At 32.6% G+C, this 72,089-nt stretch overlaps 6 protein-coding genes and 3 pseudogenes across 7 annotated transcripts; 4 read left to right on the forward strand and 5 right to left on the reverse strand.

The window, feature by feature from the left end:
* Positions 1 to 13,002: 13,002 nt before the first annotated feature.
* Positions 13,003 to 15,341, forward strand: LOC125871052 (probable inorganic phosphate transporter 1-7; annotated as a pseudogene).
* Positions 15,342 to 16,828: 1,487 nt separating this feature from the next.
* On the reverse strand, positions 16,829 to 18,034 carry LOC125871245 (putative F-box protein At3g58860). The gene has a single exon (XM_049551844.1). It carries the CDS (start codon positions 18,032 to 18,034, stop codon positions 16,829 to 16,831), a length of 1,206 nt encoding a protein of 401 aa, XP_049407801.1.
* Positions 18,035 to 20,467: 2,433 nt separating this feature from the next.
* LOC125871247 (putative late blight resistance protein homolog R1A-3) lies at positions 20,468 to 21,112 on the reverse strand (annotated as a pseudogene).
* A 470-nt stretch (positions 21,113 to 21,582) lies between these two features.
* LOC125871066 (putative F-box protein At1g49610) lies at positions 21,583 to 22,809 on the reverse strand. The gene has a single exon (XM_049551654.1). It carries the CDS (start codon positions 22,807 to 22,809, stop codon positions 21,583 to 21,585), a length of 1,227 nt encoding a protein of 408 aa, XP_049407611.1.
* A 3,001-nt stretch (positions 22,810 to 25,810) lies between these two features.
* Positions 25,811 to 33,011, forward strand: LOC125871060 (elongation factor Tu, mitochondrial). Its single transcript, XM_049551647.1, has 12 exons — positions 25,811 to 26,069; positions 26,440 to 26,515; positions 26,946 to 27,038; positions 27,121 to 27,195; positions 29,083 to 29,187; positions 29,273 to 29,363; positions 29,495 to 29,700; positions 30,013 to 30,096; positions 30,722 to 30,784; positions 30,875 to 30,937; positions 31,269 to 31,509; positions 32,578 to 33,011. Exons 1-12 carry the CDS (start codon positions 25,885 to 25,887, stop codon positions 32,646 to 32,648), a joined length of 1,353 nt encoding a protein of 450 aa, XP_049407604.1. The 5' UTR covers positions 25,811 to 25,884; the 3' UTR covers positions 32,649 to 33,011.
* Positions 33,012 to 33,490: 479 nt separating this feature from the next.
* On the reverse strand, positions 33,491 to 39,247 carry LOC125871063 (uncharacterized). Its single transcript, XM_049551651.1, has 5 exons — positions 38,936 to 39,247; positions 37,578 to 37,758; positions 36,708 to 37,161; positions 34,945 to 35,019; positions 33,491 to 34,235 (listed from the first exon to the last, which is right to left on the reverse strand). The coding sequence occupies exons 1-5, from the start codon at positions 39,011 to 39,013 to the stop codon at positions 33,734 to 33,736; spliced, it is 1,290 nt and encodes a 429-aa protein (XP_049407608.1). The 5' UTR covers positions 39,014 to 39,247; the 3' UTR covers positions 33,491 to 33,733.
* Positions 39,248 to 47,979: 8,732 nt separating this feature from the next.
* On the forward strand, positions 47,980 to 54,299 carry LOC125871065 (BTB/POZ and MATH domain-containing protein 2-like). The gene is made up of 4 exons (XM_049551653.1): positions 47,980 to 48,691; positions 51,338 to 51,686; positions 52,682 to 52,958; positions 53,828 to 54,299. Exons 1-4 carry the CDS (start codon positions 48,261 to 48,263, stop codon positions 54,004 to 54,006), a joined length of 1,236 nt encoding a protein of 411 aa, XP_049407610.1. The 5' UTR covers positions 47,980 to 48,260; the 3' UTR covers positions 54,007 to 54,299.
* An 890-nt stretch (positions 54,300 to 55,189) lies between these two features.
* On the forward strand, positions 55,190 to 62,682 carry LOC125871090 (sm-like protein LSM2). Of its 2 annotated transcripts, none has more exons than XM_049551685.1 (4): positions 55,190 to 55,316; positions 56,013 to 56,067; positions 56,283 to 56,441; positions 62,339 to 62,682. In XM_049551685.1, the coding sequence occupies exons 2-4, from the start codon at positions 56,065 to 56,067 to the stop codon at positions 62,456 to 62,458; spliced, it is 282 nt and encodes a 93-aa protein (XP_049407642.1). In that variant the 5' UTR covers positions 55,190 to 55,316; positions 56,013 to 56,064; the 3' UTR covers positions 62,459 to 62,682. The 2 variants fall into 2 exon arrangements, with proteins under 2 accessions (XP_049407642.1, XP_049407644.1); XM_049551687.1 differs by having other exon boundaries at positions 55,265 to 55,316; positions 55,998 to 56,067.
* A 6,579-nt stretch (positions 62,683 to 69,261) lies between these two features.
* LOC125871250 (uncharacterized) overlaps positions 69,262 to 72,089 on the reverse strand; it is a 16,499-nt pseudogene continuing 13,671 nt past the window's right edge.

Genomic DNA, 72,089 nt, shown 5'->3' on the forward strand with positions numbered 1-72,089 from the left:
AAGATATAGTAATTTGGACCAAGTATCCCTCTTGCCTAATCTAATGCTTCAGTGAAATCATTAAAACCTTTAAAAAGAGGAGTTTTAACTCCGCTTATAGAGTCTAGTACTTCTATCCAAGTTTAAAAAATAACATTAGTCTTACCATGTATTACCATATAATATTTAAATTTGTTCTCTCTACTTTTGTCAGTAAAGTATTGACATAATGCATTTAATAAGACTATAAAATATTTATTATCTTTCTTATTATATGTCATCCATAAATTGTCTGCTAACATTTCTGAGGTTTATCTAACACGCACTCTGGCAGTTCTCTAAAAGATAAATTGGAATTTGGGTAACATATTAAATTATGCTTACCGAAGTACATAAGGTCCATCATTTCTACTGATGTTGTCTGAGGTCTAAACTTCATATTACCTAATAGAGTCTGAGTGTATGTGTCTGATGCTGAGGTTACTCCTTTGCCTTTGTCTATTGAACTGGTTGGTCTTATGTTTAAAACAAATGGATAGTTATGTTATTTTTATATTTAGTCTACTTAACTGATCTACTAGACTGTTATCTATTCTTTTTATATATTCAAAGATAAAGGGTGTTTGGGACAACCAATTCGTTACGGCCTTTGACACAAATAGTGCGTTTGGTTTGGTTTATAGAAGGCGGATTTGTGGTGTAGTATGAGTACTATGGTTAATAGTAGTACTCAAAGTCATCTCCTTCAAGGATTTAGACCTGTCTGGCTCCCAAAAGAGGAGTTTGACAGTGGGAGGAGAGGCAACCCGCGGGTTTGCTCCTCATTGTGGCTGGCTTAACAGAGCAGCGCTCCCAACTGATGGCCGGAGCGGCCATGAAGGACCAGTTCCCGTCCCAAGTCACACCGCTATATATATATATATATATATATATCTCAAAAAAAATAACAACGGGGAAGATGTGCCACTCTAATCCAAATGAATGAAACGTAAACGATTCATGTGTAAAGATAATGTATTCAATACCACTCATTCACAATAGTCATTTTCAACCCTCCTTCCGTCATATTTCTCTTGTTTACGCATTTCACTTCAATTTACAAGAATTAGCTCAAACTTCTTTAACAATCATTTTTCGAGTCCACAAAGAGAGCAAAATTCCATCTTATACACATAGGATTCACTTCAAGTCAATAAAATACTCACAACACGAACCGAATCAAGAAACCTAAATAGTTGCTCCCTTCTCTGTCACTAGGGAGACATGAATGGCAAAGTAAAGCCTTCCATGGCTTCTTTGTCCTCTCCCCAACCCTTGGCTGTGAGAGAGCCGAACCCTAATTCTAATTCTCAAGATTCTTATGCAGCACTACTGAACCCAATACAACAAACATTGGAGCCTACCGTTAATTCATGATGGAGGAGACAAAGTGATATGCAGTGGAGGAAGGCTTACACCAAGCTCTTCTAATAAAGTTTTCACATAAACAAATTGATATACAAGAATTGAGAAAGCTATTGCCTACAAAACTAGGAAGTCAAGGTTGTGCCTTGTCAGATGGCTCGCACTTCGACATATATTGCTTAGTTTTGATAGGTATGATGATTACATTTTAGGTGCGGCTAAATCTATCAACTACCTATTACACAATGGTACACAACACCAATTCGGAGTCTTTCCATGGAGAGTTGGTCTCAATCCTAGATAAGAAACCTCAAAAGCTTTTGTTTGAATATCTTTCCAAATTTACCGCCAAACTTAATTGCAAAACAGTTGTTACTGTCCATTATGTCGGCAGTGGGTAAGCCAGTTGCTATTGATAAAGCCACCCAAGAGAAGTCGAGGCCTAGCACAACAAGGGTTAAAGTCAAAATGGATTTATTGGCTAAGCTTCCACAACGAATGAAACTTCAATATGTCGATGAGAAATTTGGAAAAATTATGGATCACTTTCAAAAGTTGGTGTATGATAATTGCCATGTTATTGTACCTTTTGTAAGCACCAAGGCCATGACGAAAGCGAATTTAGATTGCTATTGATAAAGAATGCAACAAAAACTCCAGAAAAAGTATTGACACATGGAACTTATATTGAAAAATATCAAGGTGATGCGAGGGAGATATTAGATGCAAAGCGAGTTGGTGGTAATGAAATCATACAAGTTGGTAATAATGATCATCAAGCTAATAATTTGGTGCAAAAAAATCCTCAACAACAACTAGATGGTGTGATTAGGGATGTCTCACAATCTGATTGTGTTGTAGCTTTAGCTGTGTTAGTACCAGTAGCTAAAGCTGCAAGGGTTGGTAATGAAAAACTTGAAGCTACATGTCATTCACAAGCTGAAAAGTTTGTTGGCGAAAATAACGTTTCTAGTCCTAACCAACAAAGGAATTCTTTGCCACAAATAAATGTTGGAAACAGAGCTGTTAATAGGGATGATGATGAGCGTGATTTGGTGGTCCAAGTGAGTGAAAAATTTGTGCAGCAATTCTAATTTAAATGTTGTAGATCCTACATGTGTTGGGGATGTGCAAAACACAAGCTTACTGAAGATGCAAATTGTGTATCAAAATCTGGGAATGCACAGGTTCAATAAATAGGTGATGGTCAAAGGGATCAGTTGGCTACGGTTGCTGCGAAGCCAGGTGAAAGTGTAGGCGAAGAGCACACTAGTTCGACTGATGCTACGTAATTAATCAAGCTTTAATTACAGCACTATTTATCAAAAATTCTGGGCAACAAGTGCATCAATCTAACAATGTGACTGAAGGGAAATTAGTACATCATTCAAATTGAACTGTGGTGACAAAGAAGAGTCTCCAGGTGTTAGAATTGGTTCACCAATTCGTAACACAATGCAGCAAATTGTAGCCAGTCAAGCTACAAACTCAAGTGCTCGAGCAATTGTTCCAAAGGAGGTTCCGTGTCTCAAGAAGTAATTAACACTTTAAATGAAAATCAGTTTGCTACTATGGTTAATCAGTGAACAATCTACCACTTGTCAGTTTAAATGCCTTAGTACAAGAGATTCCTTCCCTATCATTGGAATTGTTGGGTGAGCATCATGGGTATTCGAGGCAGCAGCCAATGTCTACAAGGAATGACCAAAATGTTGAGAAAGGTAAGATCTCAATTTCTCCAACTAACTCTAACCTGTTTGGCCATAGATTTCCCAAGTAAAATTTGGGAAGAAAATTGACAAAGTGTTTGTCCATACAATTTGCCATTATTTGGCAAACTTTTTGGCAAATAACCCCAAATTTCCAAATACTAGAAAAAACTAGTATTTGGGTCAAATCTCATTATTTGGGAGCTTTAAAATATTCAAATTCTAAACCAAACTTTTATCTTTTTCAAAAACACCCGCTATGGTAGTTGTTTGCGATGTATTGTATAATTTTTTTCTTGAACACCAAAGCGACGATGACATATTAGTGAATATGAAAGTGATGATGTATTGATGAAAATGACGAACAATCGGCTCAAAGTAACAAAGTCATGTGCTTCGTTTACTTAACCATGTATGGAATAATCTTGTTGCACTCACTCCGAACTACCACATTACTCCAGTGTCATGGACACTACTTGTTATTTGCTGCAACGAAGATCCAATTGACTTGTTGCGGAAGTCATGAATCTTATTACGTCGATGCTTCTATCTTGATGTGTAATACAAACATATGGTTGGTTTTGATTGTTTTTAAAATTTATGGGTATAGATCATATTTCTTTAAAAATTGAAATATATTTCCCAAATACTATGGCCAAACACATATTTAAATTTCACCCAAATAATATTTGCTAAAAATATTTGGAAATCTATGGTCGAACGCTAGTTAAAAATGAAATGGTTATTTCTAATAAGGAACAACAAGGTGTGACAGGTGCTTTGAGATGGGCAGATATAGTGGATGAAGAGGAAGAGAGGGTCACTTCTCTTCCTATGCACAACAAATAGAGCCCTGCAACTCCTATTTTTGTTCCTAGAAGTGTCAAATCAGTAATGCATGGGCAAGGGTTTGCCATCAACTGATGTTGCTGCAATTTTAGGGGATCATTTGATGAGTTTCGATGTTGAAAGCACCTACCATGCGATTAGCAAAATGGAATCACATAACCGTGTCAACAAGATTCAAAAAAACGAAGAAAAAGTGATGAACTGTAGGAGTTATTGGACAGGTTTGAAGAAGAAGAGAAGATAAGATTCTCCAAGTTACTTTAGAAGAGCAATCTATCCTTTTTAGTTCATCCACGAGGCGGAGGAGGAAGAGGAGATTTGAAGGAGAAGAAATATGTATTGGTTGGACTTTGGAATCGCTGGAAAAGTCTGGTTGGTCGCCCGAAGAGTCTAGTCGAAAACCCTAAAATTACCTTTTAACTTTTAAAATCATAAATTGGTCACCTTTTTAAAGAAAACACAAAAGGCGACGCCTTTCTTACCTCTCACCTTTCTCGCCATTGTCGACATGGCGTCGCTTTTTGAAGATTGTCTCGCCACAAAAGCGATGAAGGGTCGCCTCGTCTCACCTTTCGCCATTGCCGACGAGGCAATCGCCTTCCACAAAATTAAAGATATACAAAGCTATTACGTAAGTATCAAATGCAATGTTAAGAGAACTAATCAGTGATATGGCATTAATTATAAGAGAGACAAAACCAAGCCGCTTCAACAGCACCACAATATGAACGCCTTAGAGTAATATGTGAATAGAGAGGAGAGCAAAAGGGAAGGAACTTTCGGTGTTTAGACTTATTGTAGAGATGAGGAGGAGAGATCCAGAGATTTATCATTTCATTTTGGAGAGAAAGAGTGTTTGATCAGTCCTTGCCAAGTAGAGAGGGGAGGAGCTGTTTATTTAGCATACAAGTAGTAACCAATCAAGAAGAGAAAAATGCAAAAATAATTCACAACACTAATATAGGAAAGCCTTTTCTTCGACAACCAAATCAGATTTTCCAAAATATAAGACCAAGTACAAAGGGGCTGCTGAGTAAACTCAGGCCGGAATTCATTGTAAGAATAAAGAAAAACTTCCACAAGTTTGAACTTACCCTTAGAGTCAATTCATCAAGATATCCATGGAGGAAACAAATAAGAGATTATGAATTAACTGAGCATAAAATCATTCGATCTTTACCAAAAATACCAAAGTTAGAGGTTGTCAAAGTTAAATGAAGCAGAAGAGAAGGAAAGCAAATTGATCTTGGCAAACTTTTCATAAATCCAAGAGTACTAAAGTAGTTCCAGTCTAAATAAAGAGAGGAAATCAGTTAACAATGGAAAAGGAGGCAATTATTCAAATGTGCCAACATCAAAGTTTACCTTGAACAATTACTAAACCCGAGGCTGTCTCAAGTCACCATATCTATCATGAATCAAGCTTTAAGAAATGAAAGAAGGAGATTGCTACAATTACCACATAGGTATACTGCCATGAGATCACATGAAGAGGGAAAGTATCACTTGATTTGGGGATTGTAATTGATCATGTCATGACAGAGTAATCAAAATCACAGGGCTGGATTCATAATTAATACGATGCAAAATCAATTTATCGCATAATACTGAACAAGCTACAACAAAGAATAATAAGAATTAAGGATTAATTGAAAGCAAATTCCTGCAATTGTTTTCAGAAATTCTAATAAAGAATGGATGGAGAAGATATTGGAAAGACAATACCCGAATCAATTTGTAAGAAACTATCATCGGCAGTGCTCTTGTCTTCAAAGTGGTTCGCCGGTGGAGCGGCAGCTGAGCGGCGAGAGGAAGAGCGGTGTAGGTGGCGAGGTGTGGTGTAGGCGGTGAGAGGCTGAGGTGCGGTGATATTGTGAGAAATTGGAATTGATTTAGGGATTTGGATATATATATATATATAAAAAAAAACCCTAGGCCCACCTACACACCAGAATTTCTTTTTAATTTATTTATTTCCAATACAAACCTTCCTTTTCATGAAAAATTGTAATTTATATAAAAAGTTGTGACTTTTAGGAAGAGTTGTGACTTTTATATCAAAAGTAACTTTTATAATTTTTATGAAAAGTTATGACTTTTAGGAAGAGTTGCGACTTTTATATCAAAATGTAACTTTTATGAAATGTTATAACTTTTATGAAGAGTTGCGACCTTTTCGATAAGACACAATAAACATTTATTTACACTATCCTTTGTTGTCTATAAATAGGGGGATTTCCTGCCACAATTATTTGTAGGTGTTTTTCCGTTGTAGAGTAGTCGAATTCAAATACATTATTTGGTGACATTTTTTTTACTATGTTAACAATTTCAGTAAAAATGATTGAAAATTGATCTTCTCTCTTGTCTCTTTCTACAGGTTTCTTCGTATAAACAAAGAATATTGATTTTGATTGCAACGCGACATTACTACTCTTGCACCTCTCATTCCACAATTCATAACGATGTTGAAATGGTTGAATTCATTACATTTGGTTCTTTAGTAAACAAAACTTTTATTTCTGTCATTATTATTTGTAGGTTTTTTTTGCTACAGGGGAGTCGAATTCAAATACATAATTAAACTTCTTATGAAGTGTGTTTCATTCCTCAAAGATTTCTTCCTCGTATTTCATGAAGCTTAATCTTTTACTATAAGTCATAGTGATTCATGTATCTATTACAATTTTTATTTGCTATTTTGGTGACTTTTTTTTAATTTTGTTAAAAATTTCAGTGAGGATGATTGAAAAATTATTTTTTCTTTTGTCCCTTTCTGTAGGTTATTTCATATACTTTTGAAAATTTCTTGTGGGTTGTGCTATATTGGACACAACAACAAATACGTGATAACTAATATGGAACCAATGATAAAGTTTGTGAAAAGAACCAAATAGATTGCTCTCTTGCTTGCCACAGTTAATATATTATTTTGACTATTTTTTCTTAGGTACAAACAATTTGTATGTCATTGCACTCTTCCTATAATATTAGTATAAACACAATTAGTCCACTTCTTTTGTCGCAAGTTAAGTAATTTTTCATATTTCTTCGTCTCTCCTTTTTGGGCATAATAAGATATCAAGTTTTCTTGAAATAAACAAATGTCAAGAATACACTATAACAAAAATAACTTTATCGCCAATAAATATACACATTAACGAAGAGCGCTAGAGCCTATACCGACATTCATTAATTGTCATTAGACTCAATGTTGCTATAAACTTTAGGGACATTTATAGAGAGTACCAATTGCCTCTGAAAATACATATTTAAAAGCAATTAAGGTATTAATTGCGTTAAAGATCATTTTTACTGTAGTGATAACTCTTTATTTTGATAAACTTTTTTGAATTCTTTTAATAAAGAAGTAAGAACTCTTTGTTTTGGATTATTTCAATTAAATTTGTCAACTGTAAACTTGGATACAGTTCGATAGACTATCTTTTTGAAAAATATGTTAAGCAATATGCCTTTTTCTTCTTGATTACTAGGAAAGTAAGGTTGTCTTTATTATTATTTGTGGATATTTGTGAGTTCAAGTGCTTACAAAATTATGTTGTGAGATTTTAATATGTTATGTGTCAAAATTTTGATTTAGAATATCCAGTTGTGAACAGTTCCATTCAAACCAAATAAGCTAGGGCCGGTGATATGAAATATAAGCAATAGTAATGACTACTCTGAGACAATGAGGAAAAACATTCATGATATTAATAATTTTACGGTCATTTTTAACATATACATGATATGTCATACTATAATAAAAACAGATTGACGGAGGTTCACAGGAAAGGAGCTAAAGGTCTTCCATTTGAGTTTAGTTAATTATGTTCTTGTATGGACGTGATGTTCCACTTTACTTGGGAGTGTTGTTGTTCGAGGCTTTTTGGTCTCTTCATTAACATCTAATGTTGTTCTTTATAACTTTTTGGAATTTAGCAAATTTCATTACTTCTGACTAGGGGTGTTCATGGTTTGGATAAAAACCGATCCAAACCGAAAAACCAAACCAAACCGATTTAATTTGGGTTTTGGTTTGGTTTGGTTTTAGATTGTTAAGAACCGATAGTATTTGGTTTGGTTGTGGTTTTGTTCAAAAAAAATCGAAGAAATAACCGAACCGAACCAACAAGTTATATACATAAATTTTATTATTATACATACATAATATATTATATTCATAAACAATTTTAAAGATTTTATATATGTTTCATCAAAATTTATTTATAATTTACTTATGAAAGAAAAAATGTCCAATGTGAGAACATTTTTCTTATTGGTTTCATGTATATGAGTGTCTATGGAAATTCTTTGTGGGACTGAAAATGTCATTGTCTCTTCCTTCTATGCCAAAATAGTGAATTTTGAAGTTTTATTCAGTAAATTCAATGTTCGAACGTTTTGTAATGACAGTCATTCTAACTATTTTTTTGTTTTAATGGATTGTTGTCACTTTTTTCATGTTTTGAATGAATTGTTTCTTTTATTTTTATGTATGGTTAATAACCGAATAACCGAACCAAACCAAACCAAAACCGAAAACAACCAAACCGATAAATGTATATTATATTTGGTTTGGTTTGGTTTGGTTTTGATAATTTTAAAACCGATTAAGTTGGTTTGGTTTTGGTTTTGACCAATAACCGACCCAAACCAAACCGTGAACACCCCTACTTCTGACCAACTATTTCTATGGAAATTTTCTTAGACTTCTTTTTTTATAGTTAAAATCTCTCTATGACTCCTAATTTTTCTATAACAAAAACAAAAATTAAAAAACATAGCATTTACGCTTTGCCTTAACATAAAATGTTCTTGACAATGTAGTGCATGTATCGAAAATATGAATATTATCGAAACATTATATTTAAGCTTAGTAAAATAGTTCAAGTAATTTACCTAGTTATATTATATTATAAATAAATGACTGATCGAAATTTGTGATATGGATGAGTTTCAATTGAAATTGAGATTTAAAGTTGGGTCACATTGATCCATTAGACTCCAAAAAATTAAATAGATTCATACCTAATTAATAAAATACTATACATATTAATAAAAAGTAAATAAAATTATTATGATAAACTTTATTAATAAATTATAATTTTTTATATAAAAGAAATACATATCTCATTAAACTATATATTACACATATATACTAAATAGATATGTAAAATTAAAAGTATAAAATTATTATTTCAAATTTAACAACAGATAAAATAAACAAATTTGTGAAAATATGAATACTAAAATATATAATTAATTAAATAAAAATTATACAATAATTTATCTTAATAGAGAAAATTAGTTTAAAAACCATTTATTTAATCAAATAAAAATCTGAATGCGTTCCCTATCTTTATATCGTTCCCAATAATTTATAGATTTATTTTAGGATAACGTACCCTATGTAGTAACTATGATACAATTCTTCAATTTATAGGTTATGGTTTCCCTAAAAGCCAAAAAAAAGAAAAAGAAAAAAAAAGAGAGCCCTACATATTAGAAATTCTATTTCTAAACATCTATCTATATATAATAGGAGAAGAAAAAATTGACACATGTCAGTGCCACAAATTTTTAAAATTTTTAAATAATTATTAATTAATAATTAAATATTGTAAATTCAAAATTTGAAATAAAAGTAAACACATGTCATCAAGTTACCCAAATAATGAAAACTGTCAACATTAAAAAAGTTTTTCTGTTTTTAAAATCAAAATATAAAGCCGTTGCAGTTTTTATGTTTTTTTAATAGTCAATTAATTTTTTATATTTTTTTTTTAAAAAATAGTGTTGCAAAACTTTCAAACAATGAATTTCAATTCTACTCAAACTCAATATACAAGGCAGTTTAAATTGAAAAATGAGGATAAGTTTTTCTGTTTTCAAAATAGTCAATTAAATTGACTATTAAAAAATATAACCGTACCATTTTTAAAAAAAAAGTAACTTCCCACATTTAAACTATAACTATAAAAATTCTTTAAATTGACATTAACCCACTCTCTCTATTATGAACATCTAAAGGAAAAAAAGCTCTTGATCAAAACAGTTTGTTTTTACAATCGTCAAATTTGTTTTTTTTTTCTTCTTATTTTGACAATCGTCAAATTCGTTCTTTTTTCTTCTTAGCGGTGGAGGAATTGAAAAACAATCAAAGCATTTTGTAGCCGAGATATAGATCCAACGATACTTTCTTTGAATTTTAAATAGTAAATTCAAATCGAATTTAAGAATTTAAGAATTTAAAGTTTACTGCACATCAGTGCTTCATGTTGGAGTCCTAAAAACGTGTAACATTAATCAATGCAGGTTTATAACTTTTTTTTCTTTCTTTTATTTGATTTTTGTAAGATTTTTACATTAATTATTTAAACTACAAAATAAATATATAATATATACACATAATTTATAATAGATACACATACGGTTACAATTTTTTTGCATACAAATAAATTTTTAAACTTTTAAAATAGAAAATTAGGAAAAAAAAATTTACGCAATAATCTGGAAAAATTATGAAAACGTACTAATTGAAAGTAATATTAATTTTTAAATATAAAACATGCCTAAATTTGTACCACACTTTACTATTTAATATTTATAGTTATTTTCATTTGAATTTTTCTTTTTTCTTGAAATAATTCATAACTCAAAGTATTTTAATTTGTAAATGATAAATTCAAAAAAAAAAAAATGAACAACTAAACAAATTAAAATTAAAATTATAATAGTACACACTCTAAAACAACTATACCGCAAAAAATAAATAAAGTCACGTTTCTTTTTTTTACCCGATTTTATAGCAAATTAACAATTACAAGGTCAATTTTATCTCCTACAGGTGTTAAATTGATTTGTTTACCTTTAAATTAAGATAGATTTTTTAGTTTTACTGTCGTTACTTATTTTTATTAGTGAGGTAAGTCTAAAATTTGTCTAATTGCATTTATTTTTTTGAATATTGTTATATGTAGAAGGACAAGACAGTGATGAATCCCTGTAATTAAGGTTACTGATCAAGAAAAAATTATATGCCCATTTATTGAAAAACGTCACTATATGAGAAATTGCATTGAGCATATAACAAATTAATGTTGTTTACTTGGTTATATGTGGTTTCAATGAATATTATGTATGTTTCTAAATATCTAAACTAAACACAATTCCAATTAGATTTACCAAAATAATATTTTCTTATAGTGATTATGGACTACTGATTAAGAGTATGTTTTTTATATTTAATATGCAATATCTATATTTTTTGAAAATTATTTTATTCTATGTCAAAATATACTTTTAATGGTTAGCTTTAGTTAATTTTCTAAAGTACTTCCAAAATAGATTGTGGTATCAACTTATTTTTGCAAAAGTTCATGATGCATTCATATATCAATAGACTTTTCAGCAAAAAGACACTTACAAATTACAATATATAATGTATGTTGATTATGTATTTTTTATGAGCAAAAAGATTACGAATATAAAAAAATTAAAATTATTTTATGCTTTTATGTGACTTATCTTTTTTAAAGTAGCATTGCTCATAATGAATTAATATTTAGTTTTTTTTTACATGCAGATACGTAGTCATGTGAAAATTATTTTTAAAACTTATTTCAAATGGGTAAAAATAAATAAAACATGAAAAATAAAATTTTAAAAATTATTCAATAATTTCACATTTAATCAGATGTAAACTTCTCCCATAGGTGAAAAATAAAATTAAAAAACTTCAAATTCTTTATTAAATATAAAATATAAATATAAAAATTGACTATGTATGTATGTTTGTATATAAATATATATTAAAATTAAATTATTAGTTTAAATAATGAAATATATTTTAAATCTAAAATCTAAAAATCTTTTTAAATGATAAGTATACTTTTAAGTTTACACAAAAGGGGAGAAGAACAAAATTTTATTAACTAACTAATTATAAATATGTCGCTAAAATAACTACAACAATCTTTTTTAAAGGAGAAGAATACTTATGCACGGTGGAGTCATTTAAAACATAATTCATATTAAATTAAAAAATATAACTAAAAATATTTTAAATCTGAACTTTTTTAAAAATAATCGGAAAATCTTTTTAAATCTGAAAATATTTTAATTTTAAAGCCAAAAACAAAGAAAAAAAAAAGATAACTGTACCATTTTTTTAAAAAAAATAAAGTAGTTCCCACGTTTTAAAAATACATATATAACTACACTGGCTGCTAAAATTTAGGAACTACCAATTATGTTTGTATTTACATAAATCTAAACACAAATCAATTTAGCCTATTTTTCTGTATTTCTGTAAATATATTTCCACAAAATATTTGATAGATAACTATTACATATACAAATAATGATGCTATAATTTAGGATTGTGTAGCGAGAGAAACAAGGACATATTGTTATTTTGTTTCTACTAATTATATAAAACATTATCAAAATTGTTTAAATAATTAATTTGAAATATGAATTTGAATTTTAAAAAATAAGTAACTAATCTTATCCTGTAAAACACCTTCTTTTTAGTGGCTAAATAGTAGTTTTTTGCTCTTCCCTTTTCTTTTCTTTTTTTCTATATTTATATTTATCTAAATTAATATTATAATCAGTAAGTTTTTGAATTTAAAAACAATAACAATTGTTTGTTGTTGTTTAAAATTTATTTATCCATATATATGGTAAAAGTCATTAGAGAATTAGAAATACAAATGCAAGTTTTGATGCTTTTCATATTTGGTACAATATCAAAAATCGAAGTTGAAAAAATAAATGTAAAATTTTAATGCTCTTTACTTTGTAGTTTGTAGCATTGGAAAATAGGAACTTTTATGTAATCTAAATTCTTTTTAATTCGGTACTCTTTCACTTTGTAGTTAATAGATTGTAGTTTAACAATTTATCTACATTATCTGCTTTAACAATTTGTAATTTTTTTAAAAAAATTAAAATATATAATACAATTTTCAATATCAACAACCTGAAAACTTACTGCCCTTCCTCTGCATCTTTATTTTAACATTGTTCTTGTTTTTAAATTTGTGTTGTGAAAATGGCTGGGAGTATAAAGGTTTTGAATGCGCTTGATTCCGCAAAAACACAATCAGGGGCAGAGCTACGGTAACGGAAGGGGTTCAGCCGAACCCATTAGGCTTTTCCGTAGACCTGTATTAAAATATGAAGTACAATGCATATATATATATTTCATGTGAACTCATAAATACACTGAAGCGTTTGGCCTAGTGGTTGCTGTGCACCCAGTGAGATTGTTCACCCCGCAGAATGTGGGTTCAAATCTCAGGTAAGCACACAATTTTTTTGGATTAATTTTTAAACGTGTGTTTATATAAAAAGAATAATTAAAAAAATAGAATATTGGTAAAGAAATAGTATTTGTGTCGTAATTATTTTTTTAAAAAAAAATAAGAAAACGGTAAGAATTAATTAAAAACGTAGGTGGATTTATGTAAAAAAAATTAAAAAAACAAAAAATTGTTAAATGAAAAAAAAGAAAAGGAAACTACAATATCTGACTTTTGATTCTACTCACATTCAAAAAGTTTAACTCAATTTTTTTTTTTACAAAAGTTAGGGTTCTAACTTTTATTGTTGATCTAATTGTTGTTATCCAACATCTAGCATCTGGTGTATACTCTTTAACTCTCCCTTTTCATTTTTGTCCTCATTTGTTTTCATTTTTTTTTCCTTATTTGTTTTTAGTGAATTAAATACTTGTATTTGTTCATATTATTACTTTAGGTTAAGATGTTGTTTCTTTTTAAAAATTTAGAATCCACTTGCATGAAATCTTGACACCGCCTCTGAACACAATGGTATCACTTCAAAGCAATCATAATAGCTGGTATGGATTCCCATTTTTTACTGATGCCTATGATCTCTTCTGCACATCTCTAGTCACTAAGTTGCTTGGACGTATTTACTACTATGTCGATGGCTCTTCAAAGCCTGGTTCACACTACCTCCTAATGTTTCCGCTGCTATCAATGGTGTCGCCTTCTGTGGTATCATTGCGGGACAACTTTTCTTTGAATGGATTGGTGACAAAATAGGAAGGAAGAAAGTCTATGGCATAACCCTTATGATTATGTCTATCTGTTCCACTGCTTCTGGCCTTTCTTTTGGTAGGGATCCTAAGACCGTCATGGCCACCCTCTGCTTCTTTCGCTTCTGGCTTGGTTTTGGAATTGGTGGCGATTACCCCCTTTCTGCTACTATTATGTCTGAATATGCCAACAAAAACACTAGGGGTGCCTTCATTGCTGCTGTTATCGCTATCCAAGGATTTGGTATCCTCGGAGGTGGTATCTTTGCCATCATTATCTCTGCTGTATTCCAGGCTTGTTTCAAGGCGCCGACCTATCAAGTGGATCCCCTTGGCTCAACCGTTCCTCAAGCAGATTATGCGTGGAGGATCATATTGATGGCTGGGTCACTTCCTGCTCTTCTCACTTACTATTGGAGGATGAAGATGCCTGAAACGGCTCGTTACACAGCTCTTGTAGCCAAGAATGTGAAGCAGGCCACTGCAGATATGGAAAAGGTTATGCAGGTTGACATTGGTACAGACCAAAAAGAGCCTGCTGTAAAGTCCGGCAATGAATTTTGTTTGTGCACGAAAAAATTTCTTAGGCGACATGGACTTCACTTGCTTGGCACAGCCAGCACATGGTTTCTTCTTGATATTGCATACTACAGCCAAAACTTGTTCCAAAAGGATATCTTCAGTGCCATTGGATGGATTCCTGCTGCCAAGACTATGAATGCAATTGAAGAGGTTCAAAAAATTGCAGGAGCCCAAACTCTTATCGCTCTCTGCAGTACCATGCCTGGATACTGGTTCACAGTATTCCTCATTGACAGGATTGGCAGGTTTACCATTCAATTGATTGGTTTCACAATGATGAGTGTTCATGTTTGCTCTAGCCATTCCTTACCACCACTGGACTCTCCCTGGCCACCTTATCGGGTTTGTGGTCCTCTATTCACTCACCTTCTTCTTTGCCAACTTTGGACCCAACGCCACTACATTTGTCGTGCCTGCTGAGATTTTCCCTGCTAGATTGCGGTCGACTTGCCATGGAATACCAGCTGCATGTGGAAAGTTAGGGGCAATGGTGGGTGCATTTAGATTCCTGTGTTTGGCTCAACCACAAGACCAAGGCTGATGCAGGGTATCCCGCTGGAATTGGGGTGAGGAATTCACTCATTGTCCTTGGCGTAGTCAACCTTTTCGGATTATTTTTCACTTTCTTGGTTACAGAATCGAAGGGCAAGTCACTTAAAGAGATGTCAAGGGAAAACGAAGACTCAACTGAGGAAGGAGCAGAAGTGGAGAATCATTCATCCGATAACAGGACAGTTCCTGTGTAAAAGCAGTTACTAGTTTCCATTTTATCCTTCTTATGTTCTGCAAAGGTTCTATGAAGCTATTAGTGTAGACATTCTGTGTAATTGCAGCAACTAGAGTTCCATATGTTTAATGTTTTGTGTCATCTATTGGATGCAGTATGTAAAAACTCTTCTCTTATTAACCTTTCTTCATTACTCCCTGCTCTATATAATATATACTGAAGAGTGATTATATGAAAATTAGCTTTAAATAATTTCAAGATCAGTAGGTTCTCAGCATGAACAGTGACGAAACTAGGATTTTCGTCAAGTTAGTACTTTTGGGTGAACCTTTTTTTGTGTCTGAATATGCCAAGATGATAAACATTAACTAAATACTTCTGAGATATATACTGTTACTGAAGATATAATTTTTTTAATCGGTAACTGAATTTTAAGTGTATTGATTCATTCCTAATTAGATATCGGAAGAGCATCACATCACATAAGCCTAATTTTGGATTAGCTGGTGTAAATAGCTAGCTCATGTTGACAACAACAAAGACCAAACATTACCTTGGCACTTGTTTCTCTTGAACAATACAATTTGGTGAAACTTCCAGCAGCGGGAAGTATGACGTTAATGCACGTATAGGGAGGGAGATTGTTTTTCTAAGACACCTTATGGTATTGAGAGGAATGTACAAGTACCTCTTTGTGATGAAAAAACTGGTACATATACAATTCTTCAATTTATAGATTATGGTTTCCCTAAAAGACCAAAAAAACCTATATATTATAGGAATCCTATTTCTAATGGGATTTAAAGCTTTCCCAGTTTTATTAAAATAAATTTCCTTTTTCAGATTTAAAGCTTTCTTACAGAATTCTGTTTTGGACATTTTAGGCTTAGTTTTGTTCCTGATTAAGCATTCTTGTGTTAGCTTAGTTCTTTATGTGCTTTTATATTCAATTTCGTTCCTGTTTTTGATCAATTATTGCAACAAAAAAAAAGGAATGCCCCTGTTGCTTTCGTTAGCCCTTCAATGGTGAGCCTAATAACAACCCCTTTATGACTCGGGTCTTCCAAATTTGAATTGGACACAGAGTCTTGAAATTTGTATAGGATCAGCAAAAAGGACTTCACTTTCTTCATATTAGTTCTCATAAGGCAACTATCCGCCATTATGTCAAATCTTCGAATATACTGCTTGATGTAAATCTCCAAGCTAAAGTTTTTGATTTTTTCCTATCGAAAATTGGTCCAGAAACACATGTTAGTACTATAGTGAAAGGAAGTTTTGCTGGGTTCTATTGTCTGGATTCACATGTTTAGGATAAAAACTGTGTATCCGTTAAAAGTTGATAGACCTTAATTAGATTTTAAAAGATATTTAGAATGGAGGAGAGTATCACATAACATAAGCCTAATTTTGGATTAACTGGTGTAAATAGCTGACAAATGAATTAATAAACTTTAGAAAAGAATATAAGTGCATTCAATTTGAAATAGAGATAAATTAACTGCTTCACCAATCTAATAAAAAATGAACTTTCCCCTTCCCCTCCATAACGATCCTTTTTGCAAGCTCCCAACTTCTGAGTTGCAGCGACTGATTTTTTCCATCAAAAGCTTTTATTTCTTTTAATTGACAATGCCACAGTGTGCTTCCATGAGAAGTAGAATGACTCAAACTCTTCATATACATTAAACGATTGATGAAACGTGTAATCGTTTTAATATTTGAGTGTAGGTTGAGTCTCTTGGGATGACAACTCCATAGCAAAGCATCCACAAAAGTTGGGCACTCCATAGTCTGATTCTTCTGTAGAATATTGACATTTAAAATGTCCACGTGCGGGATAGAACCTATGTGGTCCATTTGCAAATCTGTCATGTTGATCTCACCACAATTGATAAAATAAAGAGTCACTTCAGACCAAGAGGACGAATTTGAAAGAAACTTCCTCAAGTTACAAAACCATGCGGCATTTAAATTGTTGATGCATTCAACATAGATTTTTGAGTACTCCAATTGGGTTGACTCTCTTGCAATTTTAAGTTCAGGAATTTGATTCCCCATATAGTCAAGTGACACCAAATTTGGAGCATCAATCTCCCCTATCCCGAAAAGATGATGAATCTTCAAGACCTTCAAGGAATTCGACTTGATCTTTCGAAGATTTCCTGAACAATACATAAGGATGAAAGAGGCAATCAAGGGACAACTATTAAGTAGAGTCTGAATCATGTTTTCGTCTAATCTTACATGAGATAGCGAAAGCTTTCTCAAAGAATTGCAATTCACAACACTACTAGATAATGAAACAGACATAAGGGTACTACCCCGCAAAACCAATTCTCTTAAAGTTTTTGCTGCCAAGATGGTTAAAATAGGCACGAGGTATGATGTAAAGTTAAGATAAAGATCTTTTACGCCATTCTGAAGTGCAACGTCAAGCCACTTATCAATCAAAGGGAAATCTTCATGAGAATTAGCAAAGAGCTCTAATAATTCAAACTTTTGTATAGGGATATTCCCCTTCCTATATCTCTCCATGGTTGTGTTGATTGTATTTATATTGCCTTCCCAACAATTAATAGTGAATTCCAAGTTGGGAAGAGTCAACCATTCTTGTAGCCATGTTTTGGAGAGAATGCTCATCCGTGTTGCTTCTTTAAAACTAAGACATAGTATTTTTTGAATGAGACAATCAGGTAATATGTCAGTCATATTTAACATTAATGGATCGCAACGTTAATATTAATAGAAATATTTAACGTGCCTTTGGTGGTAGCTATGATACAGTTCTTCAATTTATAGGTTATGGTTTCCCTAAAAGACAGAAAAAAAAAAACTGTATATTATAGGAATCCTATTTCTAATGGGTTAATGTAATTTGTTGTCCCTTAACTTTCCCAGTTTAATTTTATTAAAAAAACAAAACTGAAGTCACTTAACTGCTACGCCTGAGATAAATTTCCTTTTCAGATTTAAAGCTTTCTTACTGAATTCTGTTTTGGACATTTTTAGGCTTAGTTTTGTTCAGTTTGCTTAGTTCTTTATGTGATTTTATAGTCGATTTCATTCCTGCTTTTTTTTTTATCAATTATAGCAACAACAAAAAAAAAATGGAAGGCCCCCAGTTAAATCTATGTTGAACCGTCAACGTAGATCCGCCCCAGCACCGTGATGTCAAATCTTCAAATATACTGCTTGTCCTTGATGAAAATCTGTCGGCTAAAATTTTTGATTTTGGGCAATCGAAAATTGGTCCAGAAACACATGTTAGTAAGACTTCGCTTAACTGATACTACAGATTATTAACAGAGTTAGTGAGGATATTAAAAGTACACCAATATTTAAGGACTATTAGCGCTTCATATAAAAGAAGATGGATGACTTTGATTTTGAAGCTAAAACAAAGGACTATTTTGAGCCTTTTCTCCTAATAGAAAACGTTTATGTTAATGCTCCTCGAAAAGGAAGGTCTACAAAGGAATCTAATTACTTCAGCCAGCCAGCCTTGAGCAAGAAGATGAATTTTGGAGGAAGAGAAGTCTCAATTGTCGTGGCTTCCTATCAAGCCATTAATGCGTTTCAAGTATGTTACCACATTCTTTAATTCTCTCGTTTCCAAATCAGATTTTAATGAATATATAGATGCCGTTCTATGACCTGTTCTGGAGGTAAAAAAGTTCTTTCTTCACCAGAAAAAGAATCAGTTTTTACTGTTGCTGAGTAAAAAGAAGACTCTGCCTCCTTTCCTCAAATTATGTTCGGCAAGGGTAAATTATATGTTGGTCTATTGAACATTTTAATATTAATTAAATTGTTATAGAATGTCCTAGGCTTATTATGCCTTTGTGAATATGTTGCAGAAAGGAATAAGGACTGCCCATTAGTGGTCTTTTAATTGGTGAGTTACTACATTATGGAGTTAACTGCCGCATTACTCCATTTGTTGGAGTTAGTGTTATATTCAATTCCTTTCTTGCAACAGTCTTAGCCGTTGGTGCATTTGACCATTATTTCTCCATTATCTTTTTCATTACTCCTCCATTATACCTTGTAACCTATGTAATTCCTAAGACCATTATCTTCACTATTTACTACCCCTTTATCTTCCTATTCATTGCTAGGAAGACTTCTTGTAGTATAAATAGTGGTGGTCTTCATTTGGTTTGAAACACACAATACATAAGAAAATATAGAGTGCATAAGGTTTGTCAAAAAGAGAGTTTTTATTAGTTGAAGGAAGGTATTCTTTTTGTAGAGCTTTGGACTCAACTCTTGTCCAGAGTTGTTGAGTTATATTTTGTGATTAGGCTGTTGTATCCTGGAGGGGACAAGTCAAGAAGGACTACTGCTGGACCGGTGAAAACATTTGCTGCAGTGGGCTTGAATCTCCTTAAAGAGAGCGAGATATCCGCGCCTCAGCCTGAAGAGATTTATTTCTTCATTTTTTATATTCAATTGTAATCTTGTATTTTTATTATCTTGTAAGTTTTTCACTAACAATTTCCTCTGTTGAAATAAGCTTCTCCTAAGCGCGCAGTCACACATGTCCAGAAGTTACGAGAATCTTCAGAATCAGCTTGACACTAATACTGCAATCTGCAGAACTAGTGAAATGCAACTCTGCTCGAGTTTAACAAATTTGGAGCAGTGTGAAATCAGACAAGTGTTACCCAGTTGCAACACTCAAAGATATGTGACTGATATAGCTGGAGTTACGAAGCGAACCGCTCCCTTTCAAAGATATGAGATACTAACTACCAGCTGAAGACTTACTAGAATTGAACAATACGCCATCTTTTGTAGAATTGGCCTTTGTCAGTATGAACGGTTAAACGGTGTATGAAACCCGAAGCATGAACTGGAGCACCTGAATTGATTAACTTGAAAAACTTTTCCTTTTTCGCTTTTACTGAACAAAAATCATGCACATAGTAAACCTTGATCATATCAGAAAAAAGGCTTACTCTCATGTAACTTTGAGTTGCTTCCTCTAAACTTTTCTTGGACCGGATATCATGATCCACCAACCCTTCGGCCATCCACAACTGCATCAACTTAAGACTAGAGTTCGGTTGCTCTTTTGAGATCTCGCGAAGTAAACTAACAACGGCTTCAGGTGGATAGTAAATGGTCATAACCTTCATCTTAAGCCAGATTATGTTGAATCTTGAGCCACAAATCCGTTTCCTTTCCTTTCCTTACTCTAACAATTACTCCAGTAATCAAAACAACAGTCAAAGGAAGACATTTACATTTCTCAACTATTTGGTGTCCAACATACTACAGTTCAGAAGGGCACCTTCCTTCTCCAAATACCCTTTTTAGAATAGATCCCAACTTTTTTCAGGTGTTAAAAGTTGGAGGTCGAGAGGATCACTACGGCATTTAATTTGCAAACCTACCTGACTACTTCGGCTAGTTTAGATAATTCTATTTCCTCTCTTAACCTTGGAAAACATGCTATTAACATATCCCCTGTTGCAATATCCCACACATCATCTAAGACGATGAGGTACCTTTTATCGAGTAGTACTCTTCGTAGTTTTCAGCAAAGTCATCCTCACTTTCTTTTCCTTCCGAGCCAGTAACTTGCCGAAGAATCTCCCGCAATACCTTTGACTTGTTATACTTTTGGGAAATAATGCACCAAGCACCAACATTGCAATGATTAGCAACTAATGTATTGTTATACACTTTGTTGGCCAGAGTAGTTCTACTGAGTCCTGGCATTCCTACAATCGAAATGACATCAAGCTCGGATTCATGTTCATCAAGGAGCTGGTCAATCATCCGGGCTTTGTCTCCTTCATGACCTACTGTTACCTCAACAAAAGATGATGAGGTTGACTCAATTGGCTTGTCGTAAAGATCTGAGACTATTATAATTCATCATTTGTGCATTGATGTACTACAGATAGGGATAATTGAAAATAAAACAGAACAAGGAAAAAAGAAAACTACATCTGTCTCCCTCTCTATAAAGTGGTAAATAAAAGTTAATCCATCAAGATTCAAGTATCAGCTTACAAAATCAAGCAAGTAAAAAAGCTATTGCACAAAAGCAGGATGGTTTTTCTGTTGACACCTCACGGTGTAATAATGCAAATTTGTCGAAAGTAAACCAGTGTTGGCTCAAGATATCACAAGTAGAACTACATGCCGGGATGTGAAAAAATATATATATATCCTAACAAATGAATTAATGAACTTAAGAAATGAACAAGTACATTCAAATTTGAAATAAAGACAAATTAACTGCATCACCAATCTAATAAAAAATAAACTCTCTCCCCCTCGTTAAGGGTCCTTGCAAGCTCCCCACTTCTGAGTTGCAGCGGCTGATTTTTTCCATCAAAAGCTTTTATTTCTTTTAATTGACTATGCCAAGGTGTGCTTCTATGAAAAGTGGAATGACTCGAATTCTTCATATACACTAAACGATCGATGAAATGTGTAATCGTTCCAATAATATTTGATACTAGTTGGAGTTTCCTGGGATGACAACTCCATAGCAAAGCATCCACAAAAGTTTGGCACTCCATAGTCTGATCCGGACAATATACATCTAAAACGTCCACCCGGGGGATAGAACCTATGTGGTCCATTTGCAAATCTGTCATGCTGATCTCGGTGCAATTGAAAAATTGAAGGGTAACTTTAGAGGATGAGGATGAATTTGATAGAAGCTTCTTCAACTTACAAAACCATGCAGCATTACTGGACCTGCATAGAATAGTGATTTTTGAGTGCTCCAATTGGCTTGACTCTCTTGCCATTTTAAGTTCAGGAATTTGATTCCCCATATAGTCAAGTGATACCAAATTTGGAGCATCAATCTCCTCTATCCCATAAAGATGATGAATCTTCAAGACCTTTAGTGAATCCGACTTGATCTTTCGAAGAGTCATCGTCAACGCCGAACAATACTGAAGGATGAAAGAGACAATCAAGGGACAACTATTAAATAGTGTATCCAACGTGTTTTCGTCTAATGTTACATGAGATAGAGAAAGCTTTCTCAGAGAATTGCAATTCACAACCCCACTAGATAACGAAACAGGCATAAGAGTACAGTAGCGTAGAACCAATTCTCTTAAAGATTTTCCTGCCAAGATTGTTAAAATAGGCGTGGGGTATGATGTAAATTGAAGAAAAAGATCTTTTACACCATTCTGAAGTGCAATGTCAAGCCACTTATCAATCAAAGGGAAGTAGAAGTCTTTGTGAGAATCATTAATGTTTTCTAATAATTCAAACCTTTCTATAGGGATTTTCCCCTTCCTATATCTCTCCATGATTGTGTCCACTAACTGTGAATAATCTACCATTGTATTGCCTTCCCAACGATTAGTAGTGAAGTCCAAGTTGGGAAGAGTCGACCACGCTTGCAGCCATGTTTTGGACAGAATCCTCATTCGTGTTGCTTCGGTATAACTAAGAAAACAGAGTATTTTTTGAATGAGACATTCAGGCAAGATGTCAGCCATGGTCGTCTTGAAGGATCAAAACCCTAATGTTAATGAAAATTTATAAATTTATTTTTGGAAATACGACCCTTTAAAAAAACCTATTCTAGCTATGATGCAATTCTTTAATTTATAGGAAAAAGCGTATATATTATAATAATTTATAGGAATCCTATTTCTAATGTAATTGTCCTCCTTTTCTAAACGTCCCTTAACTTGGAATATGCATCAAAAGAAGCTCTCTGTATTAATTTGATGAAAAACAGTTTCTTAACTCTGATTCAGAGTGCAGGGCTAAGCTTGTAATAAGAAGTGAAAAAGAATTCCTTGGATGAGTTGGACCTGTCAATAGCCGGTAGCCCCCTTTTTTCTCTTTTTTGGCTTTTTAAAAAAAATTAAATTAATTATTGTGTTGCAAAAAGTAAATTAATTAATTTATTATAAATAAATATTTTATTAATGGAGGAACATTTAAAAAAAAAAAAATCTTTACAGTCTTTTTTTTTATTTACTAGATAATTTTAGGCCCGTATATAATGAAAGACTCATTTACGGGCCCAATATTACAATATTATATATATTTATAATAGAAATTTAATTAGTTTTCAAAAAAAAAATTATTATGACATTTCCAAATAAACATGATAAAAATAATAATAAAATATCAGATGCTCTAGTGATCATTATAACATCATGTCAAACATATATATTTGAATTAAATAATTAATTTAATGATATTCTTTTTCTATTTTTATTTGAAAATTATTCAAGAGAATAGATTAAAACTATTCTCAATATATTAACAATTTTTATAAAATATATGAAGCAATAAAGTCTACTGATTCATCTATAGATTAATTTTGAATACACTTATAAATGTGTTTTAAAGGTGTTTAACAAACAAAAATAACGACCCACTCGATGAAAATTAGAATGAATCATCTCATTATTTACAAAGTGCTAAAGGATAAAAAAAAGTTATGACTTTATATTTTGTCTTTATATTCATTAAAATTAGGAGAACAATCTAGTATACCGATGAATGAATGTTTTACCTCAAATAATGAGATGTTAAAAATATTAACAAAAGTTAATATAATATATATTGCAGTAATTTAACATAAGGTAGTTAAAATAATGATTTATATAACTTGCTAAAAATGATTTTAACTGATGATAAAATAATAGTAATAAATAATATATGTTACTCAATAAATTATATAATGACATATATGTTACGTGAAATTTTGGGATTATACATAAAAAGAGAAATCAAGTAAATTAGATACTTCAAAAAGTATCTTTACAATCCAGAAAGAAAAGTAACACCATGAAATTGAAAAGTCTAAAGAGAACCAAAGAAAAGGACATAACATGCTCTGAAAATTTTGAAAATTTTGTTCTTGAAGAGCTTGCTCATTGATTGCATTCCTTATGAATTACGCCTTTTGAAAATTGCAATTGTGATTGATATTGGATTTAACATATTAATTGGTTCATTATCATATTCATTAGAATGTTTGAAAAATGTGGATCAATTGAATTTTGTTGAAAATTTGTTATATGGACAAGTTCCAGAAGTGATGTTTTCACTAAGAAATAGTGAATTTTACTTTTGTCTTATAATTGTTTTACAAAAGTAGGGCCATTAGGGAATATATGAAAAATGAAGTTCTTAATGTTGAAAAAACTGTGTTATTAGTCTTCCTAATAAGAGATCTATGCTGAAGTGTGTAATATTTAGAACTATTTAATTTTCTTGATATCATTCTTGGTAGATTTTTGTTAGCTTGAAATTACATTTTTATCCTTGATCATAATTCACTTAATATATAAAAAGATGTTTCTAGAATTATTTACTATCTTTTTAATAGATTTTTGTTAGAATGAAATTACATTTTTTACCCTTGGTCGTCCTACATATTATTAATTTTTATCACACTTATTTCTTTTCAAGTATATTAATTAGAGCCAAATAAAGGTGAAAATAATTAATTCATAATGAATTTTTATATTAAAGTAGGCATTTTTGATAAGCATAGTGAATAGAAAAAAATATTAAGCATTAAATCAAAGTAATAGTAAAATAGAGTAATGAATAGATATTACAATAATTCACAAAAGAAAAGAAAGTAAAGTAATAACGAAAATAAGTTAATGGTAATAACAATAACAAAAGATGTTTCTAGTACTATTTAATTTTCTTGATATCATTCTTGGTAGATTTTTGTTAGTGTGAAATTACATTTTTACCCTTGATCATAATTCACTTAATATATAAAATGATGTTTCTAGAATTATTTACTATCTTTCTTAATAGATTTTTGTTAGAATGAAATTACATTTTTACCCTTGGTCGTCCTACCACTTCACTCTTCTATATAATAGAAATATGTCTCACTTCTACTCATAAAATGATAATATTTTTTTATATTTTAAGTATTTTTCTCTTTATTTTTAATTTATTCACAAGGAGTTATTACACATAACTTATCCCTCTTTAATTTTTACTTTTAATAATATTCATAACTCTCAAAATTTTTATGTCCATATTCTTTTGTTCTTTTTCTCATTTATTGTTTTTATTTTTATTTTGGTTCTTTTTTTCATTTTATTCTTTATTAGAGGTACCATTTGGTAATGATTTTATTATTTGTTTCTTTCTTCTTCTTCTTTTTTTGGTCTTTCTTTCCTTTTTTTTCGTTANCTTCCTTTTTAAGAAAACAAAATAAATACAAAAAAATTAAAATACTAATTAACTATTTTAAAATTAATAAAAAAATAATATGAATAAATAACTAGACTATTATAATAAATCTTAATAATACCGCAAGAATATATGTATATATACTCTTATAGTATATATATATATATATATATATATATTCTTTAAGAAAACTGCATGGGCCTACGTACGAAAAAGCCCATAGCATATGATATTTGCCGTCAAGCCCATCAACAAAGTAAGCACTCTAACGCCGTCGTTTTAGCACCTTCCAAGTAAAACCCTTCTGGACAGCCGGAGAAACACACACTGGAAAAAACCTAAACCCTTCAAAACCCCTGAACACCATTTCCAGCTTCTCATCTTCTCCAATGGCGTCCGTCGTTTTCAGGAATCCCAATTCGAAGCGCGTATTGTCACTCTCTCCTCAAATCTACTCATGTTGTAGAGGAGGATCAGTTTCCTCTCAGTTTTCACTCTCCGAGACGCAAAATGGAAATGATACTTCCAGTCTTTCTAATCCATGGTGGAGATCCATGGCCACCTTCACTCGAACGTAAGCTTATAAAAACTTCAGTTGCAGTAACTCAAAAGAGTAAATTTGTTATAAATGTGTAGTATATTTTGGTCTAGAGGTGGATTCAGGATTTAAATCCGTGGAGACTTAATATATTCACTTGATCCACTGCTATTTTTGTTACACTAATGTAATTTTAAAAAATATTAATTTCTCTTTTATATTGGAAAGTCCTTTCTGCTTTACCTGTGATGATGTGATCATTGCCTCCTGAGCTGTAGCCATTTTGATTCTTTTTTAGCTGAATTTTGTTACAACAATGACATACACAGTGTAATAATCGCACAAGTTGGTCTGAGGTTAAGCTGAATTTTGTTAAAAGCTAATTTTGCTATCTGGGTTACTGCAGAAAACCTCATGTAAATGTGGGAACTATAGGCCATGTTGATCACGGGAAGACTACTCTTACTGCTGCAATTACAAAGGTTAGTGTGGTCGGACATTATGTATTTATTACTACCTCCATTTCATTTTATATGAAAAAAGAATTGGAGTAGTGTGCTATGTTACTAGGGACAGATTTCACTGCCATAAGACGTATCAATAGTTTTCTATTCTTAACAGAAAGAAAGTCAAATTTGTCTAATACTAGACATAATGATTAAAAATGTTATATTGATTAGTGTATTATCATTATACTTGTCACTTGTGGCAGTGGATTAAAGATTGTATAGAAAATGTTGCATCAAAGTTTGAAGTTGAGAAACTGATTTGAATTCTTTAGATTTTTTGAAGGTTGTAAAGAAATATATTATTTATTGAATGATGTCGAACATTGTTAGATCCGTTTTTTTAAAATAGTTTTTCTTTTCCACTCAATACCAATTGTTTGATAAGCACATATGCATTGTCTAGGTCCTAGCAGAAGAAGGAAAGGCCAAGGCGGTTGCATTTGATGAAATTGACAAAGCCCCTGAAGAGAAAAAGAGAGGAATTACTATTGCTACAGTAGGGGATACTTCTCCTTCCTTAGTGGTGTAATATTTTTGATTTCGATTTGTATTTAATGCTTTAGCTGTTGTTTCTGTAGGCCCACGTGGAGTATGAGACAGCTAAAAGACATTATGCTCATGTTGACTGCCCAGGACACGCGGATTACGTTAAAGTGAGATGCAAAACCTACCTATATTTACTGCAATATGCTTGTTCACCATGTTCCATGTATTGCCACTGCTGTAGGAGTAATTAATTATGTCTTTCCTGAATTGTGAATAGTACTCAGTTAATTGTGTATCACTTGAGAGTTTATTTCACTGACCATGAAGCTAGTAATAAAGCAATTTACCTAGTTCCCTTAAGATCAAAAGTTTGTGTGAATGAAGACTGAAACTACTTAAAAACTATAAGCTCTATTCTTTTATAATATCGACTATTGAATGTCTCCATTTGCTTTATTCCTGGTTAAAACCATCAAAGTATTATATTAGACCATCTACCTCATTGCCTTAAATATTGGCCCATTTTATTTGGTACTAGTGATCAATTTTGGAGTTTAAGCAATTAATTCTGACTTGTTTATTATATTTGTAGTAATTGAAAAATAACCGAAACGTGGATTTATCAAATTTTGTATAGAAGTATACAATAAATAAGATGGTATAATAATCAATACATTTTGGGATGTTGCGAAGTAGAGTGTGTCAATTCAAATTAAATGGCAGGAGTTGTATTTTTAGAGGCTAAAATATTGTGGCACAATAGAGGTCCCCAAGTGGTAGACATCATCCAACTTTTTCTTACACCTCGTTGTGCTTCACTTTCTCCGATTGAAAAAGTATGGTTTGGTGTGGTGAATTTTGGCCTATGCAGGAGTACCTAGTGTAAAAAGCACTATTGCAGTACTAATTTCTTGTGATTTGTGAGTATCAAATTCTTGCAACCCTTTCTTGGTGGGATCTTTTCTCGTTGTTTCATTGTAATTTCTTGTGATTTGTGAGTATCAAATTCTTGCAACCCTTTCTTGGTGGGATCTTTTCTCGTTGTTTCATTGTTTAATGGTTCTNTATAATAATCAATACATTTTGGGATGTTGCGAAGTAGAGTGTGTCAATTCAAATTAAATGGCAGGAGTTGTATTTTTAGAGGCTAAAATATTGTGGCACAATAGAGGTCCCCAAGTGGTAGACATCATCCAACTTTTCTTACACCTCGTTGTGCTTCACTTTCTCCGATTGAAAAAGTATTGTTTGGTGTGGTAAATTTTGGCCTATGCAGGAGTACCTAGTGTAAAAAGCACTACTGCAGTACTAGTTTCTTGTGATTTGTGAGTATCAAATTCTTTCAACCCTTTCTTGGTGGGATCTTTAAACGTTGTTTCATTGTTTAATGGTTCTTCAAGCTTTCTGCTCTCTGAACAAGAAACATAGTGTTAGTTGGGGGCAACAGTGACAATTTATTATTTGGGAGCAACTTGTGGGATTACGGAAAATCTTTCTCTGAAGTGAGAGATAATTTAACTTGTTCTCCTTTGTAAGTTAAACCATATGTTGTTACTTGTGGTGATTGATTCTTTTGTTGAAGATAAAACTTATGAAGACTTGGTCTAGTTGCAAGTTTTGCATTGAGACATAATAGGAACTTGGCAATCCCTACCTAAAGATGAATCTATTTGGCTCTTTGAGCAAAAATTGACATATAACACATCCCGGATTCGGGTTATTTTTTGCTGCTTGATGTTAGAAATTAATTCCAAGTATAAGTGTAACTCTGTTTTCCCCTAAATTTCCTTTTTAATAGTTAAAAGAATTGTGGTAATGTAAGCAACAAGTGCTGTAAATATTTACAGTATGGGCTAAATTACTGATTATTTAATAAGCTTAAGAAGTCAACCTTGGTGTCTAAAACATTTGCAATAGCCATGTTGCACCAAAAAAATAGTAAAGATATACATCTGGTGTTAATGCTAATAATAGACTCCTAGTTGCTCTGAAAAATTCTAATAATCCTAAACTTCCTGTTTATTCAATTTCTAATCACTTGCTTTAATCTATAGAATATGATTACTGGAGCTGCCCAAATGGATGGTGGTATTCTAGTTGTATCTGCTCCAGATGGACCTATGCCTCAAACAAAGGAGCATATTCTTCTTGCCCGCCAGGTGGATACTCGTGGATAGACCAGAAAATAACTGAAATAGACTTTTTTTGGTGATTCTAATTGCTTCTTTTTCTTATACTTTGCAGGTCGGTGTACCCTCTCTTGTCTGCTTTTTAAACAAAGTTGATGCTGTTGACGATCTTGAGCTACTGGAACTTGTTGAAATGGAGCTTCGGGGTGTGCCAGCTTTCCAGTACTTTTGTCAATTGTATTATTACTTATGCAGAACCTGAAGTCCTGGTAACTTGCTTGCAGCTATCATGACTTTGTTATGTTCATTTCCTTACGTGAGATTTCCTTTCTTGCAGAACTGCTTAGTTTCTACAAGTTCCCTGGGGATGAAATTCCTATCATCCGTGGTTCAGCTCTTTCTGCTTTACAGGGAACTAATGAAGAAATTGGAAAGAAAGCTATTTTAAAGTTGATGGATGCTGTAGATGAATACATTCCAGATCCAGTGCGTCAGCTTGATAAACCATTCTTAATGCCAGTAGAAGATGTATTCTCAATTCAGGTAATCTGATATTCTAGTAGCTCATGTTTAGCCAGAGATCAGTTAAACGACTTTGCTTTTTTCAGTTTCTTTCCGATCCCTTGAATTCTACTTCATTTTTGAGGTTTATCTTTTACTTCCATATGTTCATAGCCTTTGTGCTGTGATGCTATACCTCTTTCTGCTTATTTTAGTACAATCCTTTGCTCTGAGAAAGGTAGAAAAATATTTTTTTTGCAGCAGTCCATCTTTCATTTCCAAAAGAGGAAAAATAATAATGCTTGAACCTTGCTTCTAATGTGATACTGATCATTTACAGTTAATGTTTTGAAGGGACGTGGAACTGTTGCTACTGGCCGTATTGAACAGGGAACAATAAAAGTTGGAGAAGATGTGGAGATTTTAGGGCTGATGCAGGTTAGCTGTTAGCGTATTCACATATTCAATTACCTACTTTCTCTAGGGGGAGAATATATTGGTTCATAGCATGTTCCAGATTTACTGTGCTAGTGATCTAGACTTCGATATGCCTTTCCTATTTGTCTGTGTTGTTGAAACCTTAGGATGAACAAATGTCACTCTTTTATGTAACTTATTGATGTTATGGGTTATTATATGTAGTCTGTCACAATCTTACAAGTTAAGAGTAAATTTTGTTACAAGGTATAGAAAAATCTCTTGTAAACAAGCAAAATAATAGACCCACTGAAACTTCATGAATGCACCAATAAGAAACTAGGAATGAGAGGGTATTCCTCAAGTACACATAATGGTTCTCTATCCCTTCGGAGCTCTTCTATTTCTCTTCTTCCCTAAGACGTAAGTGAATTCTAATGGCACAATGACCTCTTGTAATAACAAGTCTAAGTAGTGGTTAGCTATTATTGTAATGATGAGGATGCTTAATTTAATTGTAGCTGGATGTGTAGTTTTGAGAAATTATGTCCCCTTATTTGTATGTTAAAGGACATTATTGTGCTTTCATAGAAGAACTATGATTGTGCTTTTCTTAGCACTTGTTCATGTTATCATTTTTTTATAGGGAACTTTAAAATCTACAGTGACTGGTGTTGAAATGTTCAAGAAGATCTTGGATAATGGTCAAGTAAGGATTTGAGTCAATCCATGCAACTTTCTAATAGTTTTCATGTATCACTTATTGTGTGTCCCTATTCTGATTTATTTTCTTAATTAGGCTGGTGATAATGTCGGGCTTCTTCTACGTGGCTTAAAACGAGAAGATATTACACGAGGAATGGTAAGTCCAAATCTCACTGCGTGTTACTCATAAAGTGACTTGGCATTTGTGCCACCTTATCTGCAGAGTTGTTTATCTGTGAAAAGGTGTAAAAGTTCCTTCTGCTTTCATTTTTGTTCTACATTTTACATTGGTTGCTAATTTTACTAGAAGTAGCTTGGTATCAGGGTAGAATCATACAGTTTTGTGGTGCGTTTTGCTATTTGCCATGTTGTACTTGTTCAAGTCTGATAATGTGATGTTTCATGAAGTCAAAATCCTATCTATTACCTTGATAATGTGACTATGTACATGTGTGTCTTCCAGCATCTTATATAGTATTTGTCTATAGGTGATTGCAAAGCCTGGTAGTGTGAAAACGTCCAAGAAATTTGAGGCAGAAATATACGTACTAACTAAGGATGAAGGTGGTCGGCACACAGCATTTTTCTCAAACTATAGGCCTCAGTTCTACATGAGGACTGCTGACATTACTGGTAAAGTGGAGTTGCCTGAAAATGTCAAGATGGTTATGCCCGGTGATAATGTTACAGCTACTTTTGAGCTGATATCTCCAGTTCCTCTTGAAACAGGTATTTGTATTTTATAAATCATTTTGTGATTTTTTCTTGTCTGTGGAGTAAGGGTTCATCTGCGATTGTAGATATTCTTCTTTTCTCCCCTTGAAGTTGCATAGTGACAATATTTTTGAAATGGTCATTGTCAATTACAAGGTGATACTATTTTATTGAGATCTGGAGATTCTTTGGGGTGCATTATATTGACTTATGCTTAGCCTGGTTATATGTTTCTCCCCTGACAAAGAAGAGATCATCATCTCACTTGAGGGAACATTTACATTGCCTTCAATATTTTTCTTAGTATTCTTACTAATGTGATGATCAATCTCATTCTCAAAACAACTGGATTCATGACATCACATGAATTGGTGCCTTGGCCCACTTCGTCTGAAGTTTCCATCATTTTAACCTTGATGTACAGTGAAACCCATTTGATATATAGTTTTTGAATTTGATTCTGGGGGTGTCTAAAGTTTTTTACAACACTGAGAACTGAACTGGACTGATTTATTGGTCTTTCCCCATAAAGACGGGTTTCGATGAGTCTAGAACCGCACCCATGATATATGTATTGAAGTATCACACAAAAATTAAACATATAATCTTTCTAAACAAATATAAATTAAACATTATAAAACAATAGTATTTTATGTAACAAATGTGGTTCCTAGTAACATTTATATTCTTATGTGACTTCTTAAAATGAAGTACCAAAAATTAAGAACTGAAATAGAAAAGAAACCAAGATGATAGGATCGGTTTGGAAAAATATGTTATACACAGTAGATTCACTGAAAATCGGTAGTGTAAATATTGGAATTACTGGCCAAACCGAACCATTAACACCCCTGTTTGATTCTACCTATTCCAATGCAAGATTTTGGATTATTTTGCAACTTAGAAATTGATTCTTCTTGTCTTTTCCATTTGAATGCTGCCTCATAATTATGCATGTCTTGTTTGTGTTTTAAGGATTTCTTCATAGAGATTTGATTGTTGTTCGACCTTGTTGAAGAAAAGTATTTCTCTGAACGGTACAACATCTGATTGTTTATGCCCCATCTACCCGTAACTTTTCAGGACAAAGATTTGCCCTGAGAGAGGGTGGCCGAACAGTTGGTGCTGGGGTTGTTTCTAAAGTACTGAGCTGAGGGTTCTGAAAATGCAAGATCAGTTTCAGTCTGGTTTTGTCTCAAGAGGAGCTGACAAATGAAAATTCTATTGCGCTTGCGGAAATACAAGACACGTGACGATTGCTAATTTAATCATCATTTGACATTTTTTTCAGTTGCAATGCCAAGAGATGTGTCGTCGTGAAATTGAATATATTGGAGAAAGTAGTCCACTTTGTAGCATCTTATAGTTCATAAGCAGTTATTACCCCAAATAATGAACTTTTTGGTGTATAAACTATGGTCTTTTTTTCATTCACGAGAAACTCCATGGTAGATGCTGCGTAATCATATGTACGCAATAAATCCTACTATCATTTCGAGCTGTTTGCCTGCATTCCCTCAGGTGTTCTGTATATGATGTGCTTTCTACGAAGTCTGATGGGCTTAAACTTTCCTTCACATCTATGCACGAAATTTGAGCTTTGACAGTAGTGCGGAATTGAGATGAACCTTGGACTTAACTCTGATAATGTTACTTGGAAGTTCTGTATTGGTCTTTGTATTCTTTGATTTTTATTTCTGGAAATGGGAATTGTATATAACAACAAACCAAGTGTAGTTGCACAAATCTTAGCATCTTAATTAACTTGGGGCAAAATAACTTTTACATTAAAGTTGGACTGATAATGCAAATCACAACATTGTCAAGACTTAATGTAGCAGGAAAAAGATGTATACTTGACCATAAAAGTACACAGCCTTCTGTAGTTCTGTATCCTTTTGTGGCCTCATTATAACTAGTAAATATTCAACTTTGTCTGAATGAATTAAATTGGGCTCCTGAACATAATGTCAAAATTCTTTCTTTAAGATCCGAATAGCTTAGAACTCTCGTGCTAGTGTTATTCACATCATTATACAAGACTATCCACTACAAAACAAACTACGCGAGTAGAAAGAGCTTGAGCTTTGTTACTCACTATGTATGTTTCGTGCTGTGAAAATCCAGTTCTTTCTGCTCAAATATTATATTACAGTTGGATGTCCCAAAACGAGCAAATGATATATCATCCCCCAAGCTGTGCATGTTTTTACAGTCTCTAAATCTTGTGTTCTTGAAATCAAGCAAGCCTCAGCACTACGACTGCCAGCAAAGTTGCGGCTCTGAAGTAGATTTCCTTCACATTTTTGTCCAAATTATTCATCATATCATCTTCTATCATATCCAACTTGCCTGGACTTCTGTTGATCACCACAACCGTGTCCCTCAAATTATTGACAGCCCAAGAGAGCCATATAAGTCCAAGGCCTAAACCAGTGTTCAACAGTCTAGGTGCAGAGAAGACGATTCTTCCACAGGCTAGTCTGCAGGCAATTGAGAAAAGGACGGCTATGCCAGTTCCAGCAATGGTAGCAGAGAACGTGGTCAGAAAGTGTGGTAGTTGAGGACCCGATTTCTTCAATGAAAGTATTGCAGTTTTCCCATGCCGTTTCTTGTCAACTATTATGGATAGGAGGCTTTCACATGCATGGAGGTAATTGTTCCTGTAGATCTCACTCTCTCTAACTGCTCTCTTGTTGCTCTTTCTCTGCGGTGATGTCTGGTACTTAGTTTTCTGAGGACTGTCAAAAAGTGTAAACGTGTGAGAGAGGATTCTTCCTGTGGTAGTGTAAACTAGAAACTACACGAGATTAGAGCTCATGCAACTGATTGCTATTACACATGAAAGTTTAGATTTCTTTCCTCCTATTAAATAAGCTGACTACAGTAAATAACTTATATAGATCAACATCAGTTAAGTATCTGAAAATTGAGATAGGGCGCTTCTAAGTCCTTGTTCATTTCCCTCTTCATAATGTGCAGTAATTATATGAATATTCAAGCAGAAATATGGAAATTATCGTCATGGTTTTAGTAGACGTGTCAAATAGAGATACTGCTCAACTGTTCCCTAAAGAATACTACGACAGAGTATACAAAGGCAAAACCTCAGACCTGAGAAGTGAACTACTTATCCTAGATATGGGAAACATGGATCATACATTCAGCTATGTGGTTGCTTCCTTATTTACAACCTCCATAGTAATAAAATCTATTTGCTTTGTCGAATTGCCTTATTAGCTAAATATATCCTTGTTGCATGTTTAACATATTCTGCTACAGTTACCAGTGAAATAATCATTGAAAGTATTCAAAAAAAAGTCAAAACTTCAAAGCACAGATCAAATGTATCTTTGGATAATATTTCCATGTCATAGGTATCGTAAAACAAAAAATTTAGCCAAGAGAACAAAGAGCATGAAAAAAGGGTATATGAGATGAATTTGATACCTCCTTAGAGATGCTGCATTCACGTCTAGTTTCTGAGCAGAACTTTCACCTTTAGACTTTGTCTTGCATGTCTTCCTGCACAAAGAATAACTTCACTTAAACCTTGAGGGGCTGTGATCACTTTATCAAACACATACATTCTTTTCAGTATTAACAGACAGGGAAACTAACATGCTGGATGATTTTAGTGGTACTATTCTGATTACATACTGTCTCAATTGATGAAGAAGAAGATGGTTCTGAGCAACTATATAGTTTCGGTCAATAGCTAAACTCGTCAGTCAGTAACTCACCTATTTCTTGTATACAGAAGTACCAATCTGGAACACACGATTGAGCATGACTTCCCCTTAGCCCAGGTGAAAGAAGCCGAAGAGCTGTTGCTCACCCCGACACCAATTTGTGACATCCCCAATTTCCCAAACTTGATCATCCTTTGTGCTATTATCTACATACTTCTGAAGCATAATATCCTAACCTCACCACTCTAAATGGTTCAAACCAATAGAAGCTAATAAATCCTTGACAATTATGATGCTGGCTCATTGCCATGATGAACCAAGCTTAATCTGGTTGCATTACATTAACCTGTAGATAGCAACAACTAGAAAACACCTCCTACCTGTCTTTCCCATAGAGGCACACAACAAGCATCTACCAAGGCAAACCCATACAGGTGGAAGACCTGGACCCTCTTACAGCTCAGAGTAAAAGAATGTAAGCCAGGGTATTTGAGCATGGTACCCTTTCCCATAGGATCAGAACGGTTACATGCTAAGATGCCTATTTTGACCTGATATGAAAACCATGGTTTTCTAGGGCTTCTAACTGAATTAGGATATCACTTCACTTCCAAACTAGGACTTTTTTTTGATAACCACATGCACTTTGACTAATTCCACTAGATACCAGTCGCTTCCCACCAGCAATAGTTACTAACGGTTACATGCTAAGATGCTTATTTTTTACCTATTATGAAAACCTTGGTTTTCTAGGGGTTCTAACTGAATTAGGATATCACTACACTTTTCTTCTTTTTTCTTTTTTTTTTGATAATTGTGGTGCCAGGGCCAGCTTGCGCACCTTGACTAATTCCACTAGATACATGTCGCCTCCACTAGCATCAGTTACAAGGTAATTGTGTCCACTAAGGCTAGGACATATGGGAAGAAATCACCTAGTGTTTTTGTACTTCCGAACTAGGATTTTTCTACACTCCTTTGGCAAATCACTGTCTATGCATCCTCTTTTCCCATGCCCCTCTGGCTACTATCGTCTTGATTGCATCATTGTATTCATACCTTCAGATAATATGCAACTATGCCAAGCATTTACTTGTTCATAATGGTAGAGGCTTCATTTAAACTATTTAATCACTTCCCAATCTAGTCCTCAACAGTGATAATCGTTATCTTGTTGCTCTTATATTTTGCCAACACATTTTGTCACCTTCTAGTAGCATTTGAGAGACGAGGCACTAACTCACTTCAACTGAGATACCAAATTATTCAAGAAAGAAAAATAATAATTTAGCTATGATATCTCTATATTCGAGTGTCGGAACCAGATCAAACCTATGGTGCTGCAAGCCAGAACAAAAGCTTTTATGAGCTACTTTTGTTCACAGAGGAGAATCAATACAGAAGAGCAAAGCCCAACAAGTTTTATTTTCAATAAGATAAACCAAATGGACAAGGAAGCACTTGTCACATCTACTCAACAAAAACTTAAGGGCAGAATTCAAGCAAAGAAACTATTGCTACCTGTCAAAGTATGGAACCACCATTGCATGCTTTGTGCATTTCATTGAGTCTTTTGAGAAGTAGAACTCGGAGATGATTGAAAGTATGTCCTTCATCTCAATGCTAGCAGTGGCGCCACTAACTAATAGACGGCCATCAGAATGAATCATTTTTCCTGAATTGAATCCTATCAAATTTGAAGAAGGTTCCCATAGGTGGAGCGCAGCACTTGGATACACAAGAGATGGCTTAGACTTAGCATCATGAGACTGTTGTTCGAGATAAGAAGAAAATTGTTGTTGATGCATGTTTATCGCATGTACCAGTGGTCCCATTAGATCAAAGAGTGTAGATATATCTATTTCACCGCTTTCTACATCGTTTGATCCAGATCTAAGGTACTTCAAAATATTCTCCTGCCTTGTGCATTGTTCAGCAATCCCAAAGCTCAAGAGCACTGAGTTCAAGTGATCGTCTGCAGGAAAGATAGAGTTTATCAGTATGGTACAGTATTTTTGATAAAGGTAAAGCTGTATTCTTCAGCAGTACAGATACGCTGGCAACCTCCAAAAAACAGTAGAAAGTTGCAGTAATTACAAAGATCCTAAAAAGTCTACTAACTGTTCAACTTCTTCTATACCCTCTTCTTTACACCAAAAATACATAGTATTGATGCACTTCTTTTTTATTTTTTGGATTGAGATAGAGATATCCTCAAAGCATTTGTTGTTTCTCTCTCTCTCTCCCTACAGACCATCACATGCAAGATGGTATTATCAGTACGGTACAGTATTAAAAAGATTTCATGAGCAGTAACGATCCATCTAAGATAATCAAGCAATTTAAAACTCAAAATTTAAGCAAAATTTTGAGGTAGTGTGAACTATGAACCTCGTGCATCTATGAGTTCTGGTCCTTCAGCGGTTGATAGGATCCTGACAAAGGGATTGCCTGCCAATAACCGACTCATCGGTTTCCATAAATCCAGTCTTTGATTAAACCTTACGCTAGCACAACTTGACTTCGCAATATCTTGATTCACTCCAGGAATAGGAAAAAAAGGAAGACTATCCTGCAATTAAAAAGAAAGCATACCATTTTAGTGGGTCTACAATCACTTGAAGTTAAAGATCAGAGTAGACTACTAAAGTGATAAACTGCTCATCAATTGTCAGACAACTTGACAATTCTTTAAATAACAGGGAATAACAAATATCTGAAGCAGGGCTTATATACGCGGAGATATAAGATTGTTACACCTAGGATATCTTAGGTGCATGTCACTTGGTATCTCAAAATTAAAGCAAATCCACAAAAAAGTTGCAACTCTAATGCAAATAACACATCTCTAATTACAAAGAATATGCTTCTATTATAGGAAAACAAGATGATAAGTATGGATGTTTTCCTTTTCAAGTCGGATAATCCAACAATATATTTGAATACGCTCCAGGCTTGTAGGAAGCAAGGAAGATAATAACTACAACTACTGATTTTTTCATTTCAACCATCTTAGCATATTGTGGAATCAGATATAGAGAAAACCAGCATATAAACAAGTAGCACTCAAACTATATGTATGTATAGAAGATTTAGAAACAAAATAAAAATAAAAATACTGAGTAAATGGTCAAAAACACGTTTGAATTGTCACTTTTTTCACGAGTTTCACACCCTAGGTATAAGTTATTCCCTTTTCCTACCTGATCTATCACCATCTTTGTATTAAAAAACACACCTCGAAGTTGATTAGGCCAACTATCACTTAATCCCTTTTCTTACGTGAACCATTACCATCTACTTAACTATGTATGATTTAATACATAGATGGTCACAGTACATGTAGAAAAAATAACAACCGATAGATGGCCTAATCAGCTTCGAGGTGTGTTTTAATATATAGATGCTGATCACTGCACCTCCAAATTCGAATGACAACATAATCTCACTACGTTCATCACCAACAATGGAACGGTCATCTAGATCAGACTACATGATCAAATATTGCCTCTCTTTTTTTAAAGAAAATAATCATATTATTATATCCCATACCTTAACAATTGAACCCCATTTACCAGCAAAGCCCAGAATTTCCAGGAAAAACAACACAAAACAAAACTATGAACATCAAAACAAGTAAAAATTGACACAAAAGAAATATGAAAATAAATAAAACCCCATCATCTAATCTAATCAATCAATCAATAACTAAAAATCAAACTCATAAAAGAGTTATAAAACTAGCTTACCTTTAAAACCTTCAATTCTGGAGGTGAAAAAAGGCAAGGAGGATAACCATGAGAAGCCATAAGACAACGTTCAACCATGTTTAAGAGAAACCCAACTCAGAAACTTGAGTTTCTGACCCAAAAATCTCTTCTTTATGGTTGATTTATTGATAGTCACAGCATGAGGGGCTTATCCTGCTATTCACCTCAAGTTCCCTAAGATTTTATTGCAATTTGGTGGTTTACAAAACTTAATGGCCCTTGAGAAATTAGGGGTTACATCTTTTTGGTTGGATTCTTGAATCTAGACAAAAATTCAGCTTTCAACTTTTTCTATGTTTTTGGATTCTTCTTAAAGACTTGTGGTGGAGATTTAATAATACAGCCTTTTGGTCCACCCAATTGAACATCTTTCATTTTTTACCAAACAACAACAACAACAACATACCCAGTGAAATCCCATTAGGTGGGGTCTGGGGAGGGTAGAGTGTACGCAGATCTTACCACTACCTCGTGGAGGTAGAGAGGCTGTTTCCGGAAGACCCTCAGCTCAAGTACATCAAATCCAAGTATCCCCAGTCTATGCCTAAAATCTCTGAGACACACCTAACCTTTATTAAGGTCTTATTACCTCCGAACTTATTTTATATATAATTTTCTACCCCTTTTTTGTCTACGTGGCACTATCTTGTGGGCCCAACGCGTGTTGACAATTTTTTCAAGAATAGTGCCACGTAGGCCGAAAAGGGGTAGAAAATTAATTAAAAAATAAGTTTGGGAAGGTAATAGGACCTTAGTAAAGGTTAGGTGTGTCTCAGGGATTTTGGGCATAGTCTGGGGGGTACTTATGCATTTTCCCAAACAGATCTGAAAATACTTCTTTTTCTATTCACATCTCTAAAGAGGGTAAGTTGAGGTGAAGTGGCAAATTCTTCTTCATTTTTAATTAGAAGTTTTGAGGTAAAGTACTTATGGATAGAGAGAGGTTTCGAGTTTGAGTCGATACGTAATCACCTTTATTGGAAAGGTAAGATTTTTTAGCACAAATTCAAACTTAGTCGAGCTCAAATATAAATGTGATTTGGAGATGCGTTATGTAAATCTTAAATTTTGTATAAGTAATATTTCTTCCATCTCAAAATAAATGTGTTTTAACAAAATATATGTTTTTTTATGAAATCAAAAAATATAACGTGTAATTTACTTAACTATTCTTATTTAATAAATGTCTTTTGAAAAATGAACATTATTATGAAGATGGAGAGTAAGAGTTAGGAGTGTGCATAGATCAATTCGGTTCAATTCAATTTTATGTATTATCGATTTTCGATTTTTAAATACGTTAAATCAATAATCAAACCAATAAGTTATTTTTTTATCGATTTTTGATTTATCGGTTTTGGTCCTTAATGGTCCGATTTTCGATTTAACCAATACGAAAATGCTTATAAATCAATATATGATTTCTCCAACAATTTAACACGACAAGTAAATAATGTAACTTTACTAATGTTCATAAAATAGAAATAGTAATAACTAAGATGAAAAGAACTATACAAGTATAACACAAAGAGAAATTAAGAGGAATAGGGTTCTTACTTTAGGTTTTTGACGATTTATATAATGAAGTTATGAACTCAAACATTGTAAAGTGTAAATTGAAGACTAAAGGGTAACGTATTGTGATTAATATTAAATATTTATGTACGGATAAAGTAAATTACTACAATCTTAATGAGTTATCGATTTACCCAATAACCAATATTTAAAAACCAAAACCAATAGCACTTTTTCGATTCGACTTATCAGTCAATCAATTTTTCCACACCCCTAATAAGAATATAATAAGAAAAAACATATTAATTTGTGTCTTCAATGCTTAAGAGGATAGTTATTTTGGGACTTTTTTTTTTCTTTACTAAAGTGACATTTATTTTGGGACAGAGAAAGTACCATGTTTGATAGTTGATCTATTTGGAGAACTACTATTCATACTCTCAATTTCACTTTTTGATTATTTTATTATTATTTTTATTATAAATGTAATTAACATATTATAAATCAAATAAGATCATTAAATAAATCTAATATTCGTAATATTTTAACATGTAATATATCATTTAAAAAACATATATTATTTAATATATACTACTTTCCTTCTAAATTAATACTAATATTTCAATTTTTTAATTTTTTTTTGTCAATTTAAGTGATATAATTTGAAATTATTATTATTCTTCACTATGAAGAATGCACAAAAATTTGTATGATAAGATGAAATTTTTAATTTAAAAATACAATACATAACATGATTATACAAATAAAAGAATGCGCAAAATGCTCATTTTGAACTCCATAATGTATTAATAAAACATTTATGAGAGCAATGCACTAATAATTTTGAAATTTGCGTATTATGTAATGTTTGTGTAATTGTATCATTAATGCTTTTAATTTTATTTGAATTATCCATTAATATGTATAATATATAAATATTTGCTTGCAGTTTATGTTATTAAGAGATTTAGAATAAAACATAATTTTATATTAAATAATGAATTTGAAAAAAAATTTATATAGGGTGATTGTTTGGAAATAAAAAAGAAATAATTTATATTATAAAATAAGAAAATGAAATAGAAATAATAAATTAATATTGAAAAGAGAGAAGAAGATTTTTTTAGAGAGTAAAATAAAGAAATGAATTGGAGTTAATTGCCTGAAGAAATAGAGAACTCTATATTTGAAGAGTAATATAGAGGGTAGGGTTGGAGATGGCCTTGCATGCATCTTCCAAAGTCATAGAGTGTACAGTATCTCTGAGGTTTTAGGTGGTCGATTAAATTTTATACTTTTTCCAGCATATATAATATATATTTAATGATATTCAGTATTAAGATTAAATTTTTTGTAAATGAGAAAAAACATCAGGAGAAAAGAATTAAGAAATACTTCAGGTAGAATGGGGATAAAAAAAATAATCAATTGTATTAGTACTTCCAAATGATAAAAAAAAAAATAGTACCTCATTCGTCTGTAATATATTTTCCTTTACGTTAAATCTCAAAGAGATAGTATCTTTTTATATTTCGTAATATTTTAACTTTAATTTTCATGTTATTCTTAATAAAATAATAATTAAAAAATTCTTAATAAAATAATTAATGAGCATAAAAGTTTTTAAAATTTATTTTAAGATTATAAGTTTCATATTTTTTTTCTCTTAAATTAGGATGGTAAGTAATTCCTTATAGTGTTCACTTCATTTGAAGAGTTTTTGGTGTTGCAACTTTAATGTATGCTACTGTGTGATTTATATTCCATTTTGTTTTAGATTTTTTTTATTGATTTACACTTTAATCTTTTTATTGTTTGCAAAATAATAAAATCACGCTTATATAAAACTTAGCATAAGATGAAATAGGAAATATATAAAAAAGAGAAAAGGAAAGGTCTGACATAGTAGTAGATAGCAGGTACAAAATTAAAAATCTCTATCTCATTTATTTTATTTTATTTTGTTAAAAAAAAATCAAACCATTTGTGACCACAATATAATATAAAGCAGTGGGCATTTGTCCTCTCTGTGCTTCAACACGTTATGTGCTTAGTTATACAACCTTAATTCTATTTGGCGTTCGATATTTATATTGCAGCTCGATTAAATTTAAATTTACATCGAAAAGTCTCACATTAGGTGATAAAGCGCTCCCTAACAAAGATGATTACATACCAGGGGACTCAAACCTGAACTCGAAACCTCTAGTAAGGATGAGTACTTAACCAGGGGCAGATCCACATACACCCTTTCGGGTGCTCAATCACCTATTAATCTCGACGCAAAATTATTTATATATAAATCAATTTCTTTAAAAATTGACTGTATTAAACATTCAGCACCAATGAACAAATCTCCGAATGGGTGCTTTGAATGTGTGGCTAGTTTGAAGACTTTGTGTTTAGAGGAAGTTAAGGGTTCGATTCTCGCCAATAACAACTAATTAATTACACATTTGCTATTTTTTTCTTTCCCTCTCAGAATAAACTCACATGTTTTTTTCTTTTTACTTTCTTTGTATACTTAACTTTTAGTCTTAATATCTTTTATGTTTAATGAATTTCTTGTGAGATGACAAAATTTAAAAGTCATGTCCAATTACTTTTCTTATTTTTCTTGAGAAATTTTGGCTATTTGGCTAAGAAAACCTGCAAGCTAAAAAAAACTTCTTCAAAAACTGATTTTTTCTTTCAATGGTAGAATTAATCTTATTTTTTCTCATTAATGTTTAATATAGCGTTTAAATAATTATGTACTTATATTATGTGATTTATAGTAATTTTATATTTTAAAAAAGTGAGCACCCACAAGTCAAGAATTCTGAATTCGCCATTACACTTACCATTTCAGCACAATTCTTTGTTGATGTTATACAACCATAATTGCAAAAGCAAAGTAAAGTGTGTCCTCAATATTTTACCAAGTTTCTCTTTGACCTAGCTATGCGTTGATAATTTACTTTTGTTACTAGTTTCCATAGTGTTTGATATTGTAATTATTTGGATAAACATTTTAGGAACACTAAATTTGAAAGAATTATATCATTTTATAATAATAATAATAATTTAGATCACAATTTTGAAACCAATAACACCTGATAAGACTGTAATATTAACGAGTTAACGTTTTAAAACTCTTCTTTACACTCAGGGCCCTCTGGGCCATAAGGCCACTAAACCACTAATGTATATGTATATATATTGTTAAAAAAAATTCATGTACTGATAAATTTGAAAGTAATTTTTTGTATAGAAAATATAATTGAGAAATTGAATATTGTTTAGTTGATTGTAGTGTCTTTTCTAGATTCTCATGTGGCTAGTTAATTGTAGTATCCCTTCTAATTTTGCATATGGCTATCTATTTTGTTTTCTAGCTCATTTATATTTTGACGATTATCATGAACCAACAATATTGTGTTCTTATACTTACTTTTTATTATTGAATATTCTTAAGTCTGTCAAACGTTCAAACATTCTACATTATGTGATATCTATTGTTGTGGGTTTATAAAAAGACTAAATTTGTTTTTGGTGTCTTATTTAAATTTCAAGCACTAAAACTAATCAACACTATTTTAATATTATTTATCAACTTATCAAATTCATCGCTACACTATTTTAATATCATCATATTTTTTTAAATTTTGAGTCATGTTTTATTATTCTAACTTTATATTATATAATTTTCATTGAAAATTTACATTATTTGCATTCTTACTTCATAATGTCTACATATATCCTGCCTCTCTAGACCTCATTTGTAGGATTACACTAGTGTATTATAATTATTCAATTTATATTTATCAACTAAACAAATAGGGCATTTAAACAAAAACTAAAAGAATAGGGCCTCTTTATAATGTTTGGTTTTAGGCCCCCAAACTTGTTGAGATGACCATGTAATTTCACTAAGAAAACAAAATACATTTACACAATAGTGAAGTAAAAATTCCCACTAATGAATTTAGAATATAAAAAGATAGATATATGAACAATTTAAGAAAATTCAATTTCTATGATAGAAAAAATAGTATTAAACTTATGTATAATATAATTTTTTGATGAAAGAGGTTATGTTATCTTGATTCGCTCCTCTCTCACACTGACTCTCCTTTACACCAAGAAAACAAAATATTATTGTGCGGTAATTTGTCCAATGTAGAATCTGAAATGCTGCTACTTTCGGTTATATTTACATAAATCTATATATCTTTATAAAGCTAAATATCAAAATGATGATATGGCACTCTTCAATGGCAGGATTCTTTCTTTTTTTTTTTAGTTTTTTTTGGTCTTTTTTCTAATTTTAAAATTCTTAAAAGTAGCAGGTCTTTTGAGAAGCCAGAAAACAGTTGTGCAGTCAAATGCATAAAAGATGCAACGGTTCATCAAAACGCTTTTTCCCAACTTTTTTTCCTCCAACCTTTCTAAATTTGTCTCTACTTTTTCCCTTCATCTTCTACAGCCGGATGAGGTAAGTATTGTTTGATGACATTGTCTCATCATTGAATGAAGAACAATTTTGATGATTTGCATCCTTTTATATATGTTCATTTTTGTAATTTTGTGAAATTACATTTTATTATTAGTGGTATCTTATGCAAATATTTCATAAACATATTTGGTTGTTTTTAATTTTAGACGATAGAGATTTGTAGTCGGAAATTTTTGGGACACAAAAATCCTTGGTGTAGTTTCATCTAGACTCGCCTTATTTCATATGTGTTGATGTCGATTGGTTATTATAAGTTCTTTTAATGGGAAATGGCATCCCAATTGTATCAAGACTTGTGTGTAATATACAATTCTATTTTAAGATCTTTCTCGATCTCAAATATGCTAACATGTTCATAAGGTTTTTGATTTTTTCCCCATTTTTGGTTGCTTAGTTCGAATAGAGTTTTAAATTTTATACTAATTGATTTATGACAATTATATGCTATAAAATTGTTTATTATTTTATTTTGTAACAAGGAAAAGATTTAAGCTCAAAATGATTACTAAAACAATTTATCTTAACAATAGAAGTTCATTTACCAACCGATCAAACATAAGTTAGGCGGTTAACGCCCAGTAGTACGAATACTCTAAGTAATCCCCCCCTCCTTTCCGCATGATAGCAGTAGTCATACGCTGTCACTATCTTGTACGGATGCATATTAAATTATAATATATTACTATCCTTTTGTACAAAAAAAATAAAAAGAAGGCAAGTTCTTATTTTGTTTTTAAATTCATTAAATATACTAGATCATAATGCGTAAACACTTGTAGACCTTTTCTTAAAATAAAAATGTAAACACTATATATATTTTATGATAAATCACTTGTAGACCTTTTCTTAAAATAAAAATTAAACACTATATATATTTTTATGATAAATCCTTAATTTGATAGTATTTAAAACGATTAATGAGAAGGATCTATTTTTTTATCTCGATAATATTATAGATATTGTCCATTCTAGACCCTATGAGTAAGATAAATTGATTGTAGCAAAACACTTATCGTGACAGACCCAAAAATTTTACCGAGTGGGTTCAACATATAAAAAAAAATGAAGCAAGTATTAAATGTTGTAGGTGGAAATCGTACCCGCGATAAATCATTCAAATTGTAGCTACTTTGCCGCTGCGCTACGTGTTACTATTGGTTTAAGTGGGGTCAAATTAATTATATAGTGTGTTTTGTTTCAGAAAAACAGATTGAATATATATGTATATACCATGTATTTTTTCAACGAAGTGGATTCATATGAACCCACTTGCAACAAGGTAGGTCCGCCCCTGCTTATCATTGTAATATATTTGAAACAAGAAAATATGAATAGAATAAATTATTTTTAGTAAAATAATACTAATTTTAGTAAATCTTTTTGTATTCAAATTCTTATGTGCGTATTTAAATGATTTGAGGAAGCAGCAGAGAATTAATGGAGGAGAAACTAGAAAGTATTGAGAAACGTTTAGAAAATGGTGAAAACTTATCCACACCATGTGTATATACAAAATTAATGTAATTTTCATAATTATGTGATTTAATAAAGTAAAACACATGTTAATTTAATTAGGATTAAATAAAATGAACAATAAATTTAAACACAAGATATATATATTATGTTATTCATATATTCTTTAATTAATTAAATATACTAACATGACCAAATTAGAATTAATCGACCACTCATTTTTCAATATACATGTTTTGTTGATGGGGAGATGTTTCAAGACTTCTGTTTTAAGTTTGTTTTGTCCTTCTTACTTTTTTTTTTACTAAAAATGTTAGTGGTGCTGTGATGTCGTATTTTTTTTTCTACTTTTAATGATTAAAGTCGTAAGAATAATATTGTATTATTTTATTTTGTATGTTATTTTAGTGATTTCTTTTTTATTTTATATTTTGTATGAATATCTGATTATTGTAATTTACAATTTTCATTGGTTCAAAATAGTAATTTATGACTTCATTGAAATTCGGCTACCTACTAGTTAAACACTTTATTGATATATTATAACCACGCGAAGCGCACACAAATTCACAAATTAATTACATAAATGATATAATTTCATAAATGGTATAATTTATATCACTTTTAGTATATATATAAAAAAATCTGTATCTTTTTTGATCAAATAAAATATGTTAAACCAACCAATAACCTCTGCTCTCTTCTCTTATAAAAAAATATACTAATAATTCTATTTTCTATTCTAGTAAAATAAAAATAATACATAATTTTCTCTTATACATATATTAATTATGTGCAATTTTAAATAGCAAATCAAATATAATACATTAATTTTATATATAAATAATTTATCTCCTAATTAACTACCAAACTTAGTATATTACTAATGCATGATTTAATTAGGTAAGTTATGAAATGTATTAAATCTTGCATAAATAGTAATACTAAGTTTGATAGCTAGTTAAAAAAACAAATTATAAATGTACAAAATCAATATTTTATCTAATTTGCTATTTAGATATCTGAATAATTAACACACATATAAGTTACTTTTTTATGCAATATAAAACGTAAAATAATTAATACATATATAACTAATATATAATTTATGCAAAAATTATATAATTACACGACATAACATAATCCTTAAAAGTTCATATCATTTGAATTAATTACAAAAAATCCCCTTTTCCTTCTCTCTCCATACATTGTACAATTATATTTGTGTACAATGTATCTGATATAAATTTTATTATTGATACATAACTCTAATTATTTCAAACCTCAATCAATATGAATTAGGCGTATAGTCATGTATCTAATGCATAACATATATCTAATATACAACTTATATATCGAGTGAAAAATATGTATTTATAAATTCTAAAAATTTCAAGATTATTATAATTTTAAATCTTTCGAGATATGATGTAATTAATGGCCAGCTCCTTTTAGACCCAACGGTTACATTATGCATTTACAACTCAATCATATGCACCACCTTCCCACTACTTAATCCACCATTTTCTGGCACAACTATATATATAAATCATTCATCTACTCCATTTCTTCTTCTTCCATTTCTCACGAAACCCTAGAAAATTCCACAACCCCTAATTTACAGAGCCTAGATTCCATCTCCACCGTAGAAATCTACCATCAATTTCGCCGATAAACCCCAATTCCCTGCCCTAACGCAGCTCATTTCCTACAAATTTCTCTTTCTAAACCCTAGATCTGATCGATCCACATTTCTGAATTTACCTCAATTAGAAAAAAATTGACTGATTGAGGTGGTTATCGTTGAAATTTGCACGTATGGTGGACATGGGAAGGGTTGAAACAGAGGCAATTGCCAAACCCTCCTCATCGTCCTCATCTTCATCATCATCTGCGGTGACCACATCAACATCGGTGACGGAGACGGTGAATGGCTCTCATGATTTTAAGATTAATGGGTATTCGTTGTCTAAAGGGATTGGGATTGGGAAGTACATCACTTCCGATACGTTTATGGTAGGTGGGTATACGTGGGCGATTTATTTCTATCCTGATGGGAAGAGTACTGAAGATAATTCAACGTATGTGTCGTTGTTTATTGCTCTAGCCAGCGAAGGGACGGATGTGAGGGCTCTTTTTGAGCTGACGCTGATTGATCAGAGTGGTAAGAGTAGGCATAAAGTGCATAGCCATTTTGGGAGAGCGTTGGAGAGTGGACCGTACACTCTTAAATACCGTGGAAGCATGTGGTGAGTTTCATGTACTATACCGTGCTTGTTGTGGGTTGGTTATGATTTTCCCTGACCCCATGATCCTTTCCCGTTGAGACTCGATTAATTGGTTAGTTTACTCCTTGTTTGGTGGTTAGGATTTCCCGACCTCAATCCTTTCTGATTAAGGAAGTAAGCAATACTTGCTCATATATAATATTCTTGTAAGAAGAAAAGATTAAGTAACAACGTGACATTCTCCTGTGCCATAATAATGGATAAGTTCCTCAATTTCTAGGAATAACACTTTTCTATGTTTAGATGACATTTCACTGCAGTGGACATGCTAAAATGTGATGTTGGCAGCTTTGGCTCAATCAAAATGTAGCTAGCAACAACAATAACACACCTCAATGTAATTAGACCTCACCCCTACCACCTTCCCGTGGTAGAAAAGCTGTTTCCAATAGATCCTCGGCTAAAAAATGTAGCTGACAAACTTAAAAATTAATTGTTAATGAATTGAAAATTTTATGGATATGATATTTTATTGATCAATTAGCGAATATGTACTATATATTAAAATATTAGATTTGGAGAATTAGTCACTCAATGTGAATTACATGTTAGAACAAACTTTAAAAACAACTACTAGTAATTACATAGATTGAGAACACCTATATAGATTGTGAAATACACAGCAAAGAGGTGCATACTTTTATCCACCATAGCCATGAACAACTGAAGACGAGCTAGACTAAATCTTCCTCTACTTAAGATTATGACAGTCTACGCCGTATGGGAATGCGTCTTAGGTTAACCCCGGAGAGGGGATCTAACCTTATATTTATAGGCTTAAAAGCCTTAACCTAGTGTACCTCCCCATTATGGGTTCATTGGTTTTCAACAGGCCTACACTATTGCAAGCCTACACATATGACAGGAAATGGATACGGACCCATATGAAATCCACACAAATACACAACCTGTCTCTTGTCCAACAATCATTAACATTCAACCCATTTTACTTAACCGTAATAAGTTAATGTTAAGTCCACTTTTAAAAAATAATCCTAACATTCTCCCACTTGGACAACATTAACCTATTATTACATTTTAGTTAAACGGGTTGAATGTTAGTAGTTGTTGGGCAAGAAATACCATGTTTTTGTGTGGATTCTATATGGGCCTGTATCCATTTCATGTCATATGTGTGGGCTGTCAATAGTGTAAGCCTGTTGAAAACTAGTGAGCTCGTAATGGACAACATTAACCTATTATTACATTTTAGTTAAACGGGTTGAATGTTAGTAGTTGTTGGGCAAGAAATACCATGTTTTTGTGTGGATTCTATTTGGGCCTGTATCCATTTCATGTCATATGTGTGGGCTGTCAATAGTGTAAGCCTGTTGAAAACTAGTGAACTCGTAATGGGGAGGCACACTAGGTTAAGGCTTTTAAGCCTATAAATATGAGGTTAGGTCCCCTCTTCGGGCTTAACCTAAGACGCATTCCCATTAAAGGCTCATTAGTCTTCAATAGTCCTACACTATTGCCAGCCCACACACGACATGAAAGGGATATAGGCCCATATGGAATCCACACAAATACACCGTCTGTGTCTTGTCCTACAACTACTAACATTCAACCCGTTTTACTAAAACGTAATAAATATTTAATATCAACTCCACATTTAATAAATAATTCTAATATTACAAACTTGTAATTTTTTTAAAATTGAATCACAATTTTAACTTCATTTTTGAACTTGGTTTACAAATTCTTACTTCACATGCTTTAGTTCAATGCAATATAGTCGGTTTCTTTTTTCTCATGGTTATTTCCTTACATTGCACATATGTTCTCTTATATTTTCCATCTGGTCTTTTTATTGGTTAAAGAAGCACCCTTTGATTGTGCTTTCTGCTTAAATCTCGACAAACCTTGACACATTTCTTAGGCATTTCTGGTTTGGCAACACATTTCTAAACAATCCATGTGTTTTACTGATCATATTCTTTCCCCACTGACTTTTTCCTTCCTTTTCAATTTTCCATTTTGATTATATGTGACACAAAGTTGAAGATTTTATGTATATGGTTGTATAATAAATAGAGACAAATATTATCATAGTAATGAAATGACCAAAATGTTAACTTTTTCCTGTGTGCTCAAAGTTAGACTCTTGAAGATTTTCTAGTACTGGCTAGTGACTGGCATCCTTCAAATATATGGGCTTGTGTTGTGATACACTTGTGCTTTTGTGACAACCAACTGTTTTAATCATGTCTTTATGTATAGATTTGCTGAACTTTTACTATAAGAAACTGCAGGCAGCATTATCCTTGCACGTCTCATTAGTCATCGTCTCCATAACCTTTACATACTTATATTCAGTCTTATTATTGTAACTTCTATTTTCATTACTCGACTTACGAAACGGCATACTGTTTGTGTTTCATATGAGCTTTTGAAGTCTGTTGAAGCTTGGTGGTGGTTTTCTTGTAGATTGAAATTCTTAGCTAGAATTATAGCATTTCAGTCTTCATACCAGAATATTCACTAGCAAGATTTGACTAGAAGTTTTTAATTCACATCTTCACTTCTCTAGCATTGTTTTGGAACACTCCTTTTATTCAACATGCAGTGTGTAATAATCTACATGACCGAATTTGGGTTCTGCAGGGGATATAAGCGATTCTATAAAAGAACTGCTTTAGAATCATCAGACTACCTGAAGGATGATTGCCTTCAAGTTCATTGCTGTGTTGGTGTAGTGAGGTCTCACACCGAAGGACCTAAAACTTACTCCATCCCTCTATCTCCATCAGATATTGGACTGCATTTTGGACAGCTCCTTGAAAGTGGGAAGGATACTGATGTGAATTTCGACGTTAATGGAGAGGTATTTGCTGCTCACAAATTGGTCCTTGCTGCAAGGTCACCTGTGTTCAGAGCACAACTTTTTGGTCCAATGAAGGATCAAAATACAGAGCATATAAAAGTAGAAGACATGGAAGCCCCAATTTTTAAGGTCAAAGGCTTGTACTACCTCCCACCCCTTTCCTGCCCTTATCTTTATTTGACTGCTTGTAGTGTACTATCATTAACACAATCTGTAAATTTTCAAGATACCACCTGCTGAATATAATAATCTGCCAAGCTATACTACTACAGAACTTCTCATCCGTCTTTTCTCTCAGTTGTCATTGCGTCTTCTATCACAGTGTGATCAGGCAATTTTTTCAATGCTCCATTTATTTGTTATTTTTCTGCCTCTTTCTTTTAGGCATTGATCTGATCCCTACTTTTAGGCATGATCAATGTTCTTAAAGGCTCACTCGAGGCTCTTTTAAGTCTTGAGGTTAGACACAACATAAGCTAGGCATTTTGCCTCCCTTTTGGTGCTGTTCCAGTGTAGGCACCGAGGCGCTGAAGGTGCACATCATTGCCTATTTACTATATATTGGCTTGGGTGATACATCAAATCTCAATAAATTATTATGGATGTATTTGTATGGTTAGGAGTAGGAGAGTATAAATACATAAAATTTATCTTTACATTTGATTTAGAAATTTAAGTTCGGTTTTGAACTTGATTTATAATTTTTTTTCACATATTGTAAGTGTAGTTTTTCTAATTCCTTTTTATATTATTGTTGTGTAAGTTTATATTTACTTTTTCCTGGCATTACATATTTATTTATTTATTTTTCTTCATTTCTTAAGAACCCGCTCTTGATTACATGCTTTAATTAACATGCATATCTTCGGCTGCGGGTTCCATTGTCAGAGAAAAAAAATATTGCATATCTGGCATAGTCATTGAAGCTGTTTAATTTTGTTATGATATCAACAACAAGCTAAGTCGCTGAAAGGATGCAGATAGAGAAGCCATACCTGGAGTTCATTTTTGCACTAAAACTTTTTTTTTTTGGTTGCAATTTTGATGTGACATTCTCTCTTTTCATTTAACATTGTGATTTAATTTTGTGTTATTTGCTTAATTCTCGTGTATGTTGATGACAGGCTCTTATTCATTTCATGTACTGGGACGTACTGCCGGACATGGAAGAACTCACAGGGTTGAACACAAAATGGGCATCAACCTTGATGTCTCAACATCTGCTTGCGGCAGCTGACTGTTATGGGTTAGATAGGCTCAGGTTGCTCTGTGAGGCTAACCTGTGTGAGGAAGTTGCTATTAATACTGTTGCAACCACTTTAGCCCTGGCTGAACAGCACCATTGTTTCCAGCTGAAATCTGTCTGTCTCAAATTTGTTGCCATGCCAGAAAATCTAAGAGGTGCTCCTTTATCTTCTAATCAACCTATGTTAAAAAAATGTTACATCAAAGTTGGGATTCAGTTCAATTATTTGGTTCAAGTACTTTAGTTTTTGTGGCAAGTTTACATTTATACTTTTCTCACCATGATCTACAAATAATCTCTTCTAAGTATAATTCTTAGAAGATTTAATTCCCCTTTTTAATTTTTTTTCTGTAATAGAGATGTGTTTCATGCGTGTTTAATCTCTCTTAAGTGAAATTTTAGTTCTAATCGCATTTTCAACAATTCTCTTTATGTGCTAAAAGTATTGTCCGTAAGTTGAACTTGGAAGGGGAGATGTCTGGCTACCGTTGCAGTCTATACTAAGTATGCCCTGAAATGAAACTCTATTGTTTGTCCTTGTTCTAAAGGGGTTCAGCTTTAGGCCCAACAAGGAAAAAAAAGGCGAAATAGGGCTTGCTACTCTACAGTTTGTTGTTGTCATTTGTCAACTGGGGGTCATGGAATTAACTTGATTGGTCAACCAAATAGGTCTTCAAGGCCATACTTACAATACTTTCTTTTAAGGTCCATCACCTGCCCTCTCCCTCCATTTTTTTGCTGCTGTTTACTAGAATTGGCTATGAGAGTTGTTTCTGATTGACCTTCATTCGCTTGTTTTGAATGTGTTGCTGCCCTCCTAAAAGTGATTTTGCTGCCAAAAACATTTTTTGGAAGTAAATTTACATGTGGGGGAATTTTTTACTGCTTCTTTAGAAAAATGTTGTTTCCATGCATATGGTTGAATTGAAGCATTGCAGAAACAAAAGTGAATTTTCATCTGGCTCATGCAAATGCCAGAGTTATGTTATTAATCGGTATTGATCATAGAATCCTTTTTATGCAGCTGTAATGCAAACTGATGGTTTTGACTATCTGAGAGAAAGTTGTCCTAATGTCCTCACAGAACTGTTGGAGTATGTTGCTAGGGTAAATGAACATTCTAGCATCACCAACAAGCTAGGGAATGGGCTTGTCCTTGACGGCGGTGATTTCAATGGTCGACGCGTGAAACAAAGATTGTAGTTGAAGTTGTAACTTCATGATGCAGGCTGTAGTTTGACATAGATGTAAATTTGGGTCTGTCAGTGTCATTGCTATAGTTGTAATCATCTATATATTATCTTGTTCCTAGTAAATGTTTATTTGTGTATGGTTCGTGCTACTTGAGGGTCTTGATAGACAGCTTCTAACTCTTTGTTCATAAGGTTCTCTTTTACTTCCTTCAGTTATTTATTTGTTATTTTGGCCCTTGATTTTTCAGCTGAACATGTAATTTATTTGCTTTATTTGGTGTATTGTCATTCCATATTTAATTAGGTCTGCATGAATTTTTTTGTATGTCATTTTCTTAGGTTTATTAAGTGGCTAAGAGATCTTAATTTCTCCAATTTTTTTTTGCCTTCGCTTAATTTTGAACCAAGCACCTCATAGTTTTACCCTAACTTTATTAATTCAGAACCTTGGTGCTCATCATTTCTTGTGCTTTCTCCTCTCTCTATCAACAGTTTCACTTCACTCCAATAGTTTTTTTTATCTCAATAAAAGAGAAAAAAAATAATTTTGCAGCAAAAACCCAAAGCTTTTTAATTATTATAAAAAAAAATCATTTAGTCTTTTCTTATGTTTTTCATTTCCTTTATTACAAAAAAGAAAAATAAAACAACACAAATTACATTTATTTTTGGTTGAGTTATAATGAAAGGAAATAAAATGTTGAACGTCTATCTAGATATAGAAAAATTGCAATCTATGGTACTTTTCGTATAGTTTTTGAATATCTAAAATTTATTTTAAATATCAAATTAACGTAATCTAATTTAGCTTTGAAAATTAGTCAAATTGATTCTCGAAAAACGCAACATAACAACCAAAAGAAAGGAGTATGTTCGAGCTTGTTCGTATTAATTTATTATACTTAAATAATTCTATAACACAAACATATCTAGCTGTGACATGATTGAACGTCTATCTATCTCACCACACTCCTTACTTCTATAAAGGCGGGCGAACAAAATAGATGAGAGCAATAACAAAAAAGTAGCAAAAGATCTTCTATTAATATATTCGGTTGTTTGATTAAAATTATTTTCTAAATTCTTTTAGAAAGTTTTTTATTATTTCAAGAAAAATTGATATAGTTAAAATAACTTTTAATCTATCTTAGGAAAAAAAATAAGTATTATATAAATTATATAAAAAATGAAGTATTTTCAAACAAATATCATACATATATATATAGGTTTTCAAGCAAATTGAGTCCAAATTCGGACGCAGCTAAAGTAGTCTCCCCTTTCAGCTGTACGACGCACTTCCACCTCCGGCGAAATCGAACTGTAAGTTCTCCTCTTTAGATATCTCTGTAACGAAAAAAAACCCTAATTCTTCCTCGTAATAGTTCTGAATTTCTGTTTTTAATGCCATGTTTTGTATTGCTACGCACCCTAAACAAATCCTCGACTTCGATTTTTCAAGTTCCTTTGTGGTTTTTGCTTGGCGTCTTATGGAATAGATTGTAATAGATTGCTTTTTAAGCTGTGATGATGTGTACTATGCTGGAAATAATCAAGTTTTGTTAATATTTAAGATTAGGAGAAATAAATAAGTCCGTGAAAGATGCTTTTTTTTTTCATTTTTGTTGTTATTTTCCAGAATTTGGGATTGTAGGAAGTGAAAATTTACAGTTGATTTCATTTCCTAATCAACCGAAACAAGTATTTGAATAACGTCCCCTTTATATGCAATTTAGTCTAAACAAATGGGATTTTGAGGTGTGTTATAGTTTGCTATTTTGAGTTTTAGTTTATAGGTTGGGGGCGAGGGTTTGGGGTGGTAAGGGGGTTAAGGGAGATGATGGGCGGAGAGTAGGGTCTTGGAGCATAAGGATGTTGATGAGGAAATCCATAGAGCTCTTGAGGATTCTCAAGAAGTGGAGGGTAACTTGTGTGTGATTTAATACCTGCATATCTCACCTCCAAACTCCTCACAGTATTATGAGCTTTTATAATATCTCACAGTTTTTTTTGAAGCAGATAGCTGACAAGGATTACAGAGAACACAGTGTGATACTCCTGAGAGATAAAAATGGTATTATTTTCTGATCCCTCTTTCTTAATGCTGTATGTTCCTCTTTATTACGCCTAATTTGCATATAATTGGTGTCTGCTTTCTTTTCTTCGATTGTTCTAGTGTAGAAAGTTTATTTACCTTATTTGATCAATTCTAATTTGAGTTTTTTTCTCATGAATTTATTTGGTCTATGTTCTAACTTGGTTTTTGCCCCTGGCCACTGTGTTTTCCAGTTGTTTTTCTCATACTTCAAGGATCTGGTGGGCAGGGAAGTGACTGTCGAACTGAAGAACGATTTGGCTATTCGAGGAACACTACATTCAGTTGATCAGTATCTCAACATTAAGCTTGAAAACACGAGGGTTGTTGATGAGGACAAGTATCCCCACATGGTAATTCCTCATTCTTTCTCTTGTATCTTTGTTCTTCGTGATTTCTGTTGTTGATTTTATCTATGAAAATATGGTTTATTGCCTATATTTAGTTTCGAGATGCATTACATCTTGCCTCTCTTTCACCTTCTCTTTTTGTGTGTATGCGATCTGTTGAAAACCTCTGTTTTTGGTTCTTCCTTTCTCAATTCAAGAATTCTTGAATTAGTTGTTTATGCTTTTGTGGTATGCAATAAAACAAGTGGATATTTTCTCTTCCATAGTACTCCGAGTTGTGAATAGTTTTGCTGGAGACTACTAATGTTGATTGTATATGTGAATCGAGAAGGTTAATTTGATGTATTAACTTCTCTGTGTGTATATGATTCTGGCAACTAATGCTCACTGTGATATGGGATCCTTAGTCTATATGGGGATGGGGTTTTCCTATCACTACGACTATGATTATCTACGGCTTTCACCTAGAGATGTTTAAGCTCAGTGTTCTTTCATAGTTGTTGTTAACTATGCTATGATCTATTCACCTTTCTGTTGAATGAAGTACTAATGTTATGTAAGGAGGTCTACCTTTACAGTCTTTGATCCTTTGGAAACTGATAATTTGTTTATTACAAGGCTAAGAAGTTGTCAGTTTGGGAATTAAATATCACTGTAGCGGTGCATTGCTGCAGAGAATCTACAGCTAACCTTAAATAACAGATTATTAGCATGTCCTCACCTGATAGTTGCTCATAAGTTGAGACCTTGTGCTGAATCTTTGCTCTAATGCATATGGTAGAATGAAATATTATGGCCTGTGATAGCATGCGTGGAGGAATAACTCCAATAAAAATACTTGGATGAAGCTTTGGAAGTCTTAGAAGGCCCATGACAAGATCTCAAATAAGAAACTTCAAAACAAGCTCATTGATTTTAATTGCAAAGACGAAGTGCCTAGTATTGGAAGCAGAGCTCAAGCCAAGGAGAATCTTTTNCCCTTTTCATAAGGTTGTCCTGGGTCAGAACTGCTTGACTTGCAACTAGCCAAGAAAAACAGGCCACTTTATGAGGTATCTTCCCTTTCCAGATCATCTTCCATGGCCACCATTCCTTGGTTTCTGTTGAGATATTCAGCATCTTGTAGGCTGCTTTCACTCTGAACTTGCCACCTTTGTCCAAACTCCATAATAGTTTGTCTTCCTCAAAATTGAGACTCTTAGCTTGTTCCAAGGTATTGTAGAACTGAATCATTCTCTCCACTTCCCAGTCATTTAGGAGTCTTCTGAAGGATAGATTCCAACCTTGTGCATTTGTGACCTCTGAGATAGTAGCTAACTTCTGTTGATTGAGATTGTAAATGTCTGGAAACTGTTGCCTCAGAGGTGTTTGCCCCACCCATATATCATTCCAAAACATGGTCTTTCTGCCATTACCCACTTTGATCACAGAATTACCCCACATTTTTGGCCACTGATTTCTGATAGTCCTCCATAGTCCCCTTTCATAAGGAGTTTTAACTGCCTGAGTAGTCCATGGTCCTTCCCTACCATGTCTTGCAATGATGATTTTCTTCCATAGGCCCTGCTCATCTACTGCCAGTCTCCATAGCCATTTTAACAGAAGGCTCTTGTTTTGTGCTTTCAGATTATTAATTCCTAAACCTCCCTCTTTTTTGGATGTTATGACAACCTCCCACTTAACCAAATGGTACTTTTTCTCCCCTTCACCATTACCTTGCCAAAGAAAGTTTCTCCTGATAGCATCCAACTTTTTGATTATCTTCCCATGAATGGGGAAAAGGGACATCATGTAAGTTAGCATGGCATCAAGAACACTATTGATCAGTGTGACTCTGCCACCCAAAGATAAATATTGACTTCTCCAGTTAACTAGCTTCTTTTCACACCTTTCCACCACAGAGTTCCATATGTTCATGGACTTACTCTTAGCTCCCAATGGCATTCCAAGATAGGTGGTGGGAAGCTCTCCTATCTTACCACCTAAAATGTTTGCCAAAGTACTGATTTCTGGAACTTCATTCACAGGATAGACAAAACTCTTTTCCCAATTTATATGAAGTCCAGAAACTGCTTCAAATAGGATGAAGATAACCCTTAGGTGTTTTAGTTGTTCCTTCTCTGCTTCACAAAAAACCAAGGTGTCGTCAGCATATTGTAAATGGGAAATAGACACTCCCAGGGAGTTTCCTTCATTCACAGTGAAACCCCTGGTTCTGTTATTCACCTGAGCACTCTTCAGCATGTCACTTAAGCCTTCCATGGCCAAAATGAAAAGAAAAGGAGACAGGGGGTCTCCTTGTCTCAACACTCTCTCAGAGGAGAAGAAGCCAGTTGGAGAGCCATTTATCAAAACTGAAAACTTCACTGTAGTTATGCAGAACCTCATCCATTTTATCCATGTGTTGCCAAACCCCATCCTCCTTAATGTTCTCCACATATGTTCCCAATTCAAATGATCATAAGCTTTTTCTATGTCTAGCTTGCATAGAATTCCTTTAGCTTTGGATCTGTATCTCATGTCCACACATTCATTAGCCACCAATATTGCATCCATAATTTGCCTGCCCTTTATGAATGCCATTTGTTGTTCATCCACTAGTTTTGACATAACTTTCTTGAGTCTCTCTGTTAAAATCTTTGATATGATTTTGTAGATACTCCCAATCAAGCTAATTGGCCTAAAATCTTTCAATTTAGATGCTCCAAACTTCTTGGGGATCAAGGCTATGAAAGTGTTATTGAAACTTTTTTCAAAGTAGCCCTGGTCGTGAAAATTCTGGATGGCAGCTACCACTTCTTGTTTTATCTCTTCCCAGCACTGTTTGAAAAAGGCCATTGTGAAACCATCAGGGCCTGGTGCCTTATCCCCTGCACATGAGAACACACAGTTTTTAATTTCCTGCTCTTCAAATTGGGCTTGCAGAGCTGCATTATCTTCTTCATCTATCCTGGCTTGAACTCTGGGGTTGAACTGAGGTCTCCAGAATTCTGTCTCATTTTAAAGTTTTTGGAAGAAGGTTGTAACTTCATCTCTGATCTCAGCTGGTTCAGTCACACTGGACCCATTTATGATCAGTTTATCAATGTTGNGTGATATGGGATCCTTAGTCTATATGGGGATGGGGTTTTCCTATCACTACGACTATGATTATCTACGGCTTTCACCTAGAGATGTTTAAGCTCAGTGTTCTTTCATAGTTGTTGTTAACTATGCTATGATCTATTCACCTTTCTGTTGAATGAAGTACTAATGTTATGTAAGGAGGTCTGCCTTTACAGTCTTTGATCCTTTGGAAACTGATAATTTGTTTATTACAAGGCTAAGAAGGTGTCAGTTTGGGAATTAAATATCACTGTAGCGGTGCATTGCTGCAGAGAATCTACAGCTAACCTTAAATAGCAGATTATTAGCATGTCCTCACCTGATAGTTGCTCATAAGTTGAGACCTTGTGCTGAATCTTTGCTCTAATGCATATGGTAGAATGAAATATGATGGCCTGTGATAGCATGCGTGGAGGAGTAACTCCAATAAAAATACTTGGATGAAGCTTTGGAAGTCTTAGAAGGCCCATGACAAGATCTCAAATAAGAAACTTCAAAACAAGCTCATTGATTTTAACTGCAAAGACGAAGTGCCTAGTATTGGAAGCAGAGCTCAAGCCAAGGAGAATCTTTTGTCTATAGTGTTATAGCTATTTCATTGGCTGAATTGAGGTCCAAGATGAGGTAGGATATGGTGGTCAAGAATCAGCAGTTTAAGGAGGTCCATATCATTTTAATTTTCGATCAATTTAGCCACCTAAATTGTGCCAAACTTGCATCCCATGAATCTCCCACTTAGCCACATTTTAGCCTAAATGGCCCAATTAGGCGTGCAAATTGATAGGAGAGTTGCTGCCCAAGTTGCTTGCAAGTTGTCTTCGAGATTCCAAGAGTTTCCTTAATTTTAGGCACTAATTAAGGGAGCCTAGCACATGTTCCCTAATTTAGCCTAAATGGCCCAATTAGGCGTGCAAATTGATAGGAGAGTTGCTGCTCAAGTTGCTTGCAATTTGTCTTCAAGATTCTAAGAGTTTCCTAAATTTTAGGCACTAATTAAGGGAGCCTAGCATGGTTCCCTTGATTTTAGGAATTACCTAAACCTTCATATTTTATCTTAGTGGAATAATAACTAGGATAAAATATGAAATGTTTGACTAATCCTTAAAAATAGGGTAACCATGTGCTAGGCTGCCTTAATTACTTAGTACCTAAAATTAAAGAACATCTTGAAGATAACTTGCAAGCAACTTACGCAACAACTCTCCTATTAATTTGTACACCTATTTGATCCTTCTTGGATAGCAAGGAAGCTCATTTTAAGGGCTAAAATGTGCCCCAAGTGGGAGCTTTGCTAGGTGCAAGTTTGGCACAATTCAAGTGCCTAAATTGGTCCAAAGGTGCACTGGTTTGGACCTCCCTCAAAGGCATGTTCTTCATCTTTGACCTCAATTTGGCCCACAAAAATAGCTAGAACTCTTGCGCAAAAGACCCTCCTTGGCTTGAACTCTTCTCCCAAAACTAGACACTTCTTTCTTTGCAATTGAAGCCCAATTAGCTTCGTTTTGAAGTTTCTTATTTGAGATCTTGTCATAGGCCTTCTAAGAGCTTCATCAAAGTTCTTTATTGTATTTATGCTTCCGTGGCTCCTATCAGCCTTCCTCTAGATACACTACCACATGTTTTTATGGAACTCTTTGATGAAATTCTTTTGTTGTTTCAACAGATTGAATTTGTTGTGTAGTTGCTGCCTTTGTGGTTTCACCACTTTGAACCAAAACTTGTGTGATTGTGTTAGTTTCCAGCATGTCACAATTCCAGTCTTATTGTCTAGGCCTTCGTTTGTATCTGGTTTTCTAGAAGTACGAATTATAAATGGAGTTACAATCTCTGTCAGCCCTTATATTTTTACTAGATTCACAAATTGGAACGAGAAGCGACAATAGTTGTAAGACCCTAAATTATAAATGTCTAGACGATTTCAGAGAACGCAACTAGGCTTTGGCTGTTTAAGCCTCCCTCGCCCTAGCCAAGCAACGCCAATGGTGAACTTCATATTCCCCCTTTCACCTTTCTGCTCTCGTCCCGCTAAGTTGGATTCCCTCTCCTTTTCTCCTCGTGCATCGTTTTTCCTTTTCAGTCACTCACCAGCTCACCCGCTTCTGATTTAAGAAAACAGAAGTTCCCCTGTTCCTTGTGGGATGGGGTGGTACTCACCCATTTCCTTGTAGAGTAGGGAAAAGAGATCTAGCAAGAGCTTTCACAAGATTAATTTTAAAGATTTGAATTTACAAACATTAAATGAAAGATGATGTATCATAAGAAAATGATGGTTTCTTTCCGTTCCTTGTATTTTATATGAGAAGTTATATAGACATCAACCATTCCCTATACACACTATCCCTATTCTTTTAAATATCCGTTATTTCAGTATCAACATTCTTGCATTGATCAGGTTTTCTGAAAGTGTGCAAGAGTATGAATGATATTGAAACTATATTCCAAAGTAGATTCTACTAGTAAGTAGCAGCCTGTAGTTATTGACCTAATAAATCCGACCTGACAGCATAAAATTTACCTTTATGCAACTAGTGATATGTGTGTTGACTATGTACCAAAAGAAAGATGTGTTGACTGCTGTATTACGATGTACATCTACACTTACGACTTACGAGCCTATGAAAATGAAAATGGAAGCTGAGAAAAGGAGTGAGAAACATGATGTAGTATGTTCCCCTTATCTTTTCCTCCCCCACTGTCATCACCCCTTCTGTTTCCCCCTCTATTATTTATGAATATTAGTACTTCTCTGATCTGAATGCTAATAGATATGTCCTATGTTTCTTTGATGGCAATAGAGGTCGGTGAGGAACTGCTTCATCAGAGGATCGGTGGTGAGATACGTGCAGTTACCTCCAGATGGAGTTGACATAGAACTGCTTCATGATGCTACGAGGAGAGAAGCTCGGGGTGGCTGAATTCTAGAGTTTGAAATTGGTCTATTCACATTTCAGCGGATAAGTCAGCAGCAGTATACTGATTTTTCTTTACCAGATGCAATTTGCGTGTAGTGGTTTTCTTCATCATCTTAAAATTTAGTATGCAGATGTTATGAATATTGCAATGCGTGATGTGAAAACTGTTGATATGAATATTGTCCCCAAGACATTTCTGTCTTTTGACAAAATTAAGAATGTTAAAACTGAATTCAGTGTCCACCAGACCCTTCCAAATTACTTATAAGGTTTGCTATTGTCTATTACATCTTTTCCATTGTATTCACTCTAATTACTGCAGGATTGACATAATACGAAAAATCGTAATGTGAAAGGAATTAGTAAGTAGTACCACAAAATTGTTATCTCGTATTTAGTTCTTACACACTACGTAAGAATTAGAATTATATTTTGGTAAGAGAAATACCATTCATGGAATTTGTTTTTTCTACGTTTACTAGGCAAGTCATTTTTCTGATCTTTAAAGAGCTTGTTTTCTTAAAGATGATATTTTAATTATTTTGACCAACTAAACAAGAATTCAGGATTTTCTCAATTTTTTATGTGTATCAGTCCATGAATTTTTGAAATATGATTTACTGGGTAATTTTTTACCCCAATTTTCTTGGGACCATCTGTAATTATCTAGTGACGATATCCATAGCCTTCATAGGATCTACGCCACTTTGTTTAGCTTTTAGAGGTCACATAGCATGAATTTAGATTTTTTTAATTTTTCATATGTGTTAGTTTATAATTTTTTGGAAATGTGAATGGCCGTATATCTTTGACCCCAATTTTTTTTGAAACATTCGTGATAATCTAGTGAACGATAACAAAATCTGTACATGATCCACACCACTTCTTTTAGCATTTATAGATCACAAAATAGGAATTAAGAATTTTCTCTATTTTTTCGTGTGTATTAGTCCATATATTTTTGGAAATATTATCGTTCAGATCTTCTCAACTCAAAATTTTATGGAATCATCCATTATGATCTAGTGAACGATAACCAAAACTTCTACCCGATCCACACTACTTTTTTCAATGTTTAAGAGTCGCAAAATTTGAATTCATAATTTTCTCAGTTTTTCATGTGTATTATTTCTTAAGCAATACTTTTATATCAGAGATTTTAACCGAATCAGATAGAAACCTTGCTTGAATTTTGATTTCATCTAGTTTCTTTTCTTGCATATGTAGGTCTATACAACTATGAATTTATTATTTTACCTGCAAGACTTTCTTATAGTATTCAAAAACATTCTCTCTACCTTCATAAGGTAGGAATAAGGCTGTGTACATCATTCCCCAAATTCCACTTATGAGTTCACACCGGATATGTTGTTGTAAACAAGATTTACAATACGGAAGTTCATCAATATTTGGCTACATAGTTATTCTGATGGCAGATTAGACTTAACTGGAAATTGCAACTGACAGGTATCTTTGCACTCACTAGTCACTTGCCATGCTTGCTAAGCCAGTCCAACATATTCCAGTGGGCTTCTTCAACATGATGCACAACCTCTCTGTCTTCAACATTGTAAATCACTGTCCACCCATGCTTAACACTAGGAAATATTTTGACAAAGCTGTGCACCAATATTTTTACTGAAGGCAAGAAAACAAAGTAAAGGGTAAGTCTAAAATCTTGTAAGACACAATGATACATCAAACTAGTTACTTACTTATTGAGGTATATTCCCTGAATATAAACAGGACGTATTATTTCAAGCCTGTTTGGACTGACGTTTGGCTTCTAAGCCAAAAGTCATAAGTTAGAAATCCCAACTTTTGACTTATTTTATTATTTTTAACTTAAAAGCAAGTGCTGAAAAGCTATTTTGACTTTAAAATACTTAAAATAAATCCAAACATGCTCAAAATCTCCTCAAACTGCTTAATACGGAGATTGTTTATCTATCTCAGTGGCTAAACTAGCTATTGGTGCCTTTACCTCTACCAGTAGTATGTATCATCAGTTGGTGAGGAGAAAAAAAGGCGCACGAACAGAAAAAAAATTAACATAAAAAATAGTAGGAGTAATTATTAACAATATAATATATCATCAAGTAACGTTTTTGTATTTGTACATTAACATAAATGAATAATTTAATTTTTAGAGTCTATAAAAGAATAACTTCTTTCTTTTTTTTAAAGGGCAAAGAGTCAAATATGCTCCTAAGCTATTCGAAAAGATCTAGATATACCCTATGTTTAAAGTTTGGCTCACTCATGCCCTCGCCGTCCAACTTTTCGTCTAAATATGCCCTTATGAGCATTGGTTGGCCTGCTGGACATATCCAACTCATTTTTCATTTCTTTAAATGCCACATGGAATTGCCATGTCATTTTGGCTTTACCACATGCCATTTATATGAAAATGGAAAGGGATCAATTATGCCCCTAAAAAATTCAAACCCATAAACACCTAATCCAGCCGATAAATCAACCCCCCTTTTAAATAAACTACCCGACCCATTTTCAACAATTTTGTTTAAATTTTTATTTTTTTCGATAAATCCCGAAAATTAGTAATTGATTAATAAAAAATAGGAAAAATATGAAAAAAATATAAAATTAATGCCAAAAATTCACAAATAAATATTGTAACCTTAAATTCAATTTTTTTCCCGGTAAATCCCGAAAATGAGTAATTGATTAATAAAAAATATGAAAAAAAAATATAAAATGAACGCCAAAAAATCACAAATAAATATAGTAACCTTAAATTCAAAAATTTCAACAATTTTTTTTAATTTTTTATTTTTTTTGGCAAATTCCGAAAATGAGTAATTTATTAAAAAAAATAAAAATTAAAAAAATTGTTGAAATTTTTGAATTTAAGGTTAATATATTTATTTGTGATTTTTTGGTGTTAATTTTATATATTTTTTTCATATTTTTTATTAATCAATTACTCATTTTCGGGATTTATCGAAAAAAATAAAAATTTTTGAAATTTTTGAATTTAAGGTTACTATATTTATTTGTGATTTTTTGGCATTAATTTTATATATATATATATATATATATATATATATATATATATATTTTCATATTTTTCATATTTTTTATTAATCAATTACTCATTTTTGGAATTTACTGAAAAAATAAAAATTTTAAAAAATTGTTGAAATTGTTGAATTTAAGGTTACAATATTTATTTGTGAATTTTTGGCATTAATTTTTTATATTTTTTTCATATATTTCCTATTTTTTATTAATCAATTACTAATTTTCGGAATTTACTGAAAAAAATAAAAATTTAAACAAAATTGTTGAAAACGGGTTGGGTAGTTTTTTTAAAAGGGGGGTTGATTTATGGGTCGAATCAGGTGTTTATGAGTTCAAATTTTTTAGGGGCATAATTGATCCCTTTCCATTTTCATAAAAATGTCATGTGGTAAGTCAAAATGACATGACAATTCCATGTGGCATTTAAAGAAATGGAAAATGAGTTGGATATGTCCAGCAGGCCAACTAACGTCCATAAGGGCATATTTAGATGAAAAGTTGGACGGCGAGGGCATGAGTGAGCCTAACTTTAAACGAAGGGTATATCTAGACCTTTTCGAATAGTTTAGGGGCATATTTGACTCTTTACCCTTTTTTAAATAACAATATTGTAGTAACTCAACTTTATACTGTTACTAGTGTACTTATCCGCGCTTCGTGCGGAATTGAATATATTTTTTAAATAATTGATGTCCTTAATTGACTATTTTTCAATAAAAAGTGTATAAAAAACAATACAAATCAAGTCACGGTCTTGATGTTGTCTATTTAGAAAATTGCTAGAAATATATTTTCAAACTTTAATTCCCACTTAACATTGCCGATAAAAAGAAGAAAAACATTATAATTATCTTAAGAAAAAAAATTAAATTGATTATATAACAATACATCGGAGATTATACTTTGCAATGAAAAATAAAAGAATTGAAACACATAATATATAATAAAATGTATATTTATAAGAAGTCATGATGTCATTAGTAATTTGATGTGTACTTATCTACTCAATCATATAAAAATTATCATAGAGTGACAAAATATTAAATTTTTTAGAGTACGCTGAAGTGTCAAGTTGTAAAAAGGTATACCAAGAGTTGGATCAATGTTTGTCCCTAACACATGTAGAGGAGTGGAAGAGTTTTATAACATTAATCTAATTCTTATTGTAGTCATCACCAAAAAAAAAATATATATATGATAATAACTATTCAAAAAACAACTTCTTTAATGTGAAAAATTAAGATAGCTAATTTTTTACTTTAAATAATTACAAGTTAAATACATATTAATCACAAATGCACATTTATTATAGCATAACTATAAAATAACTTTTTATTATATATGTACACATAAATGAGAATTCTTTCTTCATTCTTTTCATTAAATAAATTATTTATTAATTAAAAGTTTTAAAAATACTAAAAAGATGGTTTGTTTATTTATTTATTTTGTGATTGATTTCTAATATGATAGACCATATCATATATTTTTAGGGGCAATACTATCTAATTGCTATGAGAAATGTACCATAGGTAATATTATACCTTTCAACAATGACAAAAGAAATAAAATATTAATTAGAAATTGACAAATAGATACACATATAAAGGAGTGGAAGAATTTTATAACATTAATTTAATTATGATTACAGTCATCACTAATATATATATATATATATATATATATATATATATATATATATGATAATAACTATCCAAAAGATAACTCCTTCTTTAATGTGAAAAATAAGATAGATAATTTTTACTTTAAATAATTATAAGTTAAATATATATTAATCACAAATGCACATTTATCATAGCATAACTATAAAATAACTTTTTCTTATATATGTACAAATAAATGAGAGTTTTTTCTTCATTCTTTTCATTAAATAATTTATTTATTAATTAAAAGCTTTAAAATAACTAAAAAGATGATTTACTTATAGATTTTTAGGGGCAATAATATCTAATAGCTATGAGAAATGTACCATAGGTAATATTATATCTTTCAATAATGACAAAAAAAAATAGAATATTAATTAGAAATTTACAAACAGATACACACATATAAAGGAGTGAAAGAGTTTTATAACATCAATCTAATTATCATTGTAGTCATCACTAAAAAAGATTAATATATGATAATAACTATTCAAAAAATAACTCCTTCTTTAATGTGAAAATAAGATAGATAATTTTTGCTTTAAATAATTATAAGTTAAATATATATTAATCACAAATGCACATTTATTATAGCATAACTATAAAATAACTTTGAGAATTTTTTTCTTCATTCTTTTCATTAAATAATTTATTTATTAATTAAAAGTTTTTAAAATACTAAAAAGATGGTTTATTTATTTATTTATTTTGTGATTGATGTCTAATATGATAGACCATATAATATATTTTAGGGGTAACAGTATCTAATAATTATGAGAAATGTATCATAGGTAATATCATACATTTCAACAATGACAAAATTTTTTTAGAATATTAATAATTAGAAATTGACAAACAGATACACACAAAAACAAAAACAAAAACATGATACTTTTCATCTTCATTCATTCGCATACTAACAATGTTAGTAGATATCTAATCAAAATAAAATAAAAAAGAATAGAATAATATTAATTGAAATCAAAACAATACATTAATGAATCTTCAAAATATTTGGTAACCATTCAAACTTTTATACTAATATGACCATCTCTTTTGATGAATCTTCCAAGATAATTAAGCTTCCTTCTTCATTTTGATGAAGTTGTACCAAACTAATGTGAACATCTCTATGATGAATCTTTGAAGAATATATATATGATCTTTATCAAAGTGAAGACCATATCATGACATTATTAAGTACATGAAAGATGAAAGAGATGAAAGAAAAAGAAAGAATGAAAAAATGGAAATGGACATTGAACATCTCTAAAGATGATTGTTATTTATAGATTGAGTAAATCATAACAATAGTTAGAAAGAAGTTGAAGAGGCATATTATTTAAGTAGAGAAGATAAAAAGATGGAGGTTTTTTGTAACTTATTAGACATAATTAGAATAGTAAATATGATTGAATTTTAAAATTAATAAACAATTATTTATTGAGAAAATAAAGAAAAAAAATAAAATAAAAAATAAAACTAGGAATGGAGGCCATAGAGAGGTGCCACATCACCTTCTCTACGTTTCTCCTTTATATATACTAGTTTTTTGACACGTGCGTTGCACGTGATTATCAATTCCAAAAATATATGTTATAGTAAATAGCATNAACTTTCTTTATACTATAAATATAAAAGTAAAATCAAAACCTACCAAAGAAAAAGTAACAACTTCTAAGGTGACGCATAAACATGTTGCAACCTTGATGCTGCCCTACTGACATATATAATACTTTAATTTAAAGATAAATACATAGTCGAATAATATATATATATATATATAACCCTTCTTTCTTATTAATTTATTTTCCCTCAATTTTCGTTGACTTTTTCTTTTTAAAATTTATTTATGTAATAGGTAAATAAAAAAGAAGAAGAGACATCTCACTTGATATATTTTTCTAATTTACAACTTTCCTCAATTTCGACGTGCACATCCAAAATTGGAGGACATAAATGCTAGATAGTTCAAATCATCAAACCCAAATCCATACGAAACCGTAAAAGAATAAAAATAAAAAAATCAAGGCCCACTGGGAAGTTACCTGAAATGCAATGGAAGTAACCTCTCAACTTTGATCCTCCTGCCATCGATCAAGGATATGGTCGGAAGCAATGCATTTGATTTAACTTGAAGTCGTCGTCATCCCATTCCAGTTGGCGCCACCACTCTGAATCTCCTCTTATTACTTTGATGTTATTGGAGGTTTGAATGAAGAGAGGTAACTTCCTTATTTGTCTGCACCTTATCAAGGTAAGTTCCTCCATACTCTGTGGCTCCTCCAAGGCACCTAATTTTTTTAAGTCGTCCATCCATAATTTCCGAATTCTTGGAACTTCCGAGTTGATAAGTTTTGTCTGCACAAACAACTCTACTAGCTCTTCACAATCGCTAATTCTAACATCTTCCAAGTGCTTGGGTGCAGAAAAAGCTCCACCAACATTAAAAAGACATGTTAAACTTTCACAATTGGATATATCCAATTGGCGTAATTTAGAAAATCTTAGATTCAGAAGATGATTGAAATCAAATGATATACAAATTTGAGGTGGAGATATTCCAGATTTGGCAAAGGGTCAAACAATCCATTTCCTTCTTCCACTGGTCTGAAATGACATGAACAATTCCTAATGTAGAGTGTTTTTAATCCATCAAAACTATTGCACACAATCAACTTCCTCAGACCCATGCATTGCGCCAAGTACAAATCTGCAACAAACTGAGAGCACTGTGCAACTGAAAATTTCACAATTGGAGACGCCTATCATCCTTGTTGACTTGTTAAATGGTACTTCCATTGGAGATTTCCCAACTTCAATGTGAAATCTTTTCAATCTAGTCATCCAAGTGGGGTCTTCATTGTATATTGATGAGCTATTAAATTTAATAAAAAGAGAAGTCAGATTGCGTAGAGATGATATCTCATCAAAACATGCTAGTTCAATACAGCTACCCAGCATATTAATACCCTCAGATTTGTCAACTTGTCCATTCCTTCTGGCAGCCAATGTAACTTTGTATAATAACAATCGAGCACTTGCAAATTGCAAAGATTACTAATAGGTGGCAACTCTGTTAACTTACGACAATTTTGTAGTATTAGAGTATGTAGCTGATATAAACTATTGATGCAAGAAGGCAGTTTTTCAATATCAGTTTCACTCAGGTTCACAACTCTTAGGGATGGAAATGACAAAAGTAATTCATCGGCAATTCTCCAAAGGCGATCATTATCTTGCAAAAGCAACGTTGTTGTCTCTGGGTAATAACTTAGATTCCCAATTTTGTTGCTTATGAAAGATATTCTCTTGACACAAGCTGATACTTTAATATGAAGTATATTAGTTAACCCAATTCCAGCTTGAAAAATAGAATTGTGTTCATCCCCAAAGGAATTAGCTACCCATCTAGCAACATCACGGACTACATCATGCATCTTCACAGAATTCATCCCATGGGCTTCCAGCAAGCAGGCATCTTTTAGACTCTCAATCATTGTGATTTCCCTGTTGTAAGCTTCTTCGTATGTGTCATGTTCACCAAGGAATCCCTCTGCCCACAAGCAGTGTATGAGATCATAGCTGCCGGATATAAGGAGCAATACAAGAAACAACTTTGAATGTCACCTCTGTTTTTGTTCACACGTTTGCTTCTTTGCTTTGAGGATAATTCAATACCCTGAGATTCTAAAGAATCAAAACTCCATTTGATGACCTTGTAAACTTTATCTATTACGTCTTTGCTATGAGGTTTGGACATTCTAAGTGAATTCAAAGCATCTTTCCAGAGCTCGACCCTAGTCTTCCCTCTCATGGATGTTCCAATAACAGTGATTGCTAAAGGTAAACAATCACACTCTCTCACAATTTCCTTAGCGATGGTTGAATTTGCTCCAGATTGGCAATATCTCCTGCACTTTTGACAAACAGTTCCCACGATTCATCCTCATCCATCGTGTAAACCTTCATTTCGGTGTCTGTTTTCATTTGGCTACAAACACTCAAAAAGCGAGAAGTTATAATTACCTTGCTTCTTGCGGGATCTTCAGGTTGGGGCAGACCTATATGATCAAGATTTATAGCTTCCCAAACATCATCTAGTATGAGAAGGAAACTCTCTTCTTGCTTGAGCCTTTGAAAGATTTTGCAAGCATTGCTTTCTATACTTCCCTCCTTATTTACCTTTAGGTTTAATCTGTTGGCAATTTGTGCTTCAACATTTCTTATGTCTATTGGCGGTTTGGGCACTGTAACCCATACCACTACACCAAATGACAATACTTGAACTTGACATACTAGTCTTTAGGAGCTCATTGTTCAAATTCTTCAACAATGTTGTTTTTCCAACTCCTCCGGTACCCAACACACCGATGATGCATACCTGAAAGGATACAAATACACCAAAAAATAATTTATCCACAAGTGAAAGATGCAACAATGGTCACACAAGAGAAATTTAGAAAATTTGAGTGTTGGGTATAGCAAGGTTTAACCATTATTTGTTAATTGAAATGACATAGATTAGCCAAATTTATAATCGATGACATATATGAGTTTTTTCTCAAAGTTCGATGATATATTTGAGCCTTTTCCCTTAAAAAATGATCTAATAAAGGCAAAAAGCTCAAATATGCCAACGAACTTTGAAAAAAGACTCATTTATGCCATCCGTTAAAAGTTTGGCTCATCTATGCGATTGTTGCTTGAAAAAAGACTCATCTATGCCATTATTTTTCAATTACAATTTGGCAAAACCATATTTTTTACCTCAACAAGACCTCACCCCAAACAACTTTTAACACTTTTTGTTTAGGATTTTGGATCAAATGTACTCTTTTTGCTTCTTCTTACTCCAAAAAACATGAAGAATATCAAAAACTCCCAAATTTTCAACTTCTTCAATTCTTCATGAAATCACATCA

Source organism: Solanum stenotomum, chromosome 7 (genome assembly GCF_019186545.1).
Source record: "Solanum stenotomum isolate F172 chromosome 7, ASM1918654v1, whole genome shotgun sequence".
NCBI classification, from domain to species: Eukaryota; Viridiplantae; Streptophyta; class Magnoliopsida; order Solanales; family Solanaceae; genus Solanum; species Solanum stenotomum.

Bases quoted from the DNA above. Each gene is read 5' to 3' on its own strand.
- LOC125871245 (XM_049551844.1), bottom strand. From the start codon at position 18,034: ATGACTGACATATTACCTGATTGTCTCATTCAAAAAATACTATGTCTT.
- LOC125871066 (XM_049551654.1), bottom strand. From the start codon at position 22,809: ATGGCTGACATCTTGCCTGAATGTCTCATTCAAAAAATACTCTGTTTT.
- LOC125871060 (XM_049551647.1), top strand. From the start codon at position 25,885: ATGGCGTCCGTCGTTTTCAGGAATCCCAATTCGAAGCGCGTATTGTCA. The intron at 26,070-26,439 runs GTAAGCTTATAA...GGGTTACTGCAG, and splicing joins ATGGCCACCTTCACTCGAAC to AAAACCTCATGTAAATGTGG. The intron at 29,188-29,272 runs GTGGATACTCGT...TATACTTTGCAG, and splicing joins ATATTCTTCTTGCCCGCCAG to GTCGGTGTACCCTCTCTTGT.
- LOC125871063 (XM_049551651.1), bottom strand. From the start codon at position 39,013: ATGGTTGAACGTTGTCTTATGGCTTCTCATGGTTATCCTCCTTGCCTT. The intron at 35,020-36,707 runs GTAGCAATAGTT...TTCTTTGTGCAG, and splicing joins GTGGTTCCATACTTTGACAG to GAAGACATGCAAGACAAAGT. The intron at 34,236-34,944 runs GTATCAAATTCA...ACTTTTTGACAG, and splicing joins AATGCAGCATCTCTAAGGAG to TCCTCAGAAAACTAAGTACC.
- LOC125871065 (XM_049551653.1), top strand. From the start codon at position 48,261: ATGGTGGACATGGGAAGGGTTGAAACAGAGGCAATTGCCAAACCCTCC. The intron at 48,692-51,337 runs GTGAGTTTCATG...TGGGTTCTGCAG, and splicing joins AAATACCGTGGAAGCATGTG to GGGATATAAGCGATTCTATA. The intron at 51,687-52,681 runs GTCAAAGGCTTG...TGTTGATGACAG, and splicing joins TGGAAGCCCCAATTTTTAAG to GCTCTTATTCATTTCATGTA.
- LOC125871090 (XM_049551685.1), top strand. The intron at 56,442-62,338 runs GTAATTCCTCAT...TGATGGCAATAG, and splicing joins AGGACAAGTATCCCCACATG to AGGTCGGTGAGGAACTGCTT.